The sequence below is a fragment of the Thunnus thynnus genome, chromosome 8 (assembly GCF_963924715.1).
Source record: "Thunnus thynnus chromosome 8, fThuThy2.1, whole genome shotgun sequence".
Classification (NCBI taxonomy): Eukaryota; Metazoa; Chordata; class Actinopteri; order Scombriformes; family Scombridae; genus Thunnus; species Thunnus thynnus.
Genome location: NC_089524.1, coordinates 872,939 through 937,938, shown reverse-complemented (window position 1 = coordinate 937,938; position 65,000 = coordinate 872,939). Strand labels below are relative to the sequence as shown.

Here is a 65,000-nt window from a genome sequence, read left to right as displayed (position 1 = left end):
GCCCCGCCCACCAGTTCCCGCTCAGCCCGCAGACTTTACACTGTGATGACGTCACACTTTTTAAATCATTTTTCTCGAGGAAAGTTTTAGAAACATGAAACCTCCGTGGATCAAAAGTTCATAATAGAAAGAGTCATCACTGACGTTGTTTGCAGTTGGAGGCGTCCTGTCAGCAGGTTTAATGTTTCACTGTAACGCTGCAGTGACCACGAGGAGAAACTCGCTGCACGGCCGAGCAGCGGCGGCGGCGGCGTTTCAGCTCTTATTAAACATCCATGAGAACAGTTCTGCACAGAGGTTTACAAACGCTGTCGATCACTGAATGAATAAATACGTTTCTCGATCTTCTGGTTGCTCTGTGCAGTTATAACAGAAACACACCGTCATGTTTTGTCGTGCAGTGTGATTGGATAGTATTACCAGCGTTGCCATGGTGATATTTTGGTCTGTAACTTTAGATAACTTGTAACATCCTTGTTTAATTAGGGATGATATAAACCTGCCGGCTGGAGGATAGCATCTGGTTACCATGGAGATGACTGAAACCCTTCACTGAAGCATAAATTGAAAACGTTGCGCAACTCTTTAATATCTATTGAGCGACATTTATCACCTGAATAAACTACGATGCACCTCAGTCACCTGATCATCAGGCGACAACTGTCAACCAATCATGAGACAGACTCACGATGCTTCATTTCATAATAATAAACGGAACATCTGTAACATCTGTACCAGAACATACAGCTGCTGCCATGGTGACACAGAGAACAGAGGTCAGAGGTCATGCAAATATACTAACATGTTGATTTAGCTCAGGTTGTGTTGACGAGTGTGAATTAAAGGTGCAGTGAGAGTTGATAAGACGGATCAGCTGTTTGTTTCAGTTTCAGTTGAAGTAACAGATTCTTTATCATCCTCCATGTTTGTCCTCCTCTCAGCTTCTCTGCTTCTCATTGGCTGGAGTCTGAGGCTCATTTGCATGACGTCCGCTGTCCACAAACAGCTGGAGGGCTCAGCTGGAGGAGGGAGGGGCGGGTCCCGCTGGAGGTAGTTTTTGTTCCTGAGGCATTCTGGGAAAAACCCACCGAGGTGAGATTTGCATAAACAAAGAGAGAAAAGAAAAGAGAGTCGCCTTCAACAAACAGCTGATCAACCGACAGCAATGCAGTGATGTCACTGTGATGTCACAGTCCAGTGGGTCTGTGCACGTGTGTGTGTGTGTGTGTGTGTGTGTGTGTGTGTGTGTGTGTTGAACATGTGGCAGCAGTGTTGGTGGTCTTTTCAAAGCTTGTTTCATTTTTTATGAGCAGGTTTCATGACTCTGTGTGTGTGCTGTTGTACTTCCATCTTTTTAAGGAACAATTTAAAGCGTCTATAACATTTATTTTCTGTAACACCACAGTCTGATGTGTCAGTGTGTGATGTGTTGGTGATGAACCTACAGAGAATTATCAGAGACTCTGCAGCTCCTCTCGGCTTTACGGAGCTTTATAGTGAGTTTCAGCTCATTGTTTATCTGTCCAGCTGCAACTTTACTGTTCTGGTTCACTCTCAGCGTCTCATAGCGTCGTTTTCAGCCGCAGCAGGCAGCACTACCTGCTCAGCACCAAACAGACACAGTTAGCTGTAGACTAGCTGCTAGCAGTTAGCTGTAGACTAGCTGCTAGCAGTTAGCTGTAGACTAGCTGCTCACAGTTAGCTGTAGACTAGCTGCTAGCAGTTAGCTGTAGACTAGCTGCTAGCAGTTAGCTGTAGACTAGCTGCTCACAGTTAGCTGTAGACTAGCTGCTAGCAGTTAGCTGTAGACTAGCTGCTAGCAGTTAGCTGTAGACTAGCTGCTCACAGTTAGCTGTAGACTAGCTGCTCACAGTTAGCTGTAGACTAGCTGCTAGCAGTTAGCTGTAGACTAGCTGCTCACAGTTAGCTGTAGACTAGCTGCTAGCAGTTAGCTGTAGACTAGCTGCTAGCAGTTAGCTGTAGACTAGCTGCTAGCAGTTAGCTGTAGACTAGCTGCTAGCAGTTAGCTGTAGACCAGCTGGTGAACATAGTGGAGCATTTAGCAGCTAAAGGGCCAGATGTTTCCCTCAGGAGTTGGTAGAGAGTAAAAACAGAAGCTAAAAGAGAGAGAATATTGGACAGAAACACGACTCCACATGAACGATAATGTCGCTCCGTAAATAATCAGCTGACAAGTTCAACATATCAACTTAAAGCTGATGATGTGTCAGTGTTGTGTTCACTACTAATTTCTGCAGAAAACTAGTGGACAAAAAACAGTTATTGCAGGTTTAAAGAAACAGAGCTGTATATTATCATGTTTTCCTAGTTTTTTATCCTAAAGAAACAGTTCAGCACCTCTGTTTGTTAGAGGGAGATGGATATCAACATGTCCCAGCAAGAAACTTTGGACAGAAGGTTTGAATTTTGGACAGAGTCAGACTATGGGCTCTTCTCATTTCTCTATTTTGTGGCTCCTCGTCTCCTCGTCTCCTCCTGCCTGTGAACTGATCTCATCACTGCGTCTCTCTGATGGAAACTAAACATCAGTTACTGCAGCTTTAAATCAGGAACATGACGACGTATTTAGACCATTTTTAAAACTACAATTAATCAGGTTTCATGACTCTCAAACAGCACGACGAACAACAACTGAAGAGTTCAGATCAGACTAACTAAAGGTCGTTTCTAGACCTGCTTTAAGAAGAAGTTTGCTGTGAATACTGCTGACATCATAACAACATCATCATGACATCAAAACATCATCTCGTCCTTCATGTAAAAAGCCAGAATCTGTAAATATTGTTGGTTTATAAAGTTTTCACTGCTGGACTCCAGATGTTTCCTCCTTCACATTAAAGTCTCCACATCACACTGGTGATGAGCTGAATACTGGATCACGATTGGCTGCAGACTGGTCGTGATGTCATTAATCCTGCAGGTGTTAAACTGAGATTTAAAGGTGAGTTCAACACAAACTCTGCAGAGAACAAGAAGAAAAAAAAATTCACTTCTGAGTAAAAATATTTCACATCAGGTGTCCTTCAACAAACAGCTGAAAAACAACAAAAATAAACAATAAAAACAATAAAAACTCCTTTAATTTTAATGCAGAGTTTTCTGTGAGCACATGTATCGCTCACAGAGCGATACATGTGCTCAGATGGAGGATGTTTGTTGTTCAAGGAGACATATCCAGTTATATTCAGTCATATTCAGTTATATTCAGTTATTTATTTCTTGTTCTGATGTTAAACTTGGTCAAAGTTCCAAAACTTCAACCTGCTCTGAACGCTTCGTTTGCAATGTTCTTTACTTTCCCGCCAAGATGACGTCGGCTCATCACACCCATAAACGTGCATCCGTTCTGTAATCTCTGTTGCTAAGGTGGTTGCTAAGGTGGTTGCTAAGGTGTTTCCATGTGTTGTTCAGCTCCAACATGTACGGATGGATTTGAGAAGTTGACATTTGGAGTAAAGAAGGAGAAAAAGAAGTGAAATCCTGCTACTATAGTTTGTTTACGTAGCCTCCGGAGCCGGAGGAAGCTTCCTGAAAGCTGACCAATCAGAGCAGAGTGGGCTCATCAGGAGGCGGGCCTTAAAGAGACAGGAGCTAAAACAGCCTGTTTCAGACAGAGGCTGAACTGAGGGGCTGCATAAAGGACCAGTAGAAGATAAATAAGGAGGTTTTATTCCAGTAGAGCCCCAGAATATAAATATAGAGGCTGGAAATGTGCAGAATATGAGTCCTTTAAAAAATCTTACTTCACAGATTTGTCCTGAAAGTTTTTTGTATGTTTTCAAAGACCTGGAAATCTGCTCTTCTATTGTTTCTTTGTTGTTTTTTTATTGTTTTTTTGTTGTTGATGTTTTTCCAGAGCAGTCGGTCAGCAGGTCTGAGTCGCTCTGGTTTGTGGCCTGCAGGGAAAAAAGCAGCAGGAGGAGGAGGGAGGGGACGTTTGGTTTGAGATCAAAGTGTGGTTCAGGGTGGGTGGGGTTAGGCTGGTGGTGGGTGGGGGGGGGGGTTACCTCAGCACACGGCCTGTAATTGTGGGCTCGTCCACACAGAGAAAGGAGGCTCTGTGATGTTTAGATGAGGCTCTCTGATTGGTGGAAGAAAGGAAAGTGTGTTTTCACTTTACTGTCGAGTCAGCAGAAGAAAATGTTAACAATCACGTTGTTTCTGTTCTTTTAACCTTTAAAACTCCTCAAACTAACTCACAAACTTTCATTCAAACCCACACCAGTTTATTTTGGAGTCTGGTGGAGATCCCAAAGTTTCCACAGTAGAAGTCCTGAGATATATATTTAGAAGAAGAGACTCCCGGAACAATACAAGAAAACTGAAACAGCAGATTTAATATTGTGAAAGGGTTGTGTGTGTGTGTGTGTGTGTGTGTGTGTGTGTGTGTGTGTGTGTGACAATCCTGTTAATCCACAGTGAAGAAGACACATCTGACTGTTGTTTAACTCTGTTTATCTTCTCTGACTGACAGATGAGAAATTATTAAAATTAATGATTTTGTTTGTTGAAATATTCTCACGACACTAAAAGTTTTGTTCACTCATTTTAAGAAAAATCAGTTTTTAGGACTCAGTTACTTTGATTTTAATTTATTTACTGCAAAAAAAATCTCCTCATGAACTTTATTTTGTATAATTGAGTCTTTAAAGTCTTATTTAATGATCAAACCAGTGGGAATATTCAACTGGTTTTCAGTGAAAATCCAGTTTGTTAATCAGGTTTTATTTTATTTTCTTGTTTCCAGACATTTCTACAAAGTTCTTGAAGTAAATAAACATTTATTCTCAGATGAACTTCAGACTTTCTGTGTCCTGAAACGAACAGTTTGACTCTTTTTTCTCTAAAAGAATGAAAACTCAGCTCTGGTTTGGCTTCTGGACAGCGAGGAGAGTCGGGGGGGGGGGGGAGGGGAGAGGAGGGGGGAGGAGGGGGGAGGGGTGGGGTTATTCTGCGGTGGGACAGGCGGGGGGAGACGCCCGGCTCAGTAAATTTAGCCTCAGCTGGGATAAAAATAACCGGCGGCGTCCAGAGAGGAGATATTTATAGTGGAGGAGAAGAAACGGCTCTCTGTTCCTCTCTGACTCCGTTTACTCGCCGCTGATTCTTTGGAAAAGAAACAATATTAATGACATCATGTTTTATATTTACAAACAGTCTGTTTATTGAACGTGTCTCTATGGGGTCAGATACCGTCGGTTCTATATTATACAAACAGCTGTGAGATCAAATCTTCCTCTGAATGTTTCACTGTTGTTGTTCAGTTTAACCAGGATGAAGTTTTACTCCTGAAGTTCTGAGAGAGAAACTGGTCACTAAACTAACTTCTCCAGGATTTACCCCGAGCCCAGACCAAACAAACCTTTGTGTTGTCTTTGACTCAGAAGCTAAAAGGCTCCTGTTTGTCTGACTGTTTCTGTCTGTCAGCAGCGTTCAGGCTGAAGTTCAAATCAAAGTAACTTAATGTCGGTTAAAGAAAATGATTCATGAATTCAAAGTATCAAAACAACAAACAGTAATAAAACATTATCAACAAACTTAGAAGCTTGTGGTTGAAAAAACTGCAGCGTCTCATTCAATGAATCTCTGCACATGTGACCATGACGACATCACAGCCAATCAGCTACGGCCAGAATAAACTCAAAAAACGTCTCCAACGTCAGCGGACGGAGGCGTCAAGACAATGAAATATAATCCAAGAAGCTCAGTTGAAACTACAGATTGATGCATTTAAAACACCGTACAGCAGTTTGTAAAACTCACAGACAGGATTTAATAACTCTGCAGATTTATCAGGTTTTATCTTTGTCATGACGACGGCAATGTAAACAGTTCATCACCACGGATGTGCGCTTGCATGTCTGTGATTGGTCAACGCAGTGTCTTGCTGGATGACGTCGTGTTTAGCTCAGTTCAGACTGACATCAGCCCTCACGTTCATCTGAACCAACAACACGTCATCCAGCAAGGTGCTGCGTCAGCTGGTCACATACTGGTACCAGAGCACATTACTGGTTTATTACTGTTTAACATGAATACCATGAACGCGGCCCAGTTAGTGGTTACTGGTTTGGCTGTCTGGCTTCCTCCCAAAGACCAAAAACAATTGACCCCCCCCCAGACCAGAGGCTACGTAGCGGAAGGGGAGGGACCACTTTTCAAACTGGAAATGGCGGCCGGGTACGTTGTAACTACAGTGAACATCACCACATTATACAAATATAAGTTATACATGTGTTTTTTAGCACTAAGCACCACTATACTGTTGTTGGATTGAAGCCATCAGGATGTTTTTTGGGTTCATTTAGCCGCCTGTAATGATTTGGTAGCGCGAACAATAATGCAAATGCTAACGCTAGCTAATGCTAATTTGCGATCGTTATTTCCGGTACAACGGCCATGTTTGATTTGAGACAACACTACCCTGCGCGCTACACCAGTAAGTACACAGTGTACACAGTGTACTACATGAACATGTACTAACAGCAGTATGACAGTCTTACTTTGGGTTTTGTGTCAGTTTGCATATTGATTTTTAATACTTTTGCTTCAGCAGCCTGCTTGTTGACATGATGTTGATGTTTGAACCAGTTTGACCTCCAGACAAATGATTATAATTGATTGTTTTCCTGATATTCATGAACTACAGCTCCCATGAGGCTTCAGGACATCAGTTGGACTGTAGATCCATTCAAACAGTGTGTCAGCCGCCCCGTTACCACGGCGACAGTCAACAGAGCAGCCTTGTGTCTTTATCACCTGGAGCTGAAGGTGAGGACAGACACACCTGCAGCTCAGAGAGGTTGATATCAGGACAGCAGTAATAAAGAGCCTCAGAGTTCCTCCTGCACAGGAGCCCATAAAGGAGAAAGGAAGGCGCCTGATTGGCTGCTGCTGTTTGATCTGGTTTCAGGTGATGAGGCTGTAAAACTCACCTGCTGCCTCTAATCAGCTGTGCTGGTGTCTGTAGGTCAGGAGGCATCTGACACTCTGTATGCTGCCTAATAAAGACTTCTGATGACATTCAGAGCAGCGGAGATCTGACGTAATATATAAAGTCACTTTATATGTTTAGATTCTTCTCGATGCTGCAGCAGCATCACCGAGGCGTCTGATGCTGCTGCTGCAGGACAACGAGAGTCATGAAGAAGCGTCTTCATCAGCCAGAAGAACGAGGAGTCCTGCAGCAGATATTCTGATATATTGATCTTTATAAATAAACTTGACTTGATTCATGTCAGCAGTGTTACTGATTACACATTACTCATCGTAAAAGTAATCACATGACTTTTCTTATTATTACTCGTTACTTTTGTTAATCAATAATCCTCCTCAGCAACACGCTGCAGCTTCAAACGTGTGGAAACAGAAAATGAGACGTTTATGGTTTAACAAGCAGACAGGAAACAGTCTGGAAGGATTTACTGACCAATCAGCAGCTAGCGTTAGCGTTAGCATTAGCATAGCCTCAGTGATGCTCACAGACCTCAGCTGCATGTTTCACACACCTGAACTCTCAACTAAACCAGCGTCAGGTGACTGCTGCATGCGGGTGTACCGGTGGCTAACGTTAGCACGCCAGCTAACAACACACATCACGTCTGTCAGCTGATCACAGTGATGCCGACAGTAATCTGATTACTGAGTCTCCAACTGTAATCCATTACACCACTGTTACTGAAACAAGTAATAAGATTATGAATACATCACTGCTCAGGTTAATAAGAGACCTGCCTGAGATTTTATATAGAAACTAAAGTGCAGGTGTTTTTATAATATGGTTGATGATGATGTCGGATACGTATCAGTTTACAGAGCAGCTGTTTTAATCCACACAGCAGCAGTAAAAGCCACCAGTTCAGTGCTTTATATGTGAGGAAGCAGCAGTGAGAAATGTAACATTAGAGTAGTGAACAGGAAGCTCTGAGGCTGAGATCAAATTACAAACTCTGCATTGTTTCCCTCCTGCTGGGAAGATAATCTGATCCCAGCGCGGGAACTAAGAACTGAAAGAACTATAAACAGGGAATGTAATATATTGGATGCAATATATTTAATGGTTATTGTTGAAAAATGCAGACCATAAATAGCCTCAACAACAGGATTATGGTTTGAATTTCTTCTCCAGTGAGCAGCGTGGAGTGGAAGTGGTCGCTACCTCACGACGCTGACGGCACTTCCTGTTTCTGAAGAATGCATGAACAAATCTCTGGGATAATCTGTGCAAAGAAAGAGCTGTGCTGCATGCAACGTTTTTAAAATCTACTCATATATATATATATAAATCTGCTCATGACTGATATTTATTCTTTATTGACTGAATCTTTCGATATGAACGTTCTGTGTTCTTCAAACAAACAAACATCAGACTGAACACAAACAGGAAAAGCGTGAAGTGAGATAGAGAAAGTGAACTTCTGGTTTCTCTTCCAGTAAAGCCCCCCGTACACGCACACACACACACACACACACGCACGCACACACACACACACAGGAAGTGGTGGTTTGTGTGTGCATGTTGCTGCAGTCTGTGTTTCTCGGCTGCACTTCGTCTCTGAGGCTGAATCCAAACGTCCAGACTTCAGAATCACAAACTGTGACGTCATCACGTCGAGTCTGCAAGGAGATAAATATGAGACGTGACTTAAAGCAGGTTCCCAGTGTTCCCAGTGTTCCCAGTGACTGTTGGTTTAATGACTCACTTGATAAACTGTGAACTCGTCGTTTCAGACCTGAAGTGTTTTCATGAGGATGAATTGAAATTTCTGACCCTGAAACTCTTTTCAATGTGTTTTTCTGAACAGTTCTTATATGTGCAGAATGTTTCTGTTCACAGGAGCTGAAGAGCTTCACACTGTAGACATGCAGGAAGCAGCCTTCACCTGTCCAGTTCAGCAGATTATAATAAACAAATGCAGGTTATAAAGTCTGAGACAGAAACTAACTTACACAACAAGAATGATAAAATATCATTATGATGCAAATTATTGTTTTTCTTTTAAATGTTTCATGTTGTTGTGGATTATGGGTCATTTCCTCTGAGTCACTGCTGCAGCGCCACACCTCCGACCTGCTGGGAGGTCAGGGCCGAGGTCAAAGGTCAGCGTTTAATCTGCATCGACCGGCGTCCTCGCAGCTTCCTGCCCCTCTGCTGTGATGACATCACACGGTTACAGCCAATAGGGATGTGAGGAATCAGTTTGACATTGAACTTCACTACCTTATCTGTAATGATTGATCAGTTAATCAGTTAGTCCATCGACAGAAAAATAATTGATTGAAGTATAAATGTTCGTCATGTGTGAGGATTTTATCTTCTGTAAGAATAAATTCAATATTTTTTATGTGACTATGAATAAAATAATCTGCAGATTAATCAATAATGAAAATAATCCTGTTAATGAAGTTTAAATAAGAATTTAAAGGACAAAATATTCATCTGATCATTTTGGTAGAAAAGAGAAAATAAAGTGAGACAGAAAAGTCTGAACATGTTTGTCTTCCTTCTCTTCTCCTCTCTTCCTCTTTTTCTCTCCTCCTCTTCTCCTCTTTCTCTTCTCACTTCCTCCTCTCCTCCTTTCTTCTTCTCCTCTCTCCTCTCTCCTCCTGCCTCCTCTCTCCTCTCTCCTCTCTCCTCTCTTCCTCTTCCTCTTCCCTCTTCTCTTTCTCTTCTCCTCCTCTCTTCCTCCCCTCCTGCCTTCCTTCTCCCTCCTCCTCCTCCTCCTCCTCCTCCTCGGTGACTCATCTCTCTGATGCTCGGTCCTGATCCTGAAGCAGCCTTACATGGTCAGTGACGTGGCGGCAGGATCTCCCCACGTAGCACGCCGACGTGTCACTCGGCTCTGCCTCTGCTCGTTATCACATAAAGACGAGCTCGGCTCCCACCGGCCGCCCTCCAATCCGCGGGCTCCGTCTGTTTCCATGACGACGTGACGCACGGCTGAGAGCAGGGGAGCCTCGGTGCGGCTGCGGGACAGGAATAGCTGCCGGAGTGACACACTGAGCTGCTTCTCATTCCTCCCAGAGTGTTTCCTCTAAAAATAAAGCTGCTATTCCTGAAGTGGCTGTGATCTACATCCTCTGCTGGAAACACACACACACACACACAGAGGATCATCACCGTCACCGAGCGCACAGCCAACAACACGACATGCATCCGTTACAGCAGAGATTTTACACATCAGCTGTTTGAACCGTTCACACTGTTTTTACAAGATTATTTCAGCATCTTTAGCATCTTTGAACAGCTGTTAGCTTCAGTCTGCAGCTTCAGGGAGGAAAAGTGACCTGATGAAGGTTCTAGATGTCGATCATCTGGAGAACATAAACACATGAAACCATCCAACAGTTAGTCAGATATTTCACTCTGATTATAGAATCTCATATCATTCAGGAGGTGAACTTGGAAACTGTAGTTTATAAACTTGTACATCATACAGTAGTACTGAGTATTTTTATCACACAGTTTACCAGCCTGTGTCTGAATGCACACAAACCTTCTACCTGACTGACAGCATCTGTAGCAACACAGTCGCCAGAAGAAAACCACAGAAACGTTGAATATCTATGTTTCAACATGTGAGTTACGTATCATATTAACATTTCTACAAACGTAGCGTATTAACATTTCTACTCGTTGAATAATGATGTTTTATGGTGTGATAACGCTGTGGTTAAGGTCTGGTTAGGGTTAGGGGAAAGCGGACATCGGTCTCTTACTCCACCTGCCCCTCCTCCTCCTCCTCCTCCTCCTATACCCGAAAGATCAACTCATATAGATCACATGTGAACTAGGTCACTTTAGAAATGTTGAGATGATACGTATTTCACGTGTTGAAACGTAGATATTCAACGTTTCTGTGGTTTGCAGAAACGTAAACTGCCAACGTTTTATTCTGGCGAGTCTGTAGCGGCTCAAAACACTTCCTGCTTCGTGCTCCAAGTCACTGTTGACTTTTTTAGTATTTAAAGACTTTTCCTCAACTTTTACCAAGAACTGAAATAAAGTTCATCAAGCTATATTTGCTATGAGTGGATATTATAGGAAAACAAATGTTGTCAGTGAGCGTTTTGCAATTTTACTGATACATGAAAGTCAGATTAGTCGTATAGAAACATAATTTGTAGAAGACGTTTTACTTGAGAGTCTTAAGATCTTTAAATCAAGTTTTCATCGTATCATCAGAGTGAAACGAAGCTGTTTCCAGTCCTGTTAGCAGCACGGCTGTCAGTCTGCTGGTTGGTTCAGGCTGAAATATTTGAAGGATTGATTGAAATCGATTAGCTAGGTTAGCAAGCTAACGTGGTAGCTGCATAATATTAGCTCAGTAGAAAACAGAGGTCTGAATTCTGTGATTCTTGTAGCCAGAATTACTCAATTTGCAGCAGATTGTCCAACTTTTTACTTTTGACATGTGCAGCTAGCAGTTTCCCCCTGCTGCCAGTGTTTATGCTAGGCTAGGCTAAACATCTAACTCACATCCCTCAATTGGCTCAGTTAGCAAGCTAATGTGTTAGCGAAACAATGTTAGCTTTCAAGCTATCAAATGATAGCTCAATACAAACTGAAGTCTGTTTTTTTTAAAATCATCATGGCCATAAAATTACTAAATTAAAAGATATTAAACATGGTAAACATTAGCTTTTAGCTCCAGAGCAGCCTCACCGAGACCCAGAGATACAACAGACAACAGTCATATTTACCTAAAACTAAATGTAAAATATGAATCTGCAAAGTGACCTTTAACTGCAGCTGTCTGAGGAATGTAGAAAGTATCAGAACTGTAAACTAGAGTACTGCAGTATCAGTACTGCAGTATGAGTACTGTATCAGTACTGCAGTATGAGTTCCTTCCTCAGGACTGACCTGGTTTCTCAGGTTCTTACACTCCCTGCACACACAGAAAATCATTATGGTGTGTGTACATGCGTGTGCAGGTGTGTCTGCAGGTGTGTGTATAGATGTGTGTGCAGGTGTATATAGACGTGTGTGCAGGTGTGTATAGACGTGTGTGCAGGTGTGTATAGATGTGTGTGCAGGTGTGTGTGCAGGTGTGGTTCATACATTCCTTCCAGAGACGGTCTGTCTGTCACATTAAAGTCATGTGACGTCCATGTTTCTGTTTCTGCGTCTGCATCGCTGATATCAGCTAAGTGAGGGTGTGAGGTGTTTATCTTCAGCTGTTGCAACTTTACGTCCTCACATTACAACTGTTGATATTTATATTGTGTTACCGTGACAACCATCTTTTACTAGCCTTAACCAAACAGCAGGTAGCTGCAATACTCAAACGAATAACAGACACATTTATTACTTTTCACTGCGTATTTCTGATATTTGACCACAGAAACGTCTCTCTGCAGCTCTCAGGTGAACTGCAGCTGATTCCCGGGTCGAAGCGACCAATCACAGGTCTTATTTATGTTTGATTCTGTCTTTGATCACAAGGCAGGTTTATTTCTAAAGCACCTGTCAACAACAAGGCCAATAAAAGTGCTTTAGTTGAAACATAAAAGAATCAATGCAATATGAAAGGAGAATGAAAAAGACATAAAAACAGGATTCAGGAAAACAAGATAGAAAGCAGATCATCTGCAGACGTCGGCTCCTCGTTATGCTGCTGAACAGAAAGCAAGAACTGACTTTATGGACGTAACGAGTGTAACTGTGAGCAGGTGAACTGCTGCTCACAGCAGATATTGATTAACTGTCTGCTGTTTACTCAAACAGTTAACTGATCAATAAAAACTATTCATGAAAGATTCTCACTTTACTTTCACTGCCTAAAACCTTTGCACAGTCCTGTATTTCTTACATTTTATCTACTTGACATATAATTATGTTTTGCACGATGATATTTTGAATTGCACAAGAATGCAGAAACAGAAAGTCTTTCCAGTAATAACAAAGAGCTCGTTTCTCCTCAACGTGTGAAGACAGGAAGCCGCCAGAGCACCTGAGAGACGTCAAACCAGAAATGTGTGAAAGAAGCTTCATCACGAAGCCTCCATGATGATAAGAGAGCAAAAAAAACTCAGTGTGAGCTCAGATAACGTTGTTTTATTGACATATTGTGATATTTTCCTTCATTTCTCATTCCAAACCCTTTATTACGTTCAGGACAGTATCCTGGCAGCTGATTGGCTGAGCTGAGCTGTCCATCACCTGGAGGAGTTTGTGGCCTGGCCTTGACAGCGACGGGCAAGTTGCCAAAACAAACGCGCCCGTGGCGTCAGCAGAGCGGCGGAGTCCCCATTACAACAGGATGTGACATCAGGATGTGACATCACGGGCAGAGGCCGCTGGCTGCAGAGCTTCAGTCCCACTCACACACAGAGCTCAGTGTTCTCTCTGTTCTATATTAATATCAATATTTAACCCCAAACCTGTTCAAGGAGAACAAGACCAGAACCTAAAATAACCTGCAGAGGTCAGAGAACGTGTGGAGAACTCAGAGGAACCAACAACAGGCTGTTAAATGTCTGGATTTCATTTCAACACAGAGAATGAGAGCAGAGAATAAAGAGAAAACATCCCAGAAATCAAACAAAGACACAACATTATTTTAAAAAAAAGCAAACATGAGTCAGTTTAAGTGAAATGTTGAGCTGATGACAGCTGGGACTCTCCCTCCAGTTTCCCCGCCGGAGTTTCACTTTCACCAGCAGCTGACTGGAAAGAAAACTAGACTCTAAATCCTCCGAGCAAGGCAGCACGACTGGAGGTTCAACTCCCACATGATGAGAATAAACTGCCTCCACACACACACACACACACACACACACTCCAGGCGTTACCATGGAAACCGAGGCGGTGCGAAGATCTCCACCGACACACATTCCTCATGTAATCATCTATTTTCCTCCAGCAGAAACTCCGACATGATCAGAGATCTTCTAGAGCTGCTAAATGTGACGATCTGCAGTTTGTGTTTTTCTTGTGTGTTAATGTTCACTAAAGCAGGTTCCCAGTGTTCCCAGTGTTCCCAGTGTGTTAAACCAGCAGTCAGGTGTCTGTAATCATTCCTCCTGTTCATACTGGATATTAAAAGATCCTTCAAATGTGCTTTCAATAGAAGTGATGGAGGATAAAATCCACAGTGTGTCCACACAGTCATTTAAAGTCTGTGTGAAGCTTCTATTCAGCTTCATCAGTCTGAGTTAGTCATATCAAGTGGATATCTGACACATTTACAGTCTTTTTAGCATCAAATTCCCTCTTTGTGTTTCCTCGGACAGTGTTTCCCTGTTGAAGCTTCATATTAGCTTCAGACTGTGGATTTTGTCCTCCATCACTTCCATTGTAAGGTCATTATGAAGGGATCTTCTAATGGTCAGTATGAACAGGAGGAATGATTACAGCTTTAATGCTCATTTAACTGACTGCTGGTTTCAGTCTGTCCTCATTCAGCAGCATCAGGTCAAGTTCTTCTGCAGCAGATTGTTGTTTTGACCAACAAGACTTCTGAAGACGTCGACTTTCATACAATTTTTAGACCAAATGATTAATTGATGAATTGTGTCTCAGTAATAAAGACACATAATCACGTCTGTGGTTCAGTTCCTGCAGTGAACCTTTGCTGTCACTGTCTGATAGACAATAAAAAACATATTATTTAAAAAAAAACATAACCTTTGTTTGAATATAGTTATTTATAGTTAGGTTGAATAAAGGTAATATTAAAGTCTTTCTGTGTTTGTCCTTCTAGTTTTGATGTTTTTTTTCTTCATCAGAAGTAAATGGACTGAGGTGTCCACATACTTTTGGCCATGTGATGAATTTAATCACTGAACACAAAGTCACTGCTGGTATTAAACGCTGTGATGTAACTGTGACTCATCACTGCAAGATGATGATTCACACACACACACACACACACACACACACACACACACACACACACACACACACCTCCCGGATGAACCACTCAGAAATCAATAACTTCTTCATCAATAATTTATTCATCAGATCATTAAACAGGTAAATTCAGGTGTTTTATATTATAAAATCTCTTCAGTTTAAATAATCAGTCAGTGTGTGACGTCACATAGTCTGTCAGCAGACAGGTGAGCAAACACCTGCCTCACCTGCAGCTCAGTCCGGAGCTTCACGCGCAGCTCCTCACTTCCTCCAGCTGCTGTCACTCAGTCATGTGACACCAGCTCCCCCCCCCCCACCCCACCCGCTACCCCCCATCTCTGCAGGACCAGGACCCTCCTGCACGGGCCTCCAGAACCCGCCAGGTCCCGGCGGTTCACGCGCCCCGCAAATCAATCACGCAAATCCGGCGGCGAGGCCGGTTCGGTTCGGTTCGGTTCGGTTCGGTCCGGTCCCCTCTCTTCATTCAAACACCGTTAGTCCTCTTCTGCACGAGGACGGCTGTTTGGACTGTTTCCACTTCTTCGCTCCGCTCCGCAGCGGTCTGACTCGGCTCGGTTCGGTTCGGTTCGGCTCAGCGGGCCTGCAGCTCCAGACAGGGGACCCACTGGTTCCTGCAGCGGCTCTCCTCACAGAAGCTGCTGACGTCCTGCAGGGCCTGGCACTGCATTGGCTGCACCGGAGGGTTCTGCAACAGGACGGTTAACGTTAATGACGTCACATGCTTTCATCAGATTACAGCTGTAACAGTAATAATTCATAATATCTCTATCTAATATCTGGAGCGGGAACTGGACTTACAGTGACCAGGATGCAGTGCAGGTCTCGGGGCTCGTTGCCGTTGCTGTCCGCGGTTTCTTCCTCCAGCAGCTGCGCGAGCCGCCGCATACCGGACACCCGCAGGATGTTGATGTCGTTGTCGCAGCAGAAAGCCTGAAGCAGCGTGAAGTGGATCTGCAGCGCGATGTCATCTTCATCCTCCTCATCGGTGGCCAGGACGCACAGAACCACACTGTCCGGGTCCCTGCAGGGCGAGGACAGACCCGGTTAACATCATCATCATCATCATCATCATATTGAGTTATTATTAGAGGTTATTATTAATAAACGCAGAGATGTACTTACACATTCATGAGTTTGGCGGACTCGTAGACTCCCACCGTGAGGCAGTCCTGCCGCTGAGCCGCGACCAGCAGCTCCTCCAGAGCCTGACTCACCGTCTCCATCCTGCACACACACACAAGACGGTTAGAAACGTGACACTCACACTGCACTAAAATCTACCAAACATATCAAGAAACTGTCAGAAATACATAAAGAGTCTTTAACTGAAGATTCAGGATTATAATCTGCACTATGACGGGACTCGTGCAGCCTCGTGCCAGTGCGTAATTACGCGTAAGAAACTTACTTTTTCTCGGTGCTGTTGGATCCAATGACTTCCTCCAGAGTCATGTTGAAGTCAGTAAAATAATCCACAAAATCCAGGATAGTAAAATATATCCACAGCGGAGAGGCTGCTGTCCCGTTATATTCCCGGAATAAAGTCCCAACAGGCGGTAATCCAGCTCGGTACAAAGATCCGTCAGAGTCCGTTCAGAGGGTCCGTGTGTGAGTCTGAGTGGATCCGAGATCTGTGTTGCTTCACGCGAAACTCGCAGGTTTTATTCTCGCTGTCCGCAGCGGGCGTCACCACGCCCGGCCGCGCGCTCTCTGATTGGTCCGCCGCTGTCAATAGATCCCCCGTACTCTGCGCCCATTGGCTGAGCGGGCAGCAGACGCCGGAGATCCCACGTGGGTGGTTTCGGAGAATCCCCCACTCTCCCCCTCCTCTTCGTTCTCCTCCTCTATCCTCACTTTCCCAGTTTGTTTACTGGGAGTTGAAGGAATTTCCAGATCCTCCTCCTGCTCCCAGAAGCTGCTCCTCTCAGGAAAAACTGAGAAATTCACCTGAATCACAAAAAACCCTCCAAACCGACTCTGTGTCCACATGATGCCTCACAGCAAACACACACACACACACACACACACACACACACACACACACATACATGAGCTGTGTCTTTAATGGAGTCTGATTCCTGCAGAAACTGGAGGGAAGTTGGAGCAGGTGACCATCCGCGTGTCTGAGCACGAGCTGCATTGTGTAACTGAGATCTAACTGCAGCTTGTGCAAGAAACAGTTAAAAAATAATAAATGAAAAACTAATTCATCAGAAATTCAGATGATAGTTTTATTTCTCTTTTCATTTCACAGGTGAGTTTGTGTTGCAGAAGCTGCAGCTGGATGATCACCAGCTGATCACAGCTGATCACCAGCTGCAGATCAATAATCAATAACAGATCAAACATGGAAGCTTCATATTCATGGCTGCAAACATGTGTGTGAATGAATAAATAAATGCAGAATCACGCTCATCCTGCTGCATGCATGTTTCATGTGTTCATGCCACATGTTACACACACACACACACACACACACACACACACACACACACACACACACACACACACATACACACACACACACACACACACACACACACAGTAGAAAGTCTGCAGGGTTAACCAGGTGTTAGTCGCCCCCCGGCGGCCGCGCGGCGTCACTGCAGCAGTGAAACCTGCAGGACATGTCTGAACATACCGGGACAACCGGCCCGGGACTCTCCGCCAAACCGGTTCCTCGGAGAGGGGCTCATGCAGGGCGGGGGAGTCCTGGAGGGGGTCCAGGGGGTCTTTAGGGAGGTTTCAGGGTTCAGTAAGGGGGTCTGGGTGCTTCTAGGAGGTTTAGTGAGTGATGAAGGAAACAGTTTCTGCTCTCAGGAGAAAAATGATCCAGAAACAAACCTGCAGGTTCAGTTTCCACATTTACATGAAATCACTGTTGACTTTGTTTACATTTAATGTTTTTTTACACTTGAACAGATGAAGTCCAACAAATGACAACAAACTAAAGTCTGAAGAGGTTTTTCAGAGACTTAAATTCTGAAATTAAAGTTTAAGGAACTTTTCAGCTCAAAGACTGAAGTTCAGTTTAAACCTTTAAAGATGTTTAGTCAGACATGCAGTTAAAGTTCAGAGATATTTAATGTTTCAGATTCATGTTGAAGGAACTTTTGGGACATTAAACAGTGATGCAGGTTGTTCAGTTTAGTTCTTGTTGCCTGTAAATGAACTCAGAGGTTCACAGTTTGTTTTTATTTATGAAAACAATTTTTACTTTTTTGCAGGTTTTGAGTTGAAGAAACGTTTTGTTCCTTTCAGATCATTTGTTTTTTAAGTGTCACCAGCTGCTGCCTCAACAGGACATGTTGGTGTTTTGTGGTGCTGCTGCACCGCCTGCTGGTCTGACCTGCTCACTGCTACAAGACTCTTTATTTTAATTAGATATTTTATGATTTTATATATTTTTAATGTTTTATTTTTATTTTATTCATTGAAAGACAGATGAGTGAAATATGGAGACTCCATCATGTTTACTGATATTAAATAACCTCATATTCAGATTAATATCTCCTTAATTAATGTTGTGAAACCTTAAAGTCAGTTAACAGAGTTTATTACAGAGAAATAAAAGATATTGATTTGTCATTATTTTTATGGAGTTTCTTCTCTTTTAGTTTCATTAATTCACTTTTATTAAACTAATTTAGCAGCTTTAATAGTAACATGAGTCTATTTAATCTAATGAGTTTCACATTCATTTAACTTGAAAAACCCTGAAAACCTTTTAAATCTGATCAGGATTCAACGTTGAGCTCATTGAAGTGTTTTCATGCTGATTGATTATTGATTAGAGGATCAGAGGTTAATCAGGGTCAAACAGCAGACTGATGAGTCTGTTAGCAGCCAATTACAGCTCGTATTTATTGAAAGTGTGAAGTGCTGATTGGATATAAACTGATCACATGACCAGAAGCAGCTTTTGATGAAATCAATCAGTGATTCTAATCGATACTTAAATCTTGATCCCTTTAGACTCTCAGTGTGAAACTGCTGATCACATGACGCCGTTAGCAGCTGATAGAGTGTCGCACGGTTTATTGATGAGTAACTTTATTTATATGATATAAAGAAGAAATAAAGCAGAAACATAAATACAGAAAAATGACACAAAGACGAGTCCTGAGTGTGCACACTGCTCACTACAGCTGTCCACTGTAACGTGCACACTGCTCACTACGGCTGTTCACTGCAGCGTGCACACTGCTCACTACAGCTGTTCAAAAGCCGTTTTCTTATATATGCATGCTGGACTCTAGTGTTTGTCCCATGATTTTAAAAAATGAAGTTCAAATTTTTTTTTCATGCCTAAAGAGGAATAAAAAGACTGAAACTGACTCATCATTCATGCATGAAAGGGTTAAACGCATCCACAGATCTTCCTCCAACGTTCAGGAGCCACAAACTCAAAAGTTTCCTTCAGTCTGAAGAACAAGCAGCTGCTGGAGCCTGAACATGCAGGTTGATCACAAACACTGTTTAAACGGACTCTGATCAATCTGATCAATCAATCTGATCAATCAATCTGATCAATCAGAATCACAATCAGTCACATGAGAAGCTGCCGGAGGTTCAGCAGCATTTTGACTCGTAAACGATCAGCTGAAGACAGAATTACTGACGATATAAAAGCATTAATTAACATCTCAACAACATCACTAATAGTGTCAAATACAACTTTGAGATTGTTAAATATAATAATAAAGAAGCAGCTCAGTTATTGATTAATTAACCAAATAAACATCAGAGTTTAATGAGCAGAAAGAAAAGTCAACGTGATGCTTTTAACATCAGTTTAAAAGTAGTTGAAGTGTGTTTTCCTTTTAATCTGACTCTGTATTGATCACTGCTGTCATTAATGAAGTGTCAATAGGTTCATTGATTATTGGATCGTCAGTCATTGATTTATTAAAGCTAACAAATAAAAGTTTAATGAACAGAAAATAATCACATGATATTAAGCCTGACCCTGACTGCAGATGAACGATTGAACCAAAAAAACTACAGAAGAGAAAAATATTCACATAAAATTCTTCAAATATCTGAAAGTGTTTCTTGTTTCTTTAAACATAATCAGATTCAAGTTTAACGTGTGAGTTTCATGTGATTTTAAGATGTAATATTAAAATAAGATATAAAAATACATTTCATTTTTCACTTTTTAAGGTTTAAAGTTTTTCGGGGGTTTTGAGGATTCACGTCTTGAGTTTGTTCACTTTTAAAGTTTAAAGAGGTTTTTAAGAAGCTTTTAGTTGTGAAATTAAACTTTAAGGAACTTTTCAGGTCAAGATGAAAGTTTAAGAGACTTTTAATGCTTAAAGTAAAAGTTTAAAGATATATTAAATGTAAATCAGTAAAACGATCCCTTAAAATAAAGCAAAGTCTTCCTCGTGTTGCAGAATCTACCAGTTATTGTCTTCATTCACTGGTTCCTCATTTTCTCCATAAAATGTCAGAAAACAAAGAGAAATCATCAATAAATCATCACATTTCAGAGGCTGGAACTGATTATTTTTGACATTTTTGCCTAAAAAATGACTAAAAAGATGATTCAGTTATCAAAATAGTTGTTGATTAATCTTCTGCTGATCAACTAATTGATTAATCGACTAACCTGCAGCTCCAGAGAGAAAACTACTCGAGCAGGTAAAACGAAGAAAGCTTGAAAAAAAATTACAATTTTGTGTCCAAAATTTCAGTTTCGCCAGATGATTGGACGGGATCGTCCAATCATCGTGTGTGTTAGTGTGTGTGTGTGTGTGTGTTTGTGTGTTAGTGTGTGTTAGTGTGTGTGTGTGTGTGTGTGTGTGTGTGTGTGTTAGTGTGTGTGTGTGTGTGTGTGTGTTAGTGTGTGTGTGTGTGTGTGTGTGTGTGTTAGTGAGTGTGTGTGTGTGTGTGTGTGTGTTAGTGAGTGTGTGTGTGTGTGTGTGTGTGTGTGTGTGTGTGTGTGTTAGTGTGTGTTAGCGTGTGTGTGTGTGTGTGTGTGTGTGTTAGTGAGTGTGTGTGTGTGTGTGTGTGTGTGTGTTAGTGTGTGTGTGTGTGTGTGTGTGTGTGTGTTAGTGTGTGTGTGTGTGTGTGTGTTAGTGTGTGTTAGTGTGTGTGTGTGTGTGTGTTAGTGTGTGTTAGTGTGTGTGTGTGTGTGTGTTAGTGTGTGTTAGTGTGTGTTAGTGTGTGTGTGTGTGTGTGTTAGTGTGTGTTAGTGTGTGTGTGTGTGTGTGTGTTAGTGTGTGTGTATGTTAGTGTGAGTGTGTTAGTGTGTGTGTGTGTGTGTTAGTGTGTGTTAGTGTGTGTGTGTGTGTGTGTGTGTGTGTGTGTTAGTGAGTGTGTGTGTGTGTGTGTTAGTGAGTGTGTGTGTGTGTGTGTGTGTGTGTTAGTGTGTGTTAGCGTGTGTGTTAGTGTGTGTGTGTGTGTGTGTTAGTGTGTGTGTGTGTGTGTGTGTGTGTGTGTTAGTGTGTGTGTGTGTGTGTGTGTGTGTGTGTGTGTGTGTGTGTGTGTGTGTGTTAGTGTGTGTGTGTGTGTGTTAGTGAGTGTGTGTGTGTGTGTGTGTGTGTTTGTTAGTGTGAGTGTGTGTGTTAGTGTGTGTTAGTGTGAGTGTGTGTGTGTGTGTGTGTGTGTGTGTGTGTGTGTGTGTGTTAGTGAGTGTGTGTGTGTGTTAGTGTGTGTGTGTTAGTGTGTGTGTGTGTTAGCGTGTGTGTTAGTGTGTGTGTGTGTTAGTGTGTGTGTGTTAGTGTGTGTGTGTTAGTGTGTGTGTGTGTTAGTGTGTGTGTGTGTTAGTGTGTGTGTGTGTGTGTTAGTGTGTGTGTGTGTTAGTGTGTGTGTGTTAGTGTGTGTGTGTGTTAGTGTGTGTGTGTGTTAGTGTGTGTGTGTGTGTGTTAGTGTGTGTTAGCGTGTGTGTTAGTGTGTGTGTGTTAGTGTGTGTGTGTGTTAGTGTGTGTTAGTGTGTGTGTGTTAGTGTGTGTGTGTGTGTTAGTGTGTGTGTGTTAGTGTGTGTGTGTGTTAGTGTGTGTGCTGGTCGTCACTCTTCTTCGTCTGCAGGTTTTCCTGCAGCTTTCAGTCTTCATTCGTCTCATTAACATGTGATTTCCTTCTCACACGTCTTTAAATGACTCATTTCTTCTTCTTCTTCTTGTCTGGAGGATCATTTAACAGACTGTTGGATTGTTTCTCAGAATACACAGTAAATCTTTGTTGTTGTTGTTGTTTCCATCAGGTTCATCTTTCTCCTTAATGAAGCGTCGACACGCTGCTCTGCTGACTGTGAAGTTTGTCGCTCAGCTGCTTCTTCCTGAACCTCCAGTCAGAGAACAAACACAACACTTTAACACTGAATTCACAAACGCTTCTGATCCAAAGTTTGAGCTGAATGTAGCTGCTTGTTTCTAAATGTTTCAATAATACATTAGTTGTTAATAACCAGAACTTCAGAAATATAATATATACATCCTCCTGAATATCTCAATATATAAATATGTAAATGTCTTGTCATTTATTTTTATTTCTCATTTAATTAATTAGTTGTTTGGTCTATAAAATGGTGAAAAGTGTCGGTCAGTGTTTCCTAAAGACCAACATGATCCTTAAATGTCCACAACTCAAACATCTTCAGTTTACTGTCATCGAGACTAAAGAAACCAGAAAATATTCACATTTAAGAAGCTGGAGTCAGAGAATTTGGATTAATTGATGAATCAACTAATTGTTGCAGCTTTAATACAGTATTTATTATAAAGTGAATGTGAAGTTCAGCGACTGGTACTATATTTACATGACATGTTACATTCAAATGTTACACTACGGAGGTAATAACATGTATTATATATGAAATGTTGCACCATATACTTATTTAATGTTATTTTAATGATATTAAGGTTTGTATTCTACTTTAGTCTTTATTTACGGTCCTCAGACATGTTCTTACATATTTATGAGGTTAAAGATACAAATATTTCACATTTATTCTTTTCTATAATGTAAAATACAACTAAACTATTTACACAAAAACCAAACAACCCAAAAAAAACAAACAAACAAAGACTTCTTTGTCGGCGACTCCGCTACTACATTTCCCACAACTCACTCGGTTTAGGAAGTGACGTCAGGAAGCGTCCAGCAGAACGCCGGCTTCCCGCGTGCAGCGTGTTGCTGTTTGTTTGTAGCGGAGCCAACATGGCGGCGCCTCTGGAGGTGATAGTGAGCTGCGACTCCGGCTCGCAGCTGTGGAACAGCACCGTGTTCGACCCGCACAGCGGCTCCAGCCTGCTGTCCTACCGGGGAGGGAACAGCTCCGCCCGGACACTCTGCGTCCTCAACGGGGAGTACATGCTGTCCGCCCAGCTCGGCAAGAACTTCATCAACGTGTGGGAGATCCAGAGGAAGGTACCGGTGAACACTTTCAACACGCCTGGAGCCAGTTCCAGTTCCAGACTAGTCCTGGTCTGAGTCTGGTCTCAGATGATCAGTTTAGACTAGTTTAATTAAACCTGGCTGTTGCAGATTTATTAACTGAATTGCCTGAATTTGAGGAAGGAAAGTTAGCTTCCTCTCCTCTGCTAAACCTGAGGAGAGAGCTGTGTTGCTATGGCAACAGTCTGATAAAACGTCAATCAGGAGACAAAACACACGTTTACTGATATTTGCACCAAAAGAAGACAAGAGAGGAGCTGATTTATATCAGTGAGTCCAGCTGTCTGAGGACGCAGTGATGAAGACAGACAGTCTTCCGCAAGCAATCATTAGACATTCAGGTGTTGCTGTAAAGACAGTTTAGTGATATTTAGCTCTTTTCCCAGTAAACTGTATGTTTGTTATTGTTTGTTATTATTTGTTGTTTCATATGATGTCATGTCTTTACAGACAGTAATATTAACGTCCACCAGCAGGCTGCTGTTTCAGTTTTTCAGCAGGTGTAAAACGTGTCGATCTTCCGCCACTAAGTGTCGCTGTCGCATCCTCCATATTTCCTCTTCTGTGTCTTATTTCACCCATAATGCAACAGGCCATGTGTGACATGCTTAGTCAGTCCATGGATGTTTTATAAGAGCTGGATACTAGGGATGCACGATATTATCGGCACGTCGTCGGTATCGGCCGATAAAAGCTCTAAAATGAAATATCAGCATCAGCGAATTCTGCCGATCATGAGAGGCCGACATGTCGCCATCTGCTCCGCCGCCTGACTGTGTTTCCCTTGATGGACTGTGTCACCCTGACGGTCCCGGTGTTTCCTCCGCAGGCTGCACTTCACTCAGCTGCTTCTTCCCACTTTAACCTGAAACAAACCGGGGCTCGCTGTTCCACATAGAGAGCCGAGGCTAACGTTAGCTAGGAGGCTAGCTGGCTGTGCTTCCCTCCGGTCATGCTGCGGCTAACGCTCCGCTAGCCTCCCAGCTAACGTTAGCCCCGGCTCTCCACGTGGATCCAACCGGAGCACCGAGCCCCGGTTTGTTATTCTACAACAATGAGAAATATCTGCATATCGGATATCAGCAAAAAAATCCAATATCGTGCATCCCTACTGGATACCTGACTGACTGGGAGGCTGAAGTACCGTGAAAAACACAACGTTAGAGATCTTTGATGTTATTATGAGAAGTGTAAGTGAAGAAAAAGACCTGCTGTAGTCTCACGCTGCTGCTAGCGAAAGCAACAGGATGTTGACTGCAGTTCACTTAACGGCCACCGGTGTCACTAGTGAGAAGAGTTTCTGACTCTTACATATAGAAGCTTTAAGTGTCTAAAACAAATCTGACTAAAGTTAGACTTAAGTCAAAGACTTAAGTCTGTTTTTATGCAGCTGGTCTGTGACACAGTTTCTGTTACTGCTGCGTGTGTGTGTGTGTGTGTGTGTGTGTGTTGTTTTGTCCAGATGTTATACAGATGTGGAGATCAGTTTGTAATACTGCTGTTGTTATATCTTTTATTCTGTGTGAAGCTGTCAGTCATGTTAACGTGCTGCAGATGATGTAATCATCTGTATAGTCAGCTGTCTGCTTTACTGATATTTTAATCTAGTTTTAAAATAACTCAGTGGACAGAATGTTAGTTTTTCAAGTGCGACTATTTATAATTTTTTCGCAAATTCAGTATACGTAAAATGAAACAGACCAATAGAAAACTAAACTTTCTGTTATAACTCAGGCTGCTAAATAAAAACAACAACAATTTAAAACATATAAAAGTATGGACTAATGTTATTATTAATCTGTATCCAGTCATGTTTTTTATTTAGTTTTTATTGAATGTAAAAAGAGAGAAAAAGTCAACAGGAAATGAATGAATTAAATGTGACTTCCTGTTTGGTGTCCAGGATCAGCTGCAGCAGAAGATCGTGTGTCCAGGTGTGGTCACCTGTCTGACCGCCTCACCTGACGGTCTCTTCCTGGCTGCAGGCGTCGCCGAGGCTGTTTACCTGTGGGAGGTGAGCTGCTGCTTCTTCTTCTGTGGTTCCGATGTTTTTTTCTGAAAGGGTTCCAGTGAGAACGTCACATAACATATAAAACACATCAGAAACAGGTCACATGGTTTTTATCTTCTCTGATCATTTCTATCCAATAAACTTTCATCCCTGATCAATAAATATGAAGCTATTTCTCCTCTATGTTCATTTTTTGTTGTTTTATCTGATCAACAGTCTAAAACTCCAAAATATGATTATATATTCATTAATATCAAATTATTAATATTTAATATTCTGTGAATTAAAATGTAAAAAACAGCAAAGTGTCACTTTTGAGAAGCTGAACATTTTCTTCTGATTGATTGATTACAGCTGTGAACATGTTTGTTTTCTCTGCTTACAACAGGAAGTTGATCAAACTATTAAACATCAAATATCATAAATCAGCTTCATGTTGCTGTGAACAGACTTTACTTTGGTTAAAACGTCACAATATTAATGAAACTTTCCTGAAATACTCTGATTAGTGTTGAAATGTAGTAAAAACACTTCACACCTGATCACATGATCACATGATCACATGATCAGCTCAGACTGTTTTTCAGCTGCGAAGAACAAACAGTAAAAACATCTGGAACAAAAGCAGCTTTCATTGGTCCTGTTCACACCTGCTATTAACATCCGTCTCTGCTGATCTGATCACAAGTGGACAACTCTAAAGTCCAGGTGTGAACGCACCCCAGACGCATTGAGATCTGACCACTCAGACCACATTGGGAGGTGGTCTGGGCCACAGTGGGAGGTGGTCTGGGTCATACTGAAGGACGTCTCCTCAGCTGTCGTCCTCTAGTTTCCTGCAGACTAGAACAGGAAGTGCATCATAGCCCCAACTGCCTTCAATTGTTTAATAGCAGGAGAAAGAATTATTATATTTTTATGTTTTTCATGTGAATTAAAAAAACGTCCCGTCTTCCTCCGACTGGTTTGACCTGTTTTTCTCATCAAATTGACATTTGTAATAGAAATTAAACCAAAACCAGAAAATAACTTGTTTTTCGCTCGTCTGTCTAATAAGAATATTTCATAAGTTAAATGTTTAATTCTGTTTGTGGATCGTTTCCTGTCAAGCTGATAATTACAGTTTCTGCTGCGCTGCTCAACATCAGGAGGATCAAACAGCTGATCGACTAGATGTTTAGAAGAAGATAAAACATCATTAATATTAGATCCTGAATGATTTGATCTCCCGCCGTTAAAAACAACCACGAGTTTGATCTTTGCAAACGGAAATCATGTAGGTGGTTATTTGCATATAGAACAGGAAGATCCAATCACAAGTGGTTATTTAAGACACATGATAATGCCAAGTGTGAAGAGGACCATTCATTCATTCATTCATTCATTCATTCATCTGTCTGTTCTCTGATTGGTCAGGTGTATCTGATGTCTCTCTCTCTCTGTTCTCTGATTGGTCAGGTGTATCTGATGTCTCTCTCTCTCTGTTCTCTGATTGGTCAGGTGTATCTGATGTCTCTCTCTCTCTGTTCTCTGATTGGTCAGGTGTATCTGATGTGTCTCTCTCTCTCTCTGTTCTCTGATTGGTCAGGTGTATCTGATGTCTCTCTCTCTCTGTTCTCTGATTGGTCAGGTGTCCACAGGTAAGCTGCTGTCTGTCCTCAGTCGTCACTATCAGGACGTCACCTGTCTGAAGTTCACAGATGACAGCAGCCATTTTGTGTCTGGAGGAAAAGACAACTTGGCTCTGGTGTGGAGTCTGTGCAGGTAGGACACACCTGGTCCTGGTCTAGGCCCTGGTCTAGGTCCTGGTCCTGGTCCTGGTCCTGGTCCTGGTCCAGTCAGACTGGAATCTGTGTTCTTGTCTGTTCTTGTGTTCTTGTTCTCGTCATCAGTCACAGCACGACTACTGTTCTCATTCAAAGTCCACATCCAGCCAAGTGTTCTTGCTCCGGCTGTTTTACCCAGAATGCTTTGGGAGCTGACCTGTGTGGACTTCAGACAGCCAAGTATCCCAGAATGCATTTCTGGGAGATTTTGAGGCTCACACTCTTGTAATTGTTGACTAGGATTATTAATATGTCACTTTATGAAGTTTTAATGTGTTTTCAAGTGAGAAACATTTAGATTCCCATTATCAGTCGGTTTATACAAATAACCAGAAATCTGCTCCGATGTTTTGGGAGCCGCTGGCGGGGTGATCAGCTGCTAGCAGCGCGCCAGACGATCAGCTGGTCAACATGATCTGATGAACTGGCCTGTGCAGCTGTTTGGTGATTCACTGCTGGCTCTGAAGTTGTGTTGATGTTTAATCACCAGAGGGAGCTGAGCTGAGCTGCTGCTGGCTTCAGCAACGACGCTGCTGTTTGCAGGAGGATCTGTTCATTCTGACTGTATTTCTGAGCAGCAACTGATTTTAAAACATATTTTAGTCGATCAGTTAAAGAGACTTTTACACTCTGGATGTTTGACACTGAGAGTCCAGCAGGTGGAGCTCTAACACTGACAGTTCACAGGTAAACAGCTGAGCAGCTGTTTACAACAGTTGCTGCATGAAGAGTGAAGAGTTTTCACGTCCACAGTGGAAACAGAAGCTCACAGTTAAAGGTGCATTCAGGATCTTTCTGTCTGATCTCTTCAGGTTTTCTGTTGATCAGCTGATTATTTTTCAAATCATGACTATAAAGAAGAAAATCTTCAGATCAGAACCAGTTTTATTGTTAACATGTAAAACAAACAGCAGCAGTAGTGTGGCACCAGAACCAGAACCAGAACCAGAGGCTGAACCCAGACCAGCTGCTCCTCTGAGCTGCTGCTGTCGTGTCGAGGAGGAGGAAGCTGATTGGCTGAATCCTGCCTTGTTCTGACAATCAGGAAGAACTCACTGACAGTGACAGTGATCACCTGATCATCTGTAGCTCTGACCTTTGACCCCCTGAAGGTAACTGAAACCGTCTGAACCCTCAAACAGTTCTCTCCATCAGAGGCTGGTCCTCACAAAGACAGACATCCAGCGTCACACTCAGCTTTCTGATGTTATGATGTCAGCGTGCAACAAAGGATGATGGGAAACCTGAGCTGAATGTTAAACATGTTTTCTGAGTTTTTCTTTCAGATGGATGTTTGTGAAACCTGCAGTCAGAAATAAAACATGTTTCTGCTGCTGGAAGCTCTTTCATCTTCATCTGACCTCTTCCTCACATCTGAGCTGATCTACTGTCACTAAAACATCTGTCACTAAAACATCTGTCACTAAAACATCTGTCAGTAAAACATCTACTGTCACTAAAACATCTGTCAGTAAAACATCTGTCAGTAAAACATCTACTGTCACTAAAACATCTGTCACTAAAACATCTGTCACTAAAACATCTACTGTCAGTAAAACATCTGTCACTAAAACATCTACTGTCAGTAAAACATCTGTCACTAAAACATCTGTCAGTAAAACATCTGTCACTAAAGCATCTGTCACTAAAACATCTACTGTCACTAAAACATCTGTCACTAAAACATCTGTCACTAAAACATCTGTCACTAAAACATCTGTCACTAAAACATCTACTGTCACTAAAACATCTGTCAGTAAAACATCTGTCACTAAAACATCTACTGTCACTAAAACATCTGTCAGTAAAACATCTACTGTCACTAAAACATCTGTCAGTAAAACATCTGTCACTAAAACATCTGTCACTAAAACATCTACTGTCACTAAAACATCTACTGTCACTAAAACATCTGTCAGTAAAACATCTACTGTCACTAAAACATCTGTCAGTAAAACATCTGTCACTAAAACATCTGTCACTAGCGCGTCTCTCCTGATTGGCTGCTGACAGCTGAAGAGTCGATCACACTGGATGGTTGATACACGTCAGTTCAAACAGGAGTTTAGTCGACTTCACTGTATTTAAACCTGAGCAGAAACACAGTTACTCTGATGGGAACCAGTCTGAGGACATTTTGACTGACTCTCATTGTTTTGTGTGTGTTGCAGTGTGATCCAGCTGGATTTAAACCACACCCCTGAGCCACGTCACATCCTGTCCCGTCATTCTCTACCAATCACAGACCTGCACTGTGGCCTGATGGGAGCTCAGGCCAGAGTCGCCACCGCCTCCTTAGACCAAACTGTCAAGGTAAGACTGAGTATATAACACCTGTTCCGTGTGGTTACTGGTATATAACACCTGTTCTGTGTGGTTACTGGTATATAACGTCTGTTCCGTGTGGTTACTGGTATATAACGTCTGTTCTGTGTGGTTACTGGTATATAACGTCTGTTCTGTGTGGTTACTGGTATATAACGTCTGTTCCGTGTGGTTACTGGTATATAACGTCTGTTCTGTGTGGTTACTGGTATATAACGTCTGTTCCGTGTGGTTACTGGTATATAACGTCTGTTCTGTGTGGTTACTGGTATATAATGTCTGTTCCGTGTGGTTACTGGTATATAACGTCTGTTCCGTGTGGTTACTGGTATATAACGTCTGTTCCGTGTGGTTACTGGTATATAACGTCTGTTCTGTGTGGTTACTGGTATATAATGTCTGTTCCGTGTGGTTACTGGTATATAACGTCTGTTCCGTGTGGTTACTGGTAGTTTTTAACATCTAAAAACAGGAAACACACAGCAGCTGAAAGTTCCTTCAGATGAAAAGTGACCTTACACTGACTCTTTCTATCTATTTCATCAGCGTTTCCTGTTTACAAACAAACATGTGTGTTTGGTGGAGATAACACTGAAATATTCTGCTGATAATCTGAGGAGAGAAAACTTTTATCTGATTGTCAACAACCAAATATTCATTGTAAAGCTGTCAGTGTTTCACGAGTTCACTGTCTCGCAGATGACTTTATTGATCCCAGAGAGGAAAAACAATCAAACTCACAGCAGCAGCATCATAAACGGTCCAAAGAGTTATAAAGTTGATATTTAATGGATTCGTCCAGCACTATTAAACATCTGGAAGCTGCTGATGTCCCACATGACGTGAATGCAGCGTTAATTACAGTTTGAGTTTATGTGTTGTTGTATTTTAGTTTTAGAAACGGTCACAGTGATTTTGTGCAGAGTGACGCCTCGTTGTTGGAGAGCAGCTCGTTTCTGCTGTCAGAGTTTCAGATACAAAAGTCTTCCGAGACACTAACGAGCCGCTCGTTTCTTTCAATGTGACGTTTTCTTAATGAGGTCTGGTTTGTTGTTTCTTTATGTCGGCTGATCGTCAGCTGTTTCCTGTCTTAACGACCAGCCGAGTGTCAGAGAATCAAACTGAACTGAGGATAAAAGAGAAATGGAAACAGATCAGAGACATGAAACATGACGTCTTTGTGTTATTGCAGCGTTAGTGAACAGGAAGTGAATTAAGCCCAGTGCTGATAATTCCTCCCAGAGGCTCTGAGTGTAATTGGTGGACGCTCGTGTCTCTTCAGTCTTTGATTGGTGCGTCGCCTCGCTGGGACGGACGCCGACCGGCCAAACGAACGCTCAGAACGCTTTTTTGTAAAACTCATAATATCACTTTGTTCTATAAATAGAATCATTCATGTTGTTGAGTTTGGATTCAGGTCACGGCGGCTTCAGCGCTGTTTACAGACCCACAATGCTTTGCAGAAAAGGAACAGCTGGAAGACTTAACGTCTGAAGCTTCATATCAGCTTCAGATCAACTTTTAAATACAGTTTTGCGCAGAAGGAGGACTGTGTTTGTCCTCCATCACTTCCATTATGAGGTCATTATGAAGGATCTTCTAATGGTCAGTATGAACAGGAGGAATGATTACAGCAAGAGAAACAGCTTTGTTGGTTTAAGACACTTCAAAATGTGAACTTGTCCTTTAAATCAGTTTGTTTTTATGTTTCATCAGGCGACATGCTTTAGTTTGATGTTTTTAACCATTAACATTATTTTCATTTAGGGATTTTCAAAGATCTTGAATATTTGAACCTTCAGTTTTTCAGCTTCATGTTGAACTTGTCATTGTTACTGTTATTAGTTTATCTGTATATGTAGAATGATTTAGTTGGATAGTTAAAGGAAGCTGATTAAATCCTTCAGTTGGAGTTTTTGTGTGGAACGTCGTCGTCTGGTTTGAAATGAAGCAGCCTGAACTTCCTGCTGGGACTCGTTAGTGATGATCCACATTAACGAGCGTTGAACGTGACTCTTGATATCTCGTGTTACCGAGCGTTAGAACCGTCATGGCCGACCTCGTGTCCGCTCAGGTGATGGATGAGGTCGTTACGGAGCTGCTGGGTGGCGGCGGAGATACTCTGATGGTCGTCATGACGATCAGAAAGGTGCGGCAGGTGAGGATGTCGGTCACTGACGTCTCCTCGAAGATAAAGAATGATTCATGGTTTTTACAGCTCAGACTTTCACCTCTTTGACTTTATTCACTTCTCACTTCGCCTGAACGATGTTTCTGGAAGCTGCAGAGTTTGATCCGCTGGAGACGATGAAGCTGCTGATCTCACAGCAGATTCAGACTCCTCTGATTCACAGCAGCGCGTCACCAGGAATGTGACAGCAAAGCTTTTCACTTCCCTGATGGAGAACGTGATGTTATCAACGATGTAAAGTTATTGAGACGTCAATGAGAATATGACTGTGATGTTACAGATAACGCAGCGTTATCCAGAGCACAACGTTACTGCCAACGTGTCGTTATTGAGAACAGGGAGTTATGGAGACCATAAAGCTGATGAGAACAACGACAACGACTGATCGCACAGAAACAAAATGAAAAACAATAATCAGCTGAGTCTCAGATCACACAAAGAAATGACATTTAAACTCTACTGAAACTTTAAATGTCCACTAAAAGTGTTTTTGCCACTGACAGGCTGAGATTGTTATTAGAAGTGTCTGGCTACATGATGGAGGAATAAATGTAAATGAATAATGTTTGTTATCGTGTCTCACCAAGTCTCGCTCAAGGAGAAATGTCCTTGAGAATATTATTATTATTATTATCAGCTAAATATTCAACCATGACTTCTAGCTGTGCTTTCTGTACTCGGACACAACAACCTCCTCTGTCCGACTCTGTCATGGCTCCATATTCAACTGATTTCAACAACAACTCAACTCTGCTGGGATTTCAGAGACTTCTTGATTTCTCCGTGTGGTTCTTTCCAGAATGCTGTCACTTATAATAATAATCTGAGCCTGTCAGTGGCCAAACCACCGTTAGTGGACAGACGTTGACATTGCAGGCTGCTGTTTACTACCGACACGAACATCTGGCTGCTGTTTACTACCGACACAAACATCTGGCTGCTGTTTACTACCGACACGAACATCTGGCTGCTGTTTACTACCGACACGAACATCTGGCTGCTGTTTACTACCGACACGAACATCTGGCTGCTGTTTACTACCGACACGAACATCTGGCTGCTGTTTATTACCGACACGAACATCTGGCATCTAAAGGTTGCTGCGCCAAAATATGTCCATAAACATCATAAAATCTAAAAACCTTTTATATAAATTGGCAGCCATGATGATGAAAAGATGGTAAACAGAATATAAATTTTGCATTGTTTATTTTAGTTATATATTTAATTTTAGTTATTTTGGCACCCTATATATAAACTCCATATTCATTAAGATCAGGGGATTATAACTCTCAACTCGAAAAGTTTGTTTGTACGTCAGAGAAAATTCTAAGTACGAGAAAAATGATGAACATCGTAAATGTTAAATAACTCGTATGTGCTTTAAAGAAGGAATCTGTCGGTGCGACTGCTTCCTGCATGTCGAGGCTTTTGTTTGACAGAACAAACCTTCATTTTCATCTTTGCTGTTTTTCTTTTTTGGACCAGTTGATATATGTTATATAAACTTATATTAATATTATATAAATTATAATTATATATGTAATATATAGAGTGTATATGAAGGGGCACATGTAGTATAGATATGAGTTAGTGTAATATATAGGCTGTAGTGTATATTAGTGTGTATATATACTGTATATAAATGTTTAGTTTGTTCAGCAGGATCAGTTTTAACCAATCAGATGGTGTAAATGTGATGTCATTGATCACCGCTGATCACTGATTAATATCTTCCAGGGAGCGTCTCCTCTCACCGTCCTCAGATCCTTTTTTAATTTTGGTAAAATCCCCTCTGACATAAATCACAGGAGGCGGAGTCTCGGTAATGACACGTCAGCTCGCTGTGACATCACATAACGGATGGTCGGGACGGTGTTGAACGCGAGCCGAGGCGTCGCAGCTGCTCGCACTTCAAATTAGCAGATTTTTAAGTGGAGTCTGGAACAGAAACACAGTCTGTGTTCTGCAGAGCCAGCTGTATTCACTGAGCTGAAGGGGGGGGCAGGGGTCAAAGGTCAGCTGGCAGCAAAAACACACCACATCCAGTCATCAGGACTGTACCTCCCTCTCTCTCTTTGAATAAACTTTATTTACATGCAGACAACAGTGGCTGTAAGAGCTCCCTGACACAACATATAAAAACACAATGTAACACACAGATAAACATGTTCCATGTTCTATACATGTTCTATGATATATGATATGTTCTGTGTTATATGTTCTTTGATATATGTTTCATGTTATATGTTCTGGAGGAGGACAGTTAAATTTGGCAGCCATGTTTTCATCTGACTCTGCTGTCTCTGTGTCCAGCTGTGGGAGCTGTCCTCAGGTGAGATGCTCCTGTCTGTCCTCTTTGATGTGGAGATCATGTCCGTGACCTTTGACCCCTGCGAGTACTTCCTGTTCTGTGGCGGCAGTGACGGCAACATTTTCCAGGTGTCTCTGTGCAGCCAGGTGAGTCTTTACAGCATTTATCACAACACCCTCACATCCTACTGCCCCACTGTCCTACCATCCTACATCACTATATCCTACTGTCCTACCATCCTTCATCACTATATCCTACTGTCCTACCATCCTACAGTCCTACCATCCTTCATCACTATATCCTACAGTACTACCATCCTTCATCACTATATCCTACTGTCCTACCATCCTACAGTCCTACCATCCTACATCACTATATCCTACTGTCCTACCATCCTACATCACTATATCCTACTGTCCTAACATCCTACATCACTATATCCTACTGTCCTACCATCCTACAGTCCTACCATCCTTCATCACTATGTCCTACCATCCTACTGTCCTACCATCCTACATCACTGTATCCTACAGTCCTACCATCCTTCATCACTATATCCTACTGTCCTACCATCCTACATCACTATATCCTACTGTTCTACCATCCTACATCACTATATCCTACTGTCCTGCCATCCTACATCACTATATCCTACTGTCCTACCATCCTTCATCACTATATCCTACAGTCCTACCATCCTACATCACTATATCCTACAGTCCTACCATCCTACATCACTATATCCTACTGTCCTACCATCCTACATCACTGTATCCTACAGTCCTACCATCCTTCATCACTATGTCCTACCATCCTACTGTCCTGCCATCCTACATCACTATATCCTCCTGTCTCAAACACCCTTCATCCTACCTTCTATCTCCTATATATATATATATATATATATATCATGACATCCTGTCTCCTACAGCCGGTGTCCTTTCTTCCCACCTTCATTCATCCTTCGTCCTACGTATTCATCCTTCGTCCTACGTATTCATCCTCCGTCCTACGTATTCATCCTTCGTCCTACGTATTCATCCTCCATCCTCTGTAGACTCTTCAGTCTGATCAGATTGACGTTATTTCAGCAGAATGAAGTCAGTTGTGTGTTAATATCTGTATCTCAACTGTTTGGAGTGTGATGAGTTCATTGATCAGAGACGATCCTGTCTGAGTCTGTTCTGTAAGTAAAACAGAAGATAGTAGTAAATGTCAAGAGGAAGCTGTCGGGTGTAATGATGTGGATGAGGAATGACGATGCGTTTGTGATGATCCGACTCTTTATTCATTCACCGTCTCTCCATCTTTTCTTCTTCCACCGACTCAACATGCTGTTGTTTCTTTTTCACAGCAGATTTGCATTTTAAAGCTCTGTGCTTCACCGAGTTAATCCTCTGAACAAACGAGTGAGCTCGTTTCCCATAAACACCCCCGTCCTCCCCCCGACCTCATGATACTGTCTTCAGTCTCTGAGGATGTTTAAAGCTGCTCTGTACTCTGAACTGGAGCTCTTCATACAACAAATATTACTTAAACTGAGAAAACAAACCAATTCTGTCTTCAGTCTGTGATGACGTTTAAAGCTGCTCAGCTCACAGCTGACTGGTCTAACTGTCTGTCTGCTGCGGCCCAAAACGACGCTATGAGACGCTGAGAGTGAACCAAAACAGTAAAGTTACAGCTGGACAGATAAACAATGAGCTGAAACTCACTATAAAGCTGCAGAGTCACTGATAATTCTCTGTAGGTTCATCACTACGAGCCACAACCAACATACTACTAACATAGATCAGACTGAGGCCTCTTATAGATGTGTATGTGACATAACTGATTTAAGGTCATATCTTTAGATGATGATGTAGGGCAGTGGTAGGCAAATAGTGGCCCGTGGGCCAAATCTGGCCCTCCAGCAAAAATATTTGGCCCCCCTGATGAAAGCTGAAGTTTTGACTTACATAGTTTACATCAAAACTTTAACATTTATCTACTGTAGATAATAAATTAAACACAAGGCTAGTGTAAATCCCACCTAATATACCCTTGTTACATCTCTGCACCGTTGCCATGTTGATGATACCCAGAAGACCTCACGGTCTCAGCACGGATCTCGACATGCAGATCCAGAACGCAGCAGCTCGTCTGGTCTTCAACCAGCCCAAAACAGCACACATCACCCCGCTGTTCATCTCCCTCCACTGGCTCCCAGTTGCTGCCAGCATCGAATTCAAAACCCTGACACTCGCTTACGAAACAGCAACTAAAACAGCTCCCGCCTACCTGAACTCCTTCATTTAGGTCTACGCTCCCTCCCGCTCACTACGCTCTGCCAGCGAAAGGCACCAGACTCTTCTCCTCTGTGGTTGAGTCCCTCTCCATCTTTAAGAAAAAAGCTGAACACCTCCACAGTCAAATCATTTTTTCTTTCCAGTTTAAAGGCTCATTTTGGCTCCGGAGTGAAAGTTGAAGAAACCGGACAGTTAATGGTTTTAAACTATTCCTAATGGTCGGACAATGTGACTCTTTCACAAATCTGATGTAGAACATTCAAAATGTTTTCAACATCAAAATATGTATGAGGAAGATTAAGTAAAATCCCTTTTCAGTCTTTTTTTCCTCAACAAAAAAATCTTAATAGAGAAATTAAGTGCAGTGTGATACAGTGAACATGTAAGATGGTTCAAAGTTAATTACATAACATGAGCATTTAAATTACAGCAGCCACAGCACATCGCTACAGAAATCACCTGCCCAGGTGATGTGCTGCAGTAAGCGTTTTGTCTCATTTCTGTACATGTAATAAATGTAGTTTATTTGGTGTGATGGAGGCGAGGCTCCACAGCGGGTAGCAGCAGTTAGCCAGCCTCAGTTTAATCATATCCAATATTTTTCAAACATTTGTTATATTTCTATTGAGGACAATTATATCAAGATAATTATTGTTATTGTTTTATCACCCAGCAATAGTCTCGTCCTCGCTGAGAGATGTGGACGGAGAGGATGTGATGAGCAGCAGGACGGAGGACTGTGTCCTCTGTGATTGTTGGTCAGCAATCAGGAGACGCTGCCAAGATGTTTGTTGGTTTCAGACTCGTCCGATGCAACTTAATCTTAAATTGATGTAATTAAAGGAATCGATCAAAGCATTCAGAGACGGCAGAGCCAGAAAACAGGAAGCAGGCTCTAAGTTACAGAAATAGAAGAAGAAGAAGAGAGCAGCGGCGTACCTGAGCTGGAAGCTAATGAGGCCAAACTGCTGTTTGTGTCACTCTGCTGCCATCAATGAAGATTAACTGTTTGAACTGTTTGTGTTTCATCTGCAGAGTCTCAGCCGGGACAAATCCTTCCAGTCTGACAACGATGGAAACCAAGTGTTCAAAGGACACAGGTGAGCTGAGGCCAGACCAGGTGTTTGTTTTAAATAAAGATCTGCTGAATGTTTAACTCAGGTGTCACTGCTCTGAAGTAACCTTGTAGGTAAAAGGTCGTTTTTACTTCCAGGAAACATCACAGATGTAAAATATAAAGAACTTTATTTATCTCGCTTTCAGCAGGAAACATTTAGAACAAAGATTCATGTTCTGTTGTTTCAAAAATCTGAACGAACGAGAACAAAAGAAACTTCAGGCCTTCCTCGATCTGTTCTTGTGTTCCTGTTCCCGTCATCAGTCACAGCCGGACAACTAGCCAAGCACAGACCAAATGACCCAAAGTGTTCTTGCTCTGGCTGTTTTACCCAGCATGCTTTGGGAGCTGACTGTGTGGACTAGGGCTGAGAATTAAGAACCGGTTCCTAATTGTCAGATCCATCAGAATCGTATGTCTCCGAGCTTATCAGTTCCTATTATTGATGTCCAGGCATATGATGTAGATGATGTTGCGATGGCAGCGCAGCCTCCAGACCGTCTACAGCACACACTACAGTTATCTTCAGCTATCTTGTAATTCATATGCAAAAAAGACATCGGTTGTAAGCTTTTTTTTTTTGATTAAATGAGTAAATAATTACCTTTGCGAGTCACTCAGAGACTGACGTTAACAGAGCGGAGCAGCGATCAGCAGCAACAAACGAGACCAGCTGATTAACACACACTGCAGCATTAAACAACCTAAACTGACTCTGAGTTGAGAAGAAGAAAAGAGAAAAGAAAACAAGAGGAAAATAACACAGTGTTCAGTCTGTTTCATCTCAGAAACCCTGCGGCCGCTCAGCGTTTTAGACAAGCAGAAAGGCTGCTCTCCACTGCTGGAGACATGATGTTAATAACACAGCGGAGCAGAGAGGCTGCTCTCTACTGCTGGAGACATGATGTTAATAACAGCGGAGCAGAGAGGCTGCTCTCCACTGCTGGAGACATGATGTTAATAACAGCGGAGCAGAGAGGCTGCTCTCCACTGCTGGAGACATGATGTTAATAACACAGCGGAGCAGAGAGGCTGCTCTCTACTGCTGGAGACATGATGTTAATAACAGCGGAGCAGAGAGGCTGCTCTCCACTGCTGGAGACATGATGTTAATAACAGCGGAGCAGAAAGGCTGCTCTCCACTGCTGGAGACATGATGTTAATAACAGCGGAGCAGAAAGGCTGCTCTCTACTGCTGGAGACATGATGTTAATAACACAGCGGAGCAGAAAGGCTGCTCTCCACTGCTGGAGACATGATGTTAATAACACAGCAGAGCAGAGAGGCTGCTCTCCACTGCTGGAGACATGATGTTAATAACACAGCGGAGCAGAGAGGCTGCTCTCTACTGCTGGAGACATGATGTTAATAACAGCGGAGCAGAGAGGCTGCTCTCTACTGCTGGAGACATGATGTTAATAACAGCGGAGCAGAAAGGCTGCTCTCCACTGCTGGAGACATGATGTTAATAACACAGCGGAGCAGAGAGGCTGCTCTCTACTGCTGGAGACATGATGTTAATAACACAGCGGAGCAGAGAGGCTGCTCTCTACTGCTGGAGACATGATGTTAATAACAGCGGAGCAGAAAGGCTGCTCTCTACTGCTGGAGACATGATGTTAATAACACAGCGGAGCAGTCCTTCTCCCCTCATTTTGTTATTCTCATACAGGCAGGAGACTGTAAGATGTTTTCAAATTAATTAATTCATTAATTAATGCAGTTAACCTTTGGTTGCAGACCATTTATCTTATCTACTAGTTATGTTTCATATATTCATCAACATGCAAGGTCATTGATAAACAGTGGAGATGATAATAAAACAGTTGCGTTGACACTGAAACCTTTTGATAATGGCCATAAATCATAGAATGTTTCATATCGTTTCATTATAAATTTCATTTATATTTAGTTTAGACAGTAAAAGGTTACGAAGCGTGGGCTTAATTGTTAAAAATAAATAAATAATATGTGAGGTGAATGCGGCTTTCTTTCTGACGAGCCTGGTGGCGTCTGGTTGGGGATACTTCTGTGTCAGACACATAAGCTCCTCACACAGGACAGGTTTTTTTTTATTGATTATACTGATTATTCCGCCAGTTAAACCCCCGCTGTCACCACTGCAAGTGAAGAAAATCCCTCCAGACGACACCAAGTACCCCAAACGTGCCAAACACACACCGACAAACAAACCTCCAAACTGTCAGGAGGGAAACTGACAACAAATAAGGAAAGTAATAACACCAAATCTCCGTCTGGAAGCAGGTGAAACAACAGGCAGGAGCTCCGGTTTCAACTAATATCACAGAAAACAAGCAGGAGTCGAGAAAAGAAGCTCCGTGTGTCACAGACTCTCTGTGCTGGAGTTCCCCGCCAGAGAGGCTTCCTGCCCTGGCTGCAGCACTCAGGCTGATCACAGTGGTGACACTTCATGTCTGTGACATATTTTGACGTATACTCTATGTCAATATGACTGTCAACAGATCATTTCCCCTGTCTGTTTTTGCTGAGAATCACGTACGTCATGTGGAAAAAATAGGCAAGACCCCAAATCTCTATATGGCTGCTCTAACCTGTTAACATGGGCGCCAAAATGAAAAGCAAGAGGCTTTTGGAAGATAAATGTTGGTCTCACTTATGAAATATAATAACTGTAGCTGCCACATTAGTTTATCTGAATGTTAAGTGAAGCTTCATGTTTTTACTGGACAGTACAACAGCACTGCCTCTGGGGCTTTATATGTATAACCACATTTCAATAAATATCTGTGAATATAAATGTATTAGACTTGTGAGAGTTTTGACTCTAAATTTTCGGTAACGTGTGAACTTCCGGGTGTGTCAACTGTTAGGCATTTACATATAAAACATCTCAATTTGTACTTCTGAAATTAGAAATGGTCCCCTCAGGAACCTGGTGTCTGTTTACTGATGAGGCTGTAGATGTTCTGAACTGTCTGGTCCCCTCAGGAACCTGGTGACCTGCCTGTCGGTGTCGATGGATGGGACTCTCCTCCTCTCGGGTTCCCACGATGAGACGGTTCGACTTTGGGACATCCAAAGCAAACAGAGCATCCGCTGCCTTTCCCACAAAGGTAAGCTCCACCCCTCGCCTTGACATCAGTAGGGCCATAGTCTTCCGGTCGATTGATTGGTCCATATGCTCCTGTACAACCAAATTCTCATTGGTTGGACAATCTCTGGTGTTGTGCTAGGACCCACCCCGGGCGCCATGTCCAGGGCTTCCAACTCCCAACAGTTTAGCGAGGCAGGAGCAGCTCGGGCTTGTCAGACTCCGAGATAACATTATCTTCTGCCTTTTGCTTAGAAGTGGAGAGTTCACAGCTCACAGCAACTTAATGCGATACAGTCTCTGGCTTTTGTTTGATATCTAGTGTTGGCAAAAATGTTTCTAACACTAGATATCACCCACCAACGATGTAACGTGCTAACTATGCTACATCACTAGCGTAGTTAGCAAATATTAGCTCGGAGGGCTAACTTGGCTTGTTTATTATATTAGATGAATGTCACTTTTTTTCCCCATCGACCAATCGATTGGTTGAAGAGTAGGTACGATTTCAGTCAACCAAGATTTTCTTTGGTGGACCACAGCGGTCCAGTGGTCCGGTTCTTGACCCTCCTGGAAGATTTCAGCTCTGATCTGGTTTTTCTGTCTTCAAAACATTTTCTAATCAACAAAATTGGTCAATAACAATCATGATGATGGGTCTGCTTTGCTCAAAGGCACCTCAACATGGCGCCAAGTCCTTCTGGTCCTGCTGGTCATGTCTAATAAAAGTTATGACTCTGTTGATGTTCAACTTCAACACCAGAAAACAATAAAAACAATAAAACTGCTCTGATTGGTCACCAGAGTCTGTCAGATGTCGAATGTTGTCCTCTTTGTTACCTGCTCAGGTGGTTTTTCAGAAGCTTAAAAGAAATCAATCACAAATTCCAATCAATTCATCAGTTCATTGATCCCTTGGTTGATGTTTATCGTCTCAGTAACCACGACTGGTTAACAGGTTTGATCATGTTTTTTTGTGTTTGTATTGATTGTTTTAATCTCTTGTCGTGCTGCTGTTGTTTGTATAGATCTGTGGAATTGATTTAAAATTACTCGGATTAAAACTGGATTGGATCAGGTCAGAGCCTGTTTCACTGGGCTGAGTTTCTTTTGGAGGTGAAGGTGAATTTAACCTCCGAATTTGAAATGATTCCTCCTCTCTGCTGGTTTATTAATGAAGCGTCGCAGCTCTGACCCAGCTGGCTTTTAGTTTTGACTCTCATTCATAATAAGTGATCCTGCGGCGGCTGACAGGAACATGAAGAAGAAACGCCCTGCGGTGATCATGAGTGGCACTTTGTAATTAACCAAATCCTCTCTGTGCTGCGGCGCTCTGAAGGCGTTCACACTTCAAACGGACTGTCAGGAGGCGATAATCCCTTCTTTGGCTGGACGGATGGAGTCCTGGTCATCCCCCGCCTTCGTGACGTTTTCGGACATTCTTCCTGCAGCCGGCCAACGCTGCTCAGAATGAGTGAGACTGATTTGTTAAAATAAAAAGCCTCATCCTCCATGACAGCAGCATTTCAAACCGATTCGTCGCAGCAGAGAATATTCAGCTGCAGACACCAGTCTGCATTTTGGGAAACTTCCAGAGGAAACATTAATGAGAATTTATTTAGGTCTGTTATTTTAAAATCAGCCTGATTATCTTAAGATTAAACCTCTTAACACAGAACAATAACTTCTTTATCCAGGGACCTAAAAACCTAAATATGATGAAATTTCAGTGCTGGTTTGAAGTCAGGTTTGATTTTTTTTGTTACATTTAAAACAGTAATAACAATCTCACCACAAGGGTCATTTAGTTAATTTTCTGACTAATGAAAAAAAGAGGAAAAATCTGTTAGAATGGTTGATATTATGGGTGTTTATCTCTTCCTCTCCTCAATAAACCTCTAGATAAATTGCCCCCGATCCATAAATGATGAGGATAAATCTGTAACACAAGATTCAGCTGCAATGGAATAATTGTTTCAGCTCAGACTCAGTAGGATTTGATATTTTGCTTGGTTATAAATTAAAAGAATAGTTCTGTATTTTGCTGACAGTAAGATGAGAAGATTGAACACACTTAGAAGATCCCTGTTTGACAGCCATATGAATTTTTGATGAGTTTCACTCAGAATTTGGGTCGAATCGATGCACAGCAGTTGTATCTTACTTTTAGTTTTCTGATATGTATCCATTAATCTTTACATCTCTGCTTTGCATCTGATTTTGCTTTATTATGTGAGGACAGATACCCTCCCTGTGTGGGAAACACTGCCTCTGCTGCAGTTTCTCCACTGTGAAGAGTTTCTTCTTTACTGTTTCATTATAAACTAAATCTTTGTGCTATTGGACTGTTGATTGGACTGAACAGCTTGGACTCTTTTCATATTAGTAATTATTTAATCAATAATATAGTTTGTACATTAACTAAATATAATCAGTGATTTCAGCCAGAGTTGTTTTGTCGTCTCTGTATGTGTAACTTCAGCTGTGTACTGATTTTAAACTGTGAGGTTCAGTCAGAGTTCATGACAATGAAGAGGAAATGAAAGATATGAATCTGTTCCATAGTCTTTCTGCAGCGCTGCAGAGCTGAATGCTTCGGTCTCCTCAAGGCTGTCAAATCTCAACGTGTCAAATCTTCCCGACCGTTATTAAGAAACATCCGTCTGACAGCAGAACGGCTCTCCTGGAGGCGTCAGAGCGAGACCTTTTCACTCTACAACCAGGTCTGACATCATCTGATCAACCTTCATCTCAGGACTCATTAACCTCACTGAGTGGAAGATGGAGGCCAACAGCACCTGAACACAACACACTGTATTAAACAAGACAGCACTGTGGACACAAAGACACCTGAACACAACACGCTGCATTAAACAGGACAGAACCAAGGACACTAAGACACCTGAACACAACACGCTGCATTAAACAGGACAGAACCAAGGACACTAAGACACCTGAACACAACACGCTGCATCAAAGAGGACAGAACCGAGGGCACAAGGACACCTAAACATAATACAAGACCCTCTACCTCTGCAACTACCCCCTCTACCTCGAGAACCAGTCCCTCTACCTCTAGAACTAGCCCCTCTACCTCTGCAACAAGCCCCTCTACCTCTAGAACCAGTCCTTCTACCTCTAGAACTAGCCCCTCTACCTCTGCAACCACCCCCTTTACCTCTAGAACTAGTTCCTCTACCTCTGCAGCTAGTCCCTCTACCTCTAGAACCAGTCCTTCTACCTCTAGAACTAGCCCCTCTACCTCTGCAACCAGGCCCTCTACCTCTAGAACTAGTCCCTCTACCTCAGCAGCTAGTTCCTCTACCTCTAGAACTAGCCCCTCTATCTCTGCAACCAGCCCCTCCACCCCTAGAACTAGTCCCTCTACCTCTAGAACCAGTCCTTCTACCTCTAGAACTAGTCCCTCTACCTCTAGAACTAGCCCCTCTACCTCTGCAACCAGCCCCTCTACCTCTAGAACTAGCTCCTCTACCTCTAGAACTAGTCCCTCTACCTCTGCGACTAGCCCCTCTACCTCTAGAACCAGTCCTTCTACCTCTAGAACTAGCCCCTCTACCTTTAGAACCAGAACTTCTACCTCTGCAACTAGTCCCTCTACCTCTAGAACCAGTCCGTCTACCTCTAGAACTAGTCCCTCTACCTCTGCAACTAGTCCCTCTACCTCTAGAACGAGTCTGATACCTGAAATTAAGGTTTCTGTTGGTACTGAATTTCCCTTATATAAGACTATGTAACTATGTAAACTCTGTACTTTGGCAAATCCACTTAATAATGTCAGTATCAGCACTGAGACTGATTTGGTAGATCTGATAGGTGTAGCCCTACTCTTCTGTAAAAACAGGTTTCATTAAAAAATGTTTTCCTCTAACGCAGATTCAACATTTGGCATTTAGTGCTCAAGGTGAGTCCATATAGCTCTCTCCAGGTGATCAGTGCGTCCAGGTGTACTGTTCAGGTGAGTCCCTGTGAGTCAGATCAGTGTAAACACAGTCAGTGTGTCACTGCAGATGAGGGTGTTTTCTGTCTGAGTATCTGCAGTGTGTTGGCAGGACTTCAGCCTCCAACACACACTCAGTCTGATTTATGTCTCCATGTTGGACCAGATTTGAACCATTAGTGTAATTCCAATAGCCTGAGCCAAGCAGCCAATCAATATTTGTAATTGAGAGGGAGATAATTAGCCAGTTTCTATTACCACAACAAGCAAGAAATATACCTTTACTTCTCAGTGCAAACATCCGTCCTCCATCACTGACCGTGGTTTTATCCAGAGGGGAAGACTTTCACCGCTGAAGGATTTGATTTATGATTTACAAGAGTGAGTACATGTTAAAGTGTGAAAAGCTTTTAATGATGTGTTAAAAACCAACCTGAACAGCCTATAAAGAATTATGTAAGACAAATGTTAGCCATATATCTTTAAAATTCTTTCAAATTCTCTGAAAACATCACAACAGGCGTTTCTGTTTTCTTCAGACTCGGTTTGATTTCTGTGTCCATCTGTTAAAGTCTGAGTCACCAATAAAATATTTATAATTATTCACATTGAGTATAAATTTATTTCAGACTGTGTGAAAACACTATAAAGCAGCCAAAATAAGTATCAAAGTGTATATGTGTAAAAGAACACAAATACAAAACAGTAATAACCAACGTACGCACTTATTCACCACACTTCATGTGATAAATGAGTCTTGTAGCATAACTGTGGTCTAGTTTAAAACGGGGTCCCACCATGTTTTTATGTCCTTGAACCCATTTAAAGGGATAGTTTGGATTTCTTGAAGTGGTGTATGATGTAGGTATCTACAGTCAGTGGACGGGACGGCAGCTAAATGTATTTTAGCCACCTAAAAAAATCACTATCAGTTAAATTGTACGCTATATTTAAAATATTTTCGTCACTTTACCTTGCCGTTAGACAGCTATTTCCTTTGGCACTACATTTTCTCAACGGTAGAACTTCCGTATTCCTACACATGCCGCATACTGTCTCACACTGCGGATCAGCTGTTTGGGTCAGAAAGTGCTGCTGTGGCAGCGCAGTGACTCAGTGTTTAGCAATGTCGCCTCACAGCAACCCGGCTGGGTCAGGACCTTTCTGAGTGCAGTTTGTGTGCTTGAGTGGGTTTCCTCCATTTTCCTCCACCATCAGAAACATGTATATTAGGTTAATTCTTCTGTCAGTGCAGCTGAATAAGGCACTGGCTTAGTTGGTCCCCAGCCGCCACACAATGGCTGCCCACTGCTCCTTAGGGATGGTCTCAATGCAGAGATCAAATTTCAATACATTGTACTGTGTGTATGATTGTATGTGACAATAAAACCTGATTTAATTTTTTTTAATTTACTGTAGAATATAACATTCACATCATAAAAGCTGAAACCAGAGAATTGTTTTTCCTTTAAAAATGAGTTTTTCTCATTTATCACATAAATGCCGATTTAATAATTCTAGTCAGTTCAGAATCAGTTTATTAACTCAGTTCAGCTCTAATCTGAACTGAATGAAATCAAACTTCACTGTCAAGAAGCACAAAGTCTTTCCAAGCTGAACAGTGTTGAACCAGTTTAACTGAACCAGTTTAAATGTCTTGTTGGACCAGTTTAATGTCTTGTTGGACCATTTTAATGTCTTGTTGGACCAGTTTAATGTCTTGTTGGACCATTTTAATGTCTTGTTGGACCAGTTTAATGTCACGTTGGACCAGTTTAATGTCTTATTGAACCAGTATAAGTGTTGTAATGAACCAGTTCAGAAGTAAACCAGTATAACAGTGTCTAGGTCTAATGGACAGGAAGTATCTGGGGGTCAGTGACATCACAAAGCGAGGACTGACCCGTCCTCATTCAGCAGCTCGTCTCCGACTCTCTCTGAATTATTCATCAGCTGTCGTCATGGTGACCTGAGCGGTGTTTCATTGACCCGCTGTGATTTTAATGGAGGGGCGTGTTTGTTTCTTTGATGTCTCTTTATATTTATATCTCAGAGTCGCAGCTCCGTCCTGCTTGAGGACACTTCAGCGGGACGGACGGCTGCTGACGGACTTTTTGGCTCTGAGACAGTTTGACCTCAAAGCCTCTCACTGCTGAATCTGTAATTAACTGGATGTAGCCGTTCGCTCTGTAGTGTCATCAACGTTAAGCTCCGCCTCCCTCCTCTTCACTTCAGATGACCTCACACTAGAGGCGGGGCTTATTGATCCGTGTGTCCGACATTTTGGTCCTGATCAGCAGAAGCCTTCCTCTGATTGGTTCAAAGTGTTTTGTGTTTTTGGTGCAGCAGGTCGTCCACTAATCACAGGGTTGGTGGTTCGACTCCTGTCCACATGTTGAAGAGTCACCTGATGGTTCAACCAGAAGCAGGTGTGGTAGCTCACTGCTGGTTCTTTACTCTGCGCTTGATGTGATGAAACCTCATAAAAGACATGTTATTATGTGATATTAGAGTGTGAGTTTTAAAGTCTTTTCTTGCTCCTCCTGTGATTTTATAATGAGTGTGTATTGCGGAATGTTTCACAGCACTGAGGGAGTGACATCACCAGGAGCAGTTGGAGAGGAGGATTTTAGAGTACGCTTCTTACAAAATATCCTCATAAATCCCATGACTTTGGCCAAATCTTACATTAAAAATCATAGTTTTGTAGAAAATTTTGTGGTGAATCCATTGATACAGGTTTGAAAGTGGTCAGACTTATAGTTTAGACGTCAGAAGCCTCTGTTCGACACAAAGTTCATGCCCATAGATTGCCTCCCCATTGGTTTACATTGTAAGTGTGATGTGGCACTGCAACTTTCAGGGCTTATAAAATCCAAACTGTTCAAGTTATTACAAAGTTGCTGTTTTCTGACCAAAACTGTTCCTCCGCTGCTGCGCGCTGCTGCGGGGGTCGCTGCTGCGGCGTCGCTACACATGTGTACCACCATTCAAATGAATGGAAGGACTGACCTTTTCGCCACAAAGCCTGATTTGGTGTGAATTCAGTTTTAGACCTGAAGTGAAGAGGGTGTAAGACTCGTTAACAGACGAAACACCTTCAGTTATTAACTTGAGACAAACAACAGTTCAAACACATGAACTTGTGTCAGAATCAAACATCTCTGCTGTTTTCTAACATTTACTTGTTTCCCTATGTAAGTGAGTCCCGCCTGCGCTGATTTATTGAGTCGCTGCTCTGAACAGCAGCTTCGGTCTGAAGGAGACGACTTTCATTTTGTGCTTCTGATCTCTGATGATTTGAAGCGATTGCTGCTTTCCTGATGTTCTCATATTTGTCTTTCGTAGCTTCAGCAGTTTTGCTCAGAAACATCAACTGCAGAGATTTTATTTCTAAATGTGAAAGTTTCCCCTCCTCTCTCTCTCTCTCTCTCTCTCTCTCTCTCTCTCTCTCTCTCTCTCTCTCTCTCTCTCTCTCTCTCTCTCTACCTGTGAGGTCACCTGGCGGTCATTTTTTTTGTGTGTGTGTGTTTTCTTTTCCTCGCCGTCTCCCCTGCGTCTCTGCTTCTCAATGATTTATTCAGCTGCTCGGTTACAGAAACAGCAGCTCAGTGGAAAATAAAGACACAGATCCAAAGACTGCAGGTTGATCAGTGATCTCTTCCTCTGAGCAAGGCAGCAGCACCGGCAGGGCGACGGTTCGACTCCCGACATCAGCAGTTAATACTGTCTTTATAACAGTAATAAGACATTTATATACACTGACGATAGAAAAGAGTAGCAGGGAGGTCATGTAGGGAGTTTAAGGTTCAAGAACATTTTATTGAATCATGTGCAAACATCTTGAGATAAGTGAAGCTGTGACGAAGAGGAGCTGTGACGAAGAGGAGCTGTGATGAAGAGGAGCTGTGATGAAGAGGAGCTGTGTGATCAGAAACCGTTCAGTGTGAATCTAATGAATGTTGATGAACTGAAAATGATCCGAGCTGCAGAAAATGTGAAATATTGATTGAAAGTGTATGTGACACTTTGTAATAACAGCTGCAGCTGCCTGATCCAAACACTTATTGATCAGCTGCAGTTATTGATCAGATGCAGTTATTGAGCTGAAACTGGCACGTTGTTCTGTAAGTGACACAATCAGCTGATTGTTTGTTTAGACCAGCGACACTTAAAGTCCCCGATTTATCATCTATAATCAGTTTACAGATGATAAACGGTTTATAACACATTACAATGTGTCTATAAGCAGATGTTTGGACATTTTAAGTGTTTATTAATGTTCAGTATTAATTATAAATTAACTGTGAACACCGTAATAAACAACCAGACCGAGACCCTTCACAGGACCTGGTCTCGGTCTGGTCTCGGTCTGGTCTCTAATGAACTCCGGAGCAGTTCGTTTTAGGCGGGAACGTGATTGACCTCGATCCGATCCAACTACTAGACGAACTCTAGTAGCCCGCTGAGCTTTGCATGCTGGGATGTGGATGAGTGAATTTAACGGTTGCTAACAACCAACCTGGACCAGTTCAGTGTAGTATGTTGTATTTGGCCAGTGGACCTCCATCAGGACCTTCTTCCTGTGTTTATGTTCTTGTTCCCGCCCCCGACACATCTGACCAATGAGTGAACGTTCTCACTTGACTTGTGATGCTTTTTGGCTCGCTTGGACTTTTCTCTTGTGTGAAAAGAAACTGAACCAGCTCATCAACAGATTGGGACCAGAGCAAATTAACTCTAGGTGTGAAAACATCCTGATACATGAATAAACACTTATGTTTGCCTGTTGACACCTTTTATATTGACTGACAAGACGTCTGTTAAGAGATTTTAATCTCAGTGAGGTTTTCCCGCTAAAATAAAGGTTAAATAAAAATATATTTAAGAATTATATTATATTGTGTTATAAAGCATTTATTAACTCTTTATAGACTGATTATTGATGATAAACAGTGGACTGTCAGGCTGTTGGTCAGTTACAGACTGATGTTTCTTCAGGTCACCCACAACTTAGCATTAAACTCAAAACTAATAAGAGAAAGACTCAAAGAAGTAGACATGAAGCTGCATAAAGAACAACACAAAGCAAACCGAGGACTTGATCCCGGGATAAAGAACCTAATGCAAGATCATAAAACATCATATAATATATCTCATAATCCCTCCTAATGTGGAGCTTATTTTCTAGATTCCTCCTCATACATATACATAACATGTATCAGTTGCACCTCAGCTAGAAGTAAAACATTTCTCACAATACAAAAGGTCTAGCGGCCTTCGATTATTGCACACAGAGAATCAAAATGTGACATTATTGATTGTCCCCCTTCCCAGTTCCCCTTGGAACCGTCTCTTATTGACGTGAATGTTGTCTTTGCACAGTTATTAACATGTTGCACACTTACTAGCAGACATCTGTCTCCGCCACACTGACCTGCAGACAACAGCAGTTGTCTTCTACCTGAAAACAGGAACAAACAAGGAGAGAAAACATTCAGCTTCAGTATTTTGCCGACTGAACCGGATCAAAAATGGAAAAAAAACTGACGTTCACATTAGTGAATAAAAGATGACGTACATGAATCATGTGACTTAAACGTCACTGCCATAGACTGTATAAAAATATGGACGTAGTTACCGTGACGTCACTCGTTGGTTTCTGAAGAGCGGTTTTGAAGCTCAAAGCGAGCCGCTCCGGCCGTCGCCATCTTGGCAGTGCGTGACGCTGCCTAACTCCCAGCCAATCAAAAATGGGCAAAGAGGCGGGCCGAATGGCTGAAACAGCCACCTAGCGGCTGGCGGACCTTCCTCACATCAATACATGAAACTAACAGAAACGTCATATTTCCATCATATTTTCTACATGGGTTTTCCATCGTTTGAGCTTCAACTGTCTCATTGTGTCTTCTTCTTCTGCAGCGGTTTAGTGGCACCGTTTTCCTGGAAATGTTTTCTACATGTAGTGAAACTTGCAGCTGCAGCAGCATCAGATCGTCTCCGGCAGGATGTGAAGGGTTAAAATAGAGTAAAACAGTTTCAGCGGTGGAGAGAAGAAGAAGGAAGGCTTTGAACATAAATCATTTAAAGTAAACAGGTGAGGAAGACACACCTGAGCAGAGTGAGTCTTCTTCATGTTGGGCCTGGTTAATAATAATCTGAAGTGTTTCCTGCAGCATGTAAATGAGCCTCCTGTTGTCATTATCTGCCAGAGGATTCATCAATAAGTGTAACGCAGGTCCCTCAGTCATTACTGCAAACATCTCCCTGTTTCCCGAGTGGTTTGTCTTCAACGCAGCCTTTAAATTGATCCTCGAGGTAATCTGACGGAAATTAATTTGAGGAATCCCCAGACAGGAAGTTGGAGTGACAACAGGGCCGAGGCTCTGCGCCACAGGCAGGAAAACCTCCTCAACTAGAAAAGAGGAAAGCGTAAAGCCACTTTGTCTCGCGGAGGGATTTTCAGTGTTTTATCGGAGGATTTAAGGTTGTTGCTCTCTGAGCTGCAGTAAATCAACTCCTACATGTTGTTTCCACTGTGTGATTTGGAGCTTTCGTTGGTGTGAAATGAGTCTGGCGGAGCGTCACCTCGTCAGCTCGTCGGCTGATTTACTGATGGAAGGCGGAGCAGAGACGCCGGCCTGTCTGTCTCTGGCTTCATTCTGGAAATCAGGAGCTGTTTTCTGGAGAGGGTGAAGTGCAGGCTGAGCAGATCAAAGCTTCAGGTGTCTGTTGTGTCTCTGCTTTTATTGATCGTCTCAACACGTCGTGTTTCTCGTGTTTGTGAGGAATTTAAAAACTGCTCACAGCTGCTCACATCGTTTTCCTGTCAGCTGCAATATATATTCAACTTCCTGTTAAACAATGTGAGCGGCAGTCAGTGTGTTCTGGATCACCAGTTGATCAATCAAACATCACTCAATGACAGACCTGCCAATCTGTATGTATTTTGTGTAGCAGGCACAGCCGAGCCAATCAGGACGTTGTGCTGGCGTCATTGTAACGGGTTCATTCGTACAGTAGCTTTTAATGTCAGTCAGGCTTCACTGTGGACCTTCAAGCTGCTGCAGGAAGCTTCAAATCACTGCAGTCACCTTATTTCCTCCTGCTCCTACACTTGAGTTATTACAGTAATGAGGTTTTTCCACTTGGAAGAACTGAATAATCTGTAGACAAAACGCGGTTCGCCGTCGCTTTCATTGACTTTACAGTCAATTAACGACGTTAAGATTCGATTCAGAAAGTGAAGTGAAAAACTACAGTATTTATTTCACTGAATACACAGAGCTGTTAACGAGGTGTCATATTCAATCACTGATTCCAGTCCTGACGGTCTGAAGGACCGCAGGTAGCTGCTCAGGAAGTCCCCCAACGTCTCACTGTGAAATGAGACAATAAAGGCCCTTAATGAAAATATTAAACACCAAAACAAGCGGCTGGTCGACAGCAGTCCCAAATCAGTAACACCCATTTATTTCTATTTCAGCCGTCATGCTCTCAGATACGTCTGCTTGCTTGTGAGATGATATTGACTGTAAAGTCAATGAGCTACAGCAGTCACAGGTCTGATATACGTTTGACTGACAAAACAGGCGTTCTAACCATGAATGCTTGTGATTCAACAGCGCTAACGTTAGCTAACAGGTTGTTGCTAACTTCAGGGCTGCTGGTCAGCAGTGGAGAAAGACGCACACGAGACTTTGATGTCTTAATGCTGAAAATGTTTATTGAAGCGTTCGGCCAAGTGGAGAAGCAAAGACAGTAAAACACCAGAGTGTTCTGCTCCGACGCCGTCTCTGTCCGTTCTGTCCTCTGAAGGTCCGAGTCCTCGTCTTCATCAGCCTACAATATGAAAAATGAGTCTGATTGGTTTCTAAACAAGGGACTGCACTTTACCCGGGACACTTTAAGTCATGTTGTGTGTAATTTCAGCAGTTTTAGTTTGAGCGTCTGACTGTGTCATCCACCCATCTGTGTTGTTTAGGGAAGCCTCCTCTGACCTTGGTAACCATGGAGATGCTGATATCCCCTCTATCAGAGAGGTTTCTGCCTTCCCCAAAACACCGACAGCTGAAGTCTCAAGGAGAAGATATCTTCATATCTGATGAAGAATCACAGTGTGACCTCAAAGCCAAGCTTGACCCGATGTGACCCTGACACCTCTAAAGATGGAAAACTCCATGACAACGACCTGTCGCTGTCTTTTCAACCACTGAACTGCTGACGGAGGTGTTTTCATTATTTTAACTGTAGCAGCGCAGAGTCACAACAGTGACTTTAGTTTAACCTTCTGCCAGTTGCCATGGTTACACGTACACACGACAGGTAACCTGGTTAGTTTCTCAGGAGGGACACTGAAGTGAGGAAGAAAAGTCCCCACAAGGTACTGAAGGAGAGAACGGTGTGTGTGTGTGTGTGTGTGTGTGTGTGTGTGTGTGTGTCTGCTCTGGGAAATGAAACGCCTTCATTACAAATAATGTAAACAACATGTAATATATGTAATTCATAGTGTGAGCAGCAGTGATTCACATCAGACACGTCTGGTCACTGAAGTTCTCCGAGGTTCCTGCAGGTCTGCAGTAAACACTGATGAAGTGATGAAGACTCTGTCAGTCACGTGCAGGTCTGCAGTAAACACTGATGAAGTGATGAAGACTCTGTCAGTCATGGCAGGTTTCTTCTTCTTCTCTGCTCTCTTCAGTTTTCAGTAAAACATGTAAATTATTTCCCTACTGACAACTTAAGAGGTTTTTTAGAAGCTGAGCCCCAGAACATTCAATTAGGAGGTTTGGTCGGTGACGGCGCAGCGAGCAGCAGAAGAAGAAGAAGAAGAAGAAAGAGAAGAAGAAGAGGAAGAGGAAGAGTTGAGCTGAGAGGTGCCGTCGGCTGATGATCCTCTTATCACTGTGAAGAGAAGAAGAAACGTTAATGAACGTTCAGCAGCGGCTGCCAAGTCGGACGTCTTGGTTACCATGGTTACAGGCAGAGAGGATGATCCTTCAGCTTCCTCCTCATCCTCAGCTGGAACCATCACACCCTGATGAACAGAACGGTTCTGTGGAGAACCTCAGAGAACGTCAACACAACGCTGTTCTCGTTTTGGAACAAAATGTCGCTTCTGTTTGAACGACAGATAAAAATCATTTGAATAAAAAAACAGGAGAATGTGTTTATTTAATAAGTATCTGTTAGCGTCATGCTAACGTTACGGTTCTTTTACAGCATCAAGTGTTTCAGCTTCGTATGAAATGATACATTTCTTCTGATTACAGCGAGAAATGTTCACACTCGTGTTTTAAGACTGAAGAACTTTCACAACAACTCAAACACGTCTGCTGAACATGTTGTGAAACCATGTTAATATAATAGTATATATAATGTAATCATATATATATATATATATATATATATATATATATATATATATATATATATATATACTGTATATACTGTATATATATGTGTATATGTTAATATAATAGTATATATAATGTAATCATATATATATATATATATACAGTATAAATGTGTGTGTTTGTGTGTCAGTGGTTCGTGTGGAGACTCGTCTCTCTGCAGCCGTTTCAGGTTATAAATTGAAGAAATTCTAATTCTCTTTGATCTGCTCGCTGCCTTCAGGCCGAAGCTCAGCTCGTCCTCATCCTCATCCAGCGCTGATGTCACAGGTCAGCTGACAGCTCATTGGTCTGTTCATGTGCAGCTGCAGGCAGTGAAGAAGAGTTACAGTCAGTCGGTCACATGATCCTGCGTCACGCGTTCACATTAAATGACATTCTTACATCTCAGACTGAACCAGCAGAACCGTTCTCATCAGAACCACTAAACGCCCTCATTCATGACGGACGACTGTTATCAGACACCTGAGACTTTCTGTCTCCATGGTAACCGTAAAACCACAGTCCTGATACCTGTAACCCTCTGACATCACTTCCTGATTGTGTTTCCAGGTCCGGTGACGAACGCCGTCATCATGGCGGCTCCGGCCAACATGTTCCTGCCGGACAGTCGGCCCGCCATCCCTCTGCCGCGCTTCAGCCGACACCTGCACGCCTCTCAGGGCGACGGCGGCGAATCAGGAGAGGTGTGTGTCCGCCTCGGACTTTACACACAGGTGAGTCAGCTGGCGAGGCCACGCCCCTCAGACACACGCTACGCTCTGCACCCCCGAAGCCCCGCCCCCTACCTGTTCCTCATTCACCTGGATAAAAAGTAAAAGCTCCGCCCCCATTCTTTGTTCCTGTTTAAGAGGTGTGGGCGGAGTCAACTCAGCGAGCCTGAAAGACGTTTTTATATTTTTAAACTGGAAGTATTTTATTTTTTCTTTTTAATTAGAATAACTTTTAATTCTTTTATTTTGAAGTCTCAGACTGTAGATTTCATTTCCTGTAAATGTTTTTGAGGTTTTATTTTGGTGTTTTTTTAGGAGGAAGAGGAGACGTACCTGCAGAAAGCTGATAGGCTGAACTCTTTGATGAACGCTGTGACTGACAAGGTGAGAGGAGGCGAACAATCCCACAATGCAACGTGCTTTAATTTAGTCATGTGACTGACAGCGCAGCGATGTCCAGAGGTGGAAGAAGTACTCACATCCTTTACTGCAGTAAAAGTACCAATACAGCCATGTAAAAATACTCCATTACAAGTAAAAGTACATAAGTATTATGAGCTTGATGTAGTTAAAGTATTGCAGTAAAAGTACATAAGTATTATGAGCTTGATGTAGTTAAAGTATTGCAGTAAAAGTACATAAGTATTATGAGCTTGATGTAGTTAAAGTATTGCAGTAAAAGTAGTGGTTTGGTCCCTCTGACTGATATATTATTATATATGACATCATTAGATTATTAATAGTGAAGCATCAGTGTTAGAGCAGCATGTTACTGTTGTAGCTGCTGGAGGTGGAGCTAGTTTACACTACTTTATATACAGTTAGCTAGTTTAGTCCAGTGGTTCCCAACCTAGGGGTCGGGCCCCTCCAAAGGGTCAGCAGATAAATCTGAGGGGTGGTGAGATGATTAATGGGAGAGGAAAGAAGAAAAAACAAAGTTCTGATACACAAATCTGTTTTCAGTTTTTGGACTTTTTCTCTAATCTTTGATTTTTGCTGAAATATTGGATCATTTGAACATTTATTGAAATGAAAGCATGTGAGAAGTTTAGAGGGAAAAATCACTATTTGGTGGAGCTGTTAACAACTCATAGACATGTGAAATGTGACCCCGACTACACACTGCTTTTTGTAAGACGTCAAAAGCCAAAAAGGTTGGAAACCACTGGTTTCATCTTTAACAATGTGTTGTATTTTAAAAGCTTGTTATATTATCCATTGTGTCAAATCTTCATCTGAAAAGTAACTAAAGCTGTCAAATAAATGTAGTGGAGTAGAAAGTACAATATTTCCCTCTGAGATGTAGAAAGTAGCATCACATGGAGATGCTATTATAGAGGTACAGTTCTAGTGAAACTTCTGACAGTTTTCTCAGTTTGTGGTTACAAAACAGTTTTTTGTGGATGTTAGTCAGAGGTCAGAGGTCAAAGGTCACAGACTGTAAACACTGAAACTAAATGTCAGACATAAAATAAAAAATGTCAGATAGAGCCTGAAGTGAGAACGACGTCAGGACTCGAGTCTCATCGTTTGAATTATTTCATGTCTTTATGAGACAGATACATAAATAACAGAAGCACGGAGCTGTAAACAACACGCGTGTCACATGTGTCATGATGTAAATGTCATGATGTAAATATTTGTTGGATCATTGAACCCGTACGATGTGTTCTGACGTCTGCTGGTTCTAAAAGGTTCTTCACTGACTCATCGGCTGTCAGAAGGTTCTGCAGGTTCAGACTGAAGAGTCTCCACAGAAATAAATCAGCTCAGATTCACTTCAACCAAACATTTATTGATCGTTAATAATCAAACTCATCCTGAAGTCACAGGACAGACATTAGAATCTGATTGATTGTGTTTCAGTTATTGATTATTGTTTGTTTTGTGTCCTCAGTCTGTGTTTGGAGACGGTGAGAACACGAAGGTCCGAGTCGCAGAGCTGGAAGAAGAAGTTCAAACTCTGAAGAAAGTCAACAAAGATCTTTATGACTTCTCCAGTCAGCTGTTAACTAAACCCACATAAACACACACACACACACACACACACACACACACACACACACACACACACACCCAGCTGTTAACTAAACCCACATAAACACACACACACACGCACACACACACACACACACCCAGCTGTTAACTAAACCCACATAAACACACACACACACACACACACTAACATACACACACACACACACACACACATAGAAACACACAGTCACACACACTCAGTGATGTATTCATGTTGTTAAAAATAAAAGTTGTTTTTGTAAAACTTCTGTGTGTGTGTTTGTTAGTGTGTGTGTGTATGTTTGTGTGTTAGTGTGTTAGTGTGTGTTTGTATGTTAGTGTGTGTGTGTATGTGTTAGTGTGTGTGTATGTTTGTGTGTTAGTGTGTGTGTGTGTGTGTTAGTGTGTGTTTGTATGTTAGTGTGTGTGTGTATGTGTTAGTGTGTGTGTGTTAGTGTGTGTGCGTGTGCGTTAGTGTGTGCGTGTGTGTTAGTGTGTTAGTGTGTGTGTGTTAGTGTGTGTATGTTAGTGTGTGTGTATGTTAGTGTGTGTGTGTTAGTGTGTGTATGTTAGTGTGTGTGTGTGTTAGTACGTGTGTGTTAGTATGTTAGTGTGTGTGTGTGTTAGTGCGTGTGTGTTAGTATGTTAGTGTGTGTGTGTGTGTGTGTTAGTGCGTGTGTGTTAGTATGTTAGTGTGTGTGTGTTAGTGTGTGTGTGTTAGTACGTGTGTGTTAGTATGTTAGTGTGTGTGTGTGTTAGTGTGTGTATGTTAGTGCGTGTGTGTTAGTACGTGTGTGTTAGTATGTTAGTGTGTGTGTGTTAGTGTGTGTGTGTTAGTGCGTGTGTGTTAGTATGTTAGTGTGTGTGTGTGTGTTAGTGTGTGTATGTTAGTGTGTGTGTGTGTTAGTGTGTGTGTGTTAGTGTGTGTGTTAGTGCGTGTGTTAGTGTGTGTGTTAGTGCGTGTGTTAGTGCGTGTGTTAGTGTGTGTGTGTTAGTGTGTGTGTTAGTGCGTGTGTTAGTGTGTGTGTTAGTGTGTGTATGTTAGTGCGTGTGTTAGTGCGTGTGTGTTAGTGTGTGTGTGTTAGTGCGTGTGTTAGTGCGTGTGTGTTAGTGTGTGTGTGTTAGTGCGTGTGTTAGTGCGTGTGTGTTAGTGTGTGTATGTTAGTGTGTGTGTTAGTGTGTGTGTGTTAGTGCGTGTGTTAGTGTGTGTGTTAGTGTGTGTATGTTAGTGCGTGTGTTAGTGCGTGTGTTAGTGTGCTTGTGCAGGTTTCACTTTAACTAGAAACAAACGTTTTTTTAAATATGATTGATGGTTTAAATATCTGATAGTTTTATTTTGATAGACAGGAAGTCACCTGACACCTGAGCAGCTCACTGAGCTTCAGAAATGACTGAACACGGTTCAGTGAAACCAGCAGATCTGATTGGTTCTTACAGACGCTGCACGCCGTCCTGGTTGTCCAGGAGAAGATTTTGACCCCAATTAACCCTGACAGGCTGAGAGGTCAAAGGTCACACTGATCAGATTAAACACTGAAGACTTGAAGTCTGAAAAATAATGAAAAACACGAGTCTCTCAGATTAAAACATTTTTTTTTAATATCTGAAGGTTTAAAGACGCTGCAGGTTCAAGAAGAAAGAGTCTCTGACAGCAGACTGCTGCGTTTGACCTCTGACCTCCTGACGTCATCAGTGTGTCGACACATTCGGAGAATTAAACTGAAAATCCAACATGTAATAAACCAAAGTCAGAATGAACTTCTGTTATATTTCATGTTTTAGTGAGTTTACACTTTCACTCTGATCATTCACTGTTATTGATGACAAACTGCCGTCCACAAAAACAAACTCACAGTTTCATATTTGGGACGAGGAGTCTCGAGGGGCCCGAATACAAATACGTTATTCGGCAAAGCACTAAAAATGATTTGTTTTCGGGAATAAAAAAACATGTCAAACATCGTTATCTCAGTGTCTCTCCTCTGCTCCGCTGTGACGTCTATCAGCAGGTCTCAGTGAGGGGAGTCACATCCACCTGTTACATGACGCACATTTCCTTATTTGGACATCAGTCCTGGAGTTGGGGGTGTTCCCCAGAGATAAAGGTCCCAACCTGTTGTTCCTCTTCTCCTTTCCACATAGTTAGGTTGTAAAAAAATAGGCAATAAATGAAAAGTCACCTCTGAAGTTCTTCTACACGTTACAGGCTAAACTGTCTGTGTGTTATTGGTGTATAAACAGGCAGACGTCTGTCTGTAATGAAGTGATGAGTTAAGTTTTATCTCAGTACTTATTTAAGCACTTTAATATCCTAAAATTTAAAGCATTAAATATAATAGAAATACAAACACAAGGCTCTGTGCATCCCCACGAGTCACTTTAATAAAGTAAAACGTCACCTCGCTGCTGTTTCAATCCGTCAACCTTTATTTATAGCAGCTGCTCAGTGACACACAGAGAAACTATAAATAATACAAATCTGTAATCCAAATAAAAAGCATCAAAACACGTCACAAAGACTGGATTAAAGGTCTGAGATTAAAACAAATCAGGTTCAACATTTCTCACCTGTTCAGCTTCTCTAGTGGAGATCAGACGTGTTGAATCATTTCAGACGTTAAAACGTTCGGTCTGTTTGGATATTTGTCGTGTGATGTGTCAGAATGAATTTGAAGCAGCTGAAGGGTAAATGTAGAGGTCAGAGGTCGTATTCACAAAGCTTCCTGGTACAAAGAGATGCTGCAAGTGATGAAATTCTCATAAAACTCTTAGAATGATGATGTTTTCTGAGCATTTCCCCTGACAGCTAAGACTAGATCCTGCTAAAGATAAAAGTTATTCATGAAGCATCTTCACCTTTTAAAGAGCTGCTAAAGTGAGAAACTGTAGGAGGAGGAAGGAGGAGGAAGAGTTTAAAGAGGCTGAAGAGGCTGCAGATTAGATCATGCAGGGATGTTTGTGGTCGATGAAAGTCATCACAACACTGAGATATTTGTTTGAATTTGTTGGCAGCTGTAAAAACCAACCAACACTGCTGCTGATAGTCTGACCAACAATCACAGAAACTGATGACAGCTGAGACATTTACCCTCGTTAATAACCAATAGATGAAGTACTAAAATGACTAGTATGGATATATTAGCCTCACAGTTTATAATGCTGATAATAGTGACAGCCTACAGTCTCTGTGTTATGTTGTGATGATGATGATGATGATGATGATGATGATGGTGTACTAACGGCTGACAGTAACGTCAGTCGACTCCAACAAAGACGCTCTGATGTCGATTCTATGACGTCTGTTTATTTGAGGATCTGAGGGAAACGAGTCTGTAAAACTATTTAACATCAATAAAATCAGAATCAAAGGAAACTTACAAAACTAATAAATGATTTCTGTGACGAAGCTTAATAACTGTTAAATAACAAATTACAGGGCCGACGGTCGAACCTCCACCAGGATCAATAACTCACTATATTACAGATTATTGATACAGATGAATCATAGATAATCACTCTGAATGTCAATATCATTATAATTAGTAATAAAGTCTCTCTCAGATCAGCTGTACATTATTATTATTTACAGGTTTAACAGTCACACACTCACCTGGTCTGACTGGTTCCCACGGTAACGGGCTTTATAGCTGCATCGTTACCGTGGATACTATGTAGCCAAGTATTAAATATTAAATATAAGATAACAGCATGAAAAAATGAAAATAACACAAATATGTCAACCTTACAACTATTAAATGAAGGTAAAATTACTGATAAAATTATTTTCTATATTAAAAGATTTTGCTGTTAGACATAGTGACCATTTAAAGCTCAACTGATGTATTTAATGTAACATGCAGGCAGATGTTACACTACAGATGTTACACTACAGATGTTACACTAATCAATAGAACAGTGATCAGTGTGTGATGTGTTTTCATAGAAAACTTTTCAAATACGGATTAATTGATTCAACAGAGATGTTCATTACATCAAATACTATTTATTATTACACCATGACGTCATAGAGACTGAATTCTATGATCAGACTCAGACTGTATTGTTATTTATTGATCAACCAATCACACCTTTTTAAAGAATGAGTCATACCTGTCAGCGGGTTCAACCACACTTCCTGTCTGAGGTAAAAGAACAAAAAAACACCTGCGAGAGAAACACAAACGTCTTCCTCAACCACTGACCCACAAATCCCAATCTTCCCAATCCGGGACACAGATGTTGTCGTTGGTCGGACAAGTCGTCCCCAATCAACTGGTCTGGAGTCTGAGATGTGTCCCAGAACGTCGTCTATAACAGACCACACACACACACACACACACGCGGGGAGGTCTGGAGTCTGGTTGACGGTGGTTTTCAACAGAAGGTTCGGGGCCCCTTGGGGGGCCACAGGGACTGTATCTGAAACTGATGGAGGTTTTTTATCCCGTCGTTTTGTTTTCTTGTATTTTTATCCAAATAAAAGATATTTTGGGAGGTTTGGTCGTATTTACTGCTGTTGGTTTATGTTTTTACTGCATATTTTCATTCTCATACTGTGACACAGTGTTTATTGATGCAGGTGTGGTGAGTAAATCCTGCACCATGAAGTCACATTAGTGTGTCAGCAGCTATGTTTGTTTTATTTGAAAGAGAGCGTGTACAGTTTTAAACATAAATGTTGCCATTTGATTCAAGATTAATTTATTATTATCATCTTACAACATGAGGTTGTATAACAAAATGTAGTTTGTGGTCCCTTAACGCTACTCACAAAACCAGAAATTATATAAATGGATTAATAAATAATAAGTCATAAGAATAAAAGTGTTTTTGATATTGTGGTGCAGAGAATGAAGTGAGACAGCCTGAGGACAGAAGCTGCTCTGTAGTCTGATGAACCAAAGAATAAAATGTAGAATCAGTGGTTACAGAGCAGATTTTAGATTTAAATCAACTTTTTAATTTGGTTTTAAAAGCAGTGAAGAAGCTGCAGCTGCAGGTCATCAGGTAGAACTGAGTCCACTGACGATGGTCTGCAGGAATATTCACACAGTGAAGGAGGCAAATGTTATAAACAAGGTACAAATTAGAATATAATCTAACATTCTCAAGTCTCAGTTAGTTGTATTTAAGAACCCTACGGTGATGGAAATACATCAGCTGTTTGAGTTTTTAGAGTTTGTTTATATAACGACTGTTCCTCCAGCCTGCCTCCATCATGTGATGCAATAACACATGTAGGAAACAATCATAATGTGCATAAATATCTCGACTGCTTCCAGAGAGAGACAGATTGCACTTTATGGTTTTCACCATTTTTTAACAAGTTTCTTAAAATTCAAATTTGGATCCAGTGTCACACCAAGATGTTTAAAATCAGTGACTGTCAATCTTTTGATGAGAATATCCACATTCTGAGGTTGAACCATGGTTTTAGTGAGAAACATGCATACATTACATACATAACATTTAGACTGAGACACGATTGATCAAGCTAATGTGTGATCCTTTCCATTGCAGCTGTTAGCTTAGCAGCAGCTAACTCAGCTGTTTTTACCAAGCAGCGACCTCCGGCGCTGTAAGATGAAGCCAAACTGCAGTTCCTTGAACGGCCACTCGAGGCTCTGAAAGTGAGTCAATCCTCATAGACCCTCATGTTAAAATACCAACTTTACAGCAGAAATAAACATGTTTACAGTCTGGTACAAACAACGGTTTTGGTCTCTGTAGCTAATTTCTCCTTTCATGACAACTGTACGGGGGGTGAAGTTTTTTATAACTCTAAAGTCTAAATTTTATTAAGCCGTAAAGTTCTGCATAATGAAGGACATGGCTGCTTTGAGTGACAGGTCCGCCAGCTCCCATTCGGCCCGCCTCTTTGTCCATTTTTGATTGGTTGGGAGTTAGGCAGCATCATGCGCTGCCAAGATGGCGCCGGCCGGAGTGGCTCACTTTGAGCTTCAAAACCGCTCTTCAGAAACCAACGAGTGACGTCACGGTAACTACGTCCATATTTATATACAGTCTATGGTTTTTGCGTGTGTGTACACAACAGTGTCATCTGCAAACATTTGTAGTTCTGCATCATGACACTGTTGATGGAGATCATTAATATATAAACTGAATAACAGGAGACCTAACACTGACCCTTGTGGAACACCCATTGTGCGCTTCATGTCACCAACCACAATTCAGAGAGTTTTGAGTTTAAAACATCGTGATTGATTGTGTCGCTTTACACAGATCTAAGAACTCAGAGGCAGCTACTCCTCCTTTATCAAGTCTTGATTTAATTTGCTCCATTAAGAACAAGGCAGCAGTTTCAGTGGAATGATTTGCTCTAAAGCCAAATTGCATGTGATGTAGACAAAAATTGCTTGTTAAGAAAAGTTGTTAATTGTTCAACAGCAACTTTCGCTGCAACCTTTGAGAGTCCTGGAAGGCTGCGTCTATAATTACTGGCTTCACGCTGGTGTCCAGATTTAAATAGAAGTGTAACAGTGGCACGTTTCCAGTCAACGGGGAAGGAGCCCGACTCAGGCATCACGAAGGTTTCTCACTTTTAACAGAGATAAATCACCATGGTAACGTATTCTGAACAGCGAGCAGCGGCGTCTCCGTCTGCTGCTTCACCGAACCAAACGTCAGCCGACGTCATGCAGCCGATATCGACCCGCTCGGTTGTTAATGACGAGTGACATCATCAACTGATACCGACTGTCTGACAGCAAACATCAGATTCATAAACAATATAAACAATATAAACAATATAAACAATATAATCACACAACAGAATAAGAAGACAGGTGTGTGTTTCAGTGTGTGTGTGTGTGTGTTTCAGTGTGTGTGTGTGTGTGTGTTTCAGTGTGTGTTTCAGTGTGTGTGTGTGTTTCAGTGTGTGTGTGTGTGTGTTTCAGTGTGTGTGTGTGTGTGTGTTTCAGTGTGTGTGTGTTTCAGTGTGTGTGTGTGTGTGATCTGGTTCAGTTTGTCTATCGGGGGTTTTGTGTGTCCGTCAGACCATAAAAACACAACAACCTCTTAAAATAAACACCTCCGTCCGTCTACAGCTGACATCCCATAATTCATCCTTAAAGAAACAGCTGAACTGTTATCAGCAGGTTTTCATTGATTATGACTCTTGATTCATTAATTATTCAGTTTTCAGGTGTTTGTTCACCTGCTGTTGTTGTTTCTGTTTTATAAACCATAAAAACTACAAAATATTAAAGTGTAACTGCAAATCTGGGTTCATTTAAAAACAATAAATATGTATAATATAATAATGTAGATTGAAAGATTATTTACACTGTTGAAGGTGTTTTAAAGTTAGCGAGTAATAATCCATTAAAACATTCAGTCCATCAAACATCAGATCAATTAACAGTTTTCTGTTAGTTGAATCAATAATTCATTATTGATCACCTTCACTACATCATTACTAACAGGTAAATTAAAATCATTGTGATCTTTGACTCAACATGAAACAGAAGATGAGTAGAATCAGTTTCTAATAAATAAGAGTAAATAAATAAGAGTAAATAAATAAGAGTAAATAAATAAGAGTAAATAAATAAGAGTAAATAAATACGTGTCGGAGTTGATGATGAAACATTAGAGAACATCAACCAGACTTCCGTCTAAATGATTTTGTGGATCAGGGATTAAAAAAAAAAAAAGTTGTTTATGAGGTAAACAAAAGAATCCAGCGTTCAGACTGTGGAGGATTAGAAGAAGAAACCTGCCAACAGACTGACAGGAAGTGTTTCTAATGGAATTATCAGAACAGACTCCCAGTAAAAAAAACCATCACAAACTGAACACAGTAACCATGGTAACGGTTTCAGTCTGAATTTGATTAACTTTATACACACAAAACATTAAACTAAAACACATTTCAACCAATCAGCTTCAACTTTCCATCGTTTACGCTTCAAACAACATTTAACTGCTTCGGTTTCTCATCAGCTGATGTTTCTGGAACGTTTACAGAGAAACTGATCAGCTGACACGTCACCTGAAGACCAGAACATCCGCACAGACCCGGGAGGCCTGCCTATCATTTATCATTTGAAAAACAAACCAATAAAACTAAAAAACATAAAGCCAACACAGATGATCTGATTCGTCCAACGGGTGCGTTGAACTTTTGACCTTACTTCCACTTCCTGTTAGCCAGAGCGCAGCTTGTTGGTAACTTAGCGTTAGTGAAGCTAACGTATCATAATGGATCACAGAGGATAAACAGAGGGAATCTGAAAGCAGGAGGCCTGTTAGCAAACAGGAAACACAACGATCAGGTCCTGTTAGAGACAGGATGTTACTGCAGGTAAAACACCGACTACATCCTCACTTCAAAATATCCAAACTATCCCTTTAATGGAGATGAAACAGTGTTTTCACCAGAGACAAATGATGTAGTGCGAGGTGTGCCAGACATCCTGCTCATGTCC

The 65,000-nt window shown here is 41.8% G+C and overlaps 2 protein-coding genes across 3 annotated transcripts; one reads left to right on the top strand and one right to left on the bottom strand.

Moving 5' to 3' along the window:
- Nucleotides 1-14,963: 14,963 nt before the first annotated feature.
- Nucleotides 14,964-16,553, bottom strand: LOC137187251 (growth arrest and DNA damage-inducible protein GADD45 beta-like). The gene is made up of 4 exons (XM_067596027.1): nt 16,311-16,553; nt 16,025-16,126; nt 15,701-15,923; nt 14,964-15,587 (listed from the first exon to the last, which is right to left on the bottom strand). Exons 1-4 carry the CDS (start codon nt 16,352-16,354, stop codon nt 15,474-15,476), a joined length of 483 nt encoding a protein of 160 aa, XP_067452128.1. The 5' UTR covers nt 16,355-16,553; the 3' UTR covers nt 14,964-15,473.
- Nucleotides 16,554-22,984: 6,431 nt separating this feature from the next.
- On the top strand, nt 22,985-56,815 carry wdr18 (WD repeat domain 18). Of its 2 annotated transcripts, XM_067596014.1 has the most exons (10): nt 22,990-23,278; nt 25,209-25,319; nt 26,947-27,080; nt 29,314-29,455; nt 33,975-34,118; nt 37,296-37,360; nt 40,348-40,472; nt 54,374-54,537; nt 54,850-54,918; nt 56,432-56,815. In XM_067596014.1, the coding sequence occupies exons 1-10, from the start codon at nt 23,069-23,071 to the stop codon at nt 56,558-56,560; spliced, it is 1,293 nt and encodes a 430-aa protein (XP_067452115.1). In that variant the 5' UTR covers nt 22,990-23,068; the 3' UTR covers nt 56,561-56,815. The 2 variants fall into 2 exon arrangements, with proteins under 2 accessions (XP_067452116.1, XP_067452115.1); XM_067596015.1 differs by lacking the exons at nt 54,374-54,537; nt 54,850-54,918; nt 56,432-56,815 and adding an exon at nt 52,393-52,610 and having other exon boundaries at nt 22,985-23,278.
- The last annotated feature ends 8,185 nt before the right edge of the window (nt 56,816-65,000 follow it).

Excerpts from the sequence above, each read along its gene's own strand:
- LOC137187251 (XM_067596027.1), bottom strand. The coding sequence starts at position 16,354 with ATGACTCTGGAGGAAGTCATTGGATCCAACAGCACCGAGAAAAA. Across the intron at positions 16,127-16,310 it reads TCCAACAGCACCGAGAAAAA|GATGGAGACGGTGAGTCAGG; the intron begins GTAAGTTTCTTA and ends GTGTGTGTGCAG. Across the intron at positions 15,924-16,024 it reads TCCGCCAAACTCATGAATGT|GGACCCGGACAGTGTGGTTC; the intron begins GTAAGTACATCT and ends CTCGCCCTGCAG.
- wdr18 (XM_067596014.1), top strand. The coding sequence starts at position 23,069 with ATGGCGGCGCCTCTGGAGGTGATAGTGAGCTGCGACTCCGGCTCGCAG. Across the intron at positions 34,119-37,295 it reads AGGTGTCTCTGTGCAGCCAG|AGTCTCAGCCGGGACAAATC; the intron begins GTGAGTCTTTAC and ends TTTCATCTGCAG. Across the intron at positions 37,361-40,347 it reads CAAGTGTTCAAAGGACACAG|GAACCTGGTGACCTGCCTGT; the intron begins GTGAGCTGAGGC and ends TGGTCCCCTCAG.